At 41.4% G+C, this 57,500-nt stretch overlaps 1 protein-coding gene across 1 annotated transcript; it reads right to left on the minus strand.

Annotated features, from left to right (window-relative positions):
* Window positions 1–27,906: 27,906 nt before the first annotated feature.
* LOC308313892 (paired box protein Pax-6-like) lies at window positions 27,907–54,910 on the minus strand (the record flags this gene model as incomplete). The annotated part of the gene is made up of 14 exons (XM_080761219.1): window positions 27,907–27,989; window positions 28,166–28,301; window positions 29,214–29,314; window positions 29,580–29,730; window positions 30,071–30,153; window positions 30,636–30,788; window positions 36,135–36,297; window positions 37,028–37,243; window positions 37,942–38,072; window positions 46,780–46,803; window positions 47,980–48,033; window positions 49,037–49,163; window positions 50,004–50,149; window positions 54,898–54,910. 14 exons carry the CDS (start codon window positions 54,908–54,910, stop codon window positions 27,907–27,909), a joined length of 1,581 nt encoding a protein of 526 aa, XP_080617345.1.
* Window positions 54,911–57,500: the final 2,590 nt, after the last annotated feature.

Below are 57,500 nucleotides of genomic sequence, written 5' to 3' on the forward strand. Positions count from 1 at the left end.
TAAGTTTGTGATGCCACAGGTCGCCCTCGCATCAAGTCACACCGCGCGGTCAGACCAATAGGCCCATATATTATACTGCATAATGGAGATCTCTTTACCCGTTAATCCTTATCTTTTATATATACCCATATATACAGTATGGAGATCGCTGGTGACATTATGTCCACATACTGTATATGGGCAATGGGCATATTATACCCCCCTTTTGTTCCCCTTGTATGCATGGCGCTTTCCGGTTTTCTTTGTGCCTCGTGCCACGACGACACATACAAAAACAAAACAATAGTTAAAATAGTTTATACTGTACAAGCTTGACTATAATTTCTCTGTAAAACCCCAATGTAAAATAGGGTTTAGTGCTTAACCCATTTTGGGACACTCGGTGGCGCTCATCATAGCGCGCCACCGAGTGTCGCGCTATACGAGCTTGTATAGGTCTGCTATTTTTGAAAAATCGAAGAGCGACTGACATTTTTTAGAATCTGATCTCAGGTCAGAATGGGTTAATCAGACCAGTGTGTGTCCTAGTGGAAACCCTCGTATGAATCTGATCTCAGGTCAGAATGAGTTAAGTTATAGCTAACATTGATAGAAACATCAACTATGGTTTAGGCTTTAGTGGGGGGGGGGGGGGGGATCCCTACAATCACCACCAATCTGGGGTTTCGACTGTGCCTGTGACGTGTGCGTCCACTGCATGCCTTTGACCATAGAGGCGCAATTGCGTTGACAAATCACTTAATGTTAAGTGTGTATTTAGTCATTTTAAACAACAAGAGATTAGTCCAAGCCATTGAACAATGCGGCCGAATAAAACCAACAATGCTAGTTTAAACAAAAGAGACTGTTGCACATTGGAGTTTTATAACAATGGACTCACCCAGTTAGTTGGTTATTGGTTCATTTCCAGTGTGTGTGTGTGTGTGTGTATAGTGATTTGCACAACAAAGGATTTCCACGAACCACCGAACCAGCGAGTTGTGAACTCAATCAAGCATTACTTTAAACAGTTTTTTTTGTCACACCATTCATGATTAGAGGGTTCACTCTGCGAAGGCGCGGAGCACTCTACACAGATTCAAAGTGTTGAGCGATTTATACAATAGGTGATTAGCCCAAACCACTGAGCAATGACTTGTGAAATAAACCAAGTGTAAATAGCAGCTTTGTGTCCACCAGCCTCCCACATTTACACAGCCGTCACAAAAGACCCCAGTGGATAGACTGGCTGATTTGTAGTGTGTGTGTTTAGTGGTTTAGAAAACCACTACAAGACACAGATGCAAATTGAGAGACTTGAGTGACGTTACGGCAGTGGATGAAAGAGATGTTTATTTGCAGCACTTTTTGAATATTCGAATCTATGTTATTTGTCCTTTTATTGCCTCGCTTTAGCTTCCTGTCTGTGTTGTACAGTATGTTGCGGTCTTTCTGTTTATAAAAGAATCCAAGTAGTTCATTTACACAGTTTTCCACTGACTGAGACGTCAAAGATGAGCTGAAATGAAAGGTTTTGTACACTTTTAGACTTTAGAGCGTGCAGGAATGAGGCAGTGTGCACTGCCACTCTTAGAGGGCCGACGAGGCGGTGTAGTTGCATTTAGATCCCATAGCTCGAGAGGACGCGGGGCCGTTGCCTGACACTGTGATTGGCTGAGACCCATCCCCTGGTTTTACTATAGAAATGCAGTCTTAGAAAAAAGCACAAAGCCAATGCACAAGGTTGGTGACAGGTGCTTAAGACAAAAGCGCATTTAAAAAAAGGGTATCTTTAAGTGACAAGGAATAGGACCTGCACAAAGTCAGACACTTACAGTACAAAAACAAAATTTGCTCTTTATTAATTGGGCATTTCGGTCAATGATGTCCCAATTAACTCAAAACAGTCGGCATAGAAGAAATGCTACCTTTGTGCATTTCTGCAAACCACTGATACGTTGCATTAATTGCAACATTGCAAGGCAGGTGCGCTGTAGACAGCAGGCCTAATAAGCCCCGTGAGGTTCACCTGAGCAAGGTGTTTATATGTGAGGCCACACCGGGGCAGAGGGAAGCCCACTGTTGCTGACTCTGTGTAGTTCAAGTTGCATAACAACAAAATTGTAAATAATAATTATGTACATTCTCAGTGGTTAATGAACATTGAATAAAACAAAAATGGAGGATTGAGTCGACATGGTATAGACTAGACACGCTCAACTATACAACACAGATAGCAGTCTAATGCAGTGTTTCCCAAACATTCTTGGCGTCGCCATTTGCAAATAAATATCCCCTTGAAGATTTTCAACGAACTCAAACTCCAAAAACTCAAAAGTCAAAATTTCCCAAAGAATTTCTGAAAAACATAAATAATCAATTAACTAAAAGAAAAATAGTGACAATAATAGCAGATCAAACAAAGCTCACGACACGTCATGTCGTGTTGTGAGCCGATACGTGGGGTCCGTTTTCTATATAATACTGTTTTGTAATTCATGTCCCATGGGAGAATACATTACAGTCACACCACAAAAGTCTGCTGCTGTGGTGACATGGCCTCCATGTCTCAGACACTAAGAACACAGCACACGTGGAGGAGGTGTGTGTGTGTGTGTGTGTGTGTGTGTGTGTGTGTGTGTGTGTGTGTGTGTGTGTGTGTGTGTGTGTGTGCGTGTGTGCGCGCATGTGTGCATGCATGTAAATGTCTGTAGCTTGGTGATAGTAAAGGAGGGACTGTTATGACATGACAGTTACTATAGCAACCCTAGGGCATTTGGGGTGAGGGTGGGGGCAGCTGTCAAGAACCATTTTACAACCTCAGGGGGTGCACACACTCTTTGTCACACTCACACACACTCACACACTCACACTAGTACTCTCTCTCTCTCTCTTTCTCTCTCTCTCTCTGTCTGTCTCTCTCTCTCTCTCTGTCTGTCTGTCTGTCTCTCTCTCTCTCTCTCTCTCTCTCTCTCTCTCTCTCTCTCTCTGTCTCTCTCTCACTCACACAAACTCTCTCTCTCTCTCTCTCTCTCTCTCTCTCTCTCACTTGCACGCACCGTGACGCACGCATGCACACACACCCATGCACACACACACACACACACACACACAAACACGCACGCACGCACACACACACACACACACACACACACACACACACACACACGCACAGACAGAGACTTGTTTACCGTGTGTGCATGGCAGGTTGAAACATGGCAGAGTCTCTAGGGACCACAGTCTGTGTCATTTTCGCCCCCAGGGTCCCCGACGAAAACAACTGTATACTCACCAGCTAAATGATGACAAGCATAATGTGTGTGTGTGTGTGTGTGCGTGTGTGTGTGTGTGTGTGTGTGTGTGTGCGTCAGTGGAGCCTGCCTGGAAAATTACATGGGGGGTCCTTAATGTGGGCGTGGTCAGGCAGTGACATCAGGATTCATATATAGGATGTGAGACAGCTCAAAACAATGTAACCAAATGGACCCCTGTGTTTGTGCTATTTGTATAATGTTCAAAATAATTGTAAACGGCTCTCTGGATACGGACCATAAATGTAAAAGTAATGTTCTGTCTTTCTATTTAAGTAATACTACTACTACTACTACTACTACTACTACTACTACTACTACTACTACTACTACTACTACTACTACTAATAATGATGTTCTTTAAAAGTTCTATACCTTGAATGAGTCAAAATTTATGTGGAATTAAGGTAAGAAAGGTGGCGAACTTTAAAGAACTTAAACAGACAGGCCGAAACGCGTAGGTCGTTTTTTTTCTACTTCCACTGCACAGAGTTGCTTTGGACCCTTTCTAAAGTTCGCCACCTCCTTACCTCCTTCCACATTGATTTGGACTCATTCATTCACGGTATAGAACTTTTAAAGAACTCATGTGCTGTATTATTTGAAACCCTCTCCCAAAGAGCACCCGTGTCTGTAGTTGTTTTTACTTATTTTCTTTTTTCTAATAATAATAATGATGGATTTTACATTTCTAATGTAGGCTATACTTTACATTACACAGAATCTCAAAGTGCTATTTAAGTAAATTGATATTATAGGCTACAGATAATCTTCAGTGCACAACATTGTGATTCTCATCATTTAATATTCACATTTAAATATTCTGCATATGCATTGTATATTTGTATGCTACATTGTGACATAATGTGATGGCAGAATTAGGCTGTCTGTCATTGTTGGAGCTCATTTTGTGGTCTGTCAGTTGACTGATAGTCATTGTCGTTTTCTGACGGCTCTACTCGGATCTCGGTGAACAACTTCACGGGTCCCTCCCGGTTCGTCCCAAAGTTATTAGTGCAGCCGCGCCCTGCAGCTGGTGAAAACATGATTCATCAACAGGCCCAAAAATGAAGGCCCGGCCCTATACCTGGGCCCTCATCAAACCCTGTACACTCAAGACACTGCCCCACCGCTGCCACCCTTAGATCTCCACATATGGAGCTGACCTGTTCTGACATTCCATAATTTTTATATGACCTCATACAACCCTGTACACTCAAGACACGCTCCATATATGGCCGGCTCGCCCAGCAGTCTGCCGTCACCCAGGCGGATGCGCGTTAAGAAGCCACACATCGGACATACATCGGCTAGTCTAACATTTTACTCTAGTTTTTATTTGTTGACGAAATCGTCAGTATATTTAATCTTGGTTTTTAGTCATCATAGCTTAGTTTTCATTTAGTTTCCATTTAGTTTTCGTCAGTGGAAAAAGGTAGTCGACGAACATTTTTCGTCTTAGTTTTAGTCGACGAAAACAACACTGGTTGGCTCCCATAACCCATTCTGGGCGGGAACCCATTTTGGTGTTAGCACTATGTTATGCTTTAGCTATTGAAAAATAGCAGATCTACAAGCTCACCGAGTGGCGCGCTACGAGCTTGTAGGTCTGCTATTTTTGAAAAATCGAAGAACGACTGACATTTTTTATAATCTGATCTCAGGTCAGAATGGGTCAGAATGGGTTAATCAGACCAGTGTGTGTCCAGTGGAAACCTCGTATGAATCTGATCTCAGGTCAGAATGGGATAATCTCGATGCCAATGTCTGGCCAGCCTCATTCTCCTCAATGACAATACACAGCAAGCCCCATATACTCATGTGTCAATCTGTACACCAAAGGATAAAACAAAGCAACCAAAAAAAACATCCAGCTCAAGTGGAGTTAGGAGGTTTTGGCCGAAGCGCTTTTTTAAAATAATTTTCATTGGTTATTATTATTATTATAATGTTTTACCAAACCACAGGCATTATGGAGAAAAAAAAGGCTAAACGGTTGAAGTTAGCTGGTTTGGCAGACAGTTTGACCATCCAATGTAACACACAGATGTGAAGCACGTCTAGCACTATGTAGCACCGAATGTATGAAGAAAGATAGATCTTTAAAACCTGGAAAAAATGGAGTTAGCTGGTTTCTGCCAGACAGCGACGATAGTATTTATACATCAACACTTTTCATTCTCCCCTATGATTTCTTTTTTATTAAAAAAAAGAGAGAACTGGCAACTAATCAAACCATGCTAGTTTTAACGCCAACTTTCCCTATACTCTGTCTGCCCCCCCCTTTCTCTGTTGGCAGTCTCTCCTCTCCTTTCCCCTTCTGCCCGTCCTTCCCCTCTTCCCCCCTCCTTCCTCCTCCTCCTCACCCCACTCCATGTCTGCCTCAACTTAGTGACTGATTATGACTGAACAAACATCATGAATATTATAGCCTACTCCATTCGTCCACTTATTGTAAGTTGCTCTGAGAAAAAGAGTTATACCTAAATGAAATGGTATACATTTAAATCAGCACGTTCTTTGTTTCTAATGCAATGTCTTTCAGCTCTGGCTGTGTTTGTCTCACTAGATAGATAAGACAGACAGACAGGCAGACGGACCGACCTCTATTGATCCCACAAGGGAAGTTCTGTTGTGTCTCATTGTCTCATGTCTCTTTCAATGTGTGTGTGTGAGTGTCTTTGTCTCTGTGTCTCTGTGTCTCTGTACAGTGTATTGGCAGAGAGCCTGCTCGATTATCAGTTCCAGCTCCCTGATGTTGTCTGTGGAATATCTCTCTGCCACAATCCCCCCCTTGCCCCACACGCACACACACTCACGCACGCACGCACGCATGCATGCATGCGTACACACACACACACACACACACACACACACACACACACACACACACACACACACACCCGAGTCACTCACACACCCTCTTAATACTTCATATACGATCCATTTCCCTCCACATCATCACATCAACTTTTTTGACTCGTGTGTGTGTGTGTGTGTGTGTGTGTGTGTGTGTGTGTGTGTGCATGTGTGTGCGTGCTTGTGCGTGCGTGCATGCACGTGTGCACGCGTGTGCATAGTCAGCTGGTGAGACAGATGGAGAGGTGGCTTCTTCTAGAACACCACTGATCATCGGTGGTCTGCAGGCACAGAGCAGGGCACGCACACACACACACACACACACACACACACACACACACACACACACACACAGCGAGCAGTATCATACAGTCAGATTCAGTTGGCATGCTTTCTCAGTGGAACTCACAACAGGGAGACACAATTTGGACCAAGCAGTACCACAAGAGGTTCAGTAATACCCCAAAACAGATTCCTCCTCTTCCATTTGTTCATTGAAGAGTGCCCCTTTGCTATCGCATGCAGTCAGAGGTTGTATTACTTTAACAGAGGGTTATTCTTAGTCAAACGGACCTGAGTTACAACTGTACTTGGAACACTTCTTTTCATCTACACCAAATCTCTTCACCAAAAATAGCTACTATTATTATTATAGGCTATTTTTGCCGAATGTTCCCCCCAGAATACCACTAGGTAGGCATGCTGGGGTTCAAGTGTGTAAGTGGTAAAAGACAACTCGTGCAAGATTTTTCGTATCAGTGACTTTGGCAATCAGTTGAACAGATGAGAAACAATAACTGTATTCCTGATTACTTTGTAAATATTGTAAGCTCTGTTCGATTCATTGACCTATCCCAAGCCCCTCCCCAAACTGCTAAGGTCCAATCACAGCTCAATCTGAGAATCCCATCGTCAAATATTTGGGAAAACAGCGCCTCCCCTGTTGAGGCAACAGTCTGTCTTGAGAGACTAATCACAGCTAAGCATAACATGTGTTAGACAAACCTCTCGAGTCTCCACCAATAGTTTTCCGACAAAACATTGTTTTAAAAAGGAAATGCCATGCACATATTTCCACACATTTTTCCAGTGCATATACGGCAGGCCTTGTTGTTGTATTTGGAAGAGATTTTGAAGGTCTAGTTCAAAAAATGAACAAGTATTTAATGTGTAAAATCTATGATATTTACATTGGAATGAATGAGCACTGGCTGGAAAGTGTCCAAGTGGGAGTGTTTAAGAGGGAGAGGTCGGTTCTTAGCTATAGGTCAATTGCCTATCTTATGCTCCATCGCACAACATATAGTACTTATAGTAGCAGATCTACAAGCTCACAAGCTTTTTATCGGCAACTAATCGTGGGTGTTTTTTGTAGCATACAGTATCTCGGCTGTTTTTCCACTTAACCGCTGTTTTACAGCCCTAGCAGTGTGGCTAAGCTAGCTTAGTGTGTGTACTGTGAACCCTTTTGCTTCCCTTACAATCTGCGTGAGGTAAACAAAGATGGCGGCGCCCTGTTAGGCTGTGACGAAATCATTACCGTTACCGATAGCTTGATCACTTGCAATGCCGTTAAGAAATGATTGCCTGCAATATCTGCACAATGGACTTCGCTATGGTTCGGATAAAAATGAAATCTGCAAAAAAATAGATTTTCTTTTCCCCCACACGCGAGTCAGCGCACTTGCGCACACGTGAAACCTCCCCACACACAATCAGGTTCTGTCTAGGGGAAACACTATTTGAACTAGACTTGTACGTGCCCGTCGGCCTACTTGAGAACGATGCAACTTGGTTACCTAATAATACCCGTTGTCAACTTGTCATATAGCACCCGTTTTAACTACGTATCTGTGTGTCCCTTTTGTGCCCTTACTGTATATATGGAGATCTCTGTATCCGTCTGTCTGCCTGTGCCTGAAGAGTGCAAACTGTGAAAAGTGGACTGGTAATCAATTGGCAGGTGTGGGGTTGCCATGGCGATAAATTGGCTGAGGCAGAGTCTGGAAATTGCACAGGTGAGGGTACTTGGGCTCATTAGGTCCACTGGCAGAGCCTGACCAGAGTCTTTTGTCTTCCAGGTGTTTCTGGACAACAGTGTATGCCACCGACTCAAGGCCGGGCACTGCACTCCCGGTGGGGGTGTGGAACGTGTGTGTCAAATTTGAAGTCGGTGGGACAAACGGTTCTCGAGGTACGTGCATTACAACCTATACACACTCACACGCACACAGACACAGATAGAGACGTGGCGCATTTATAGTTAGATTTGGACATTGCAATTATTTCTCTCAGTCTGGAGAGGGAGACAATTGACATGTATATAGCTTACAGATTGAGGGGGTACTTTAACTCCTTCCCTCCAAGCGGTACCTGGGCCTTTTTTTTGTTGGTCTATAACGCTTTTTTTAAAAAATAAAGACGAGTTGTTGGTCATCTTTAGTTTATTCACGGCCACAGCACAGCTGCCAACACCCAGGAAGGTGTCGTACGGTCGACAGCAATATCGTTCTTTGGAAAGTACCACATATTGATAACAAAGTTTTACATTAGTATAGGTGTAGTAGATGTGAAATGAATCAAGTATACGCTATAGCATGGCACATTTATCATCTAAAATGTATCAATCTTTTATAGACAAGCTGTCAGCAAATTCACACTGTGTTTCTGCTCAGTGGCTCGATCATCTCTCTCCTGGCGGGCTGGAACTTGCTTTTTTTTTTTAATACTTCAAGTGTTTATTTATTTTCCAAAATTGTACAAATCAGTTTAGTACAATGCAATGTAGTCGTGTGAATAGGTCTTCCTTTAAGAATATATTGAGTCAATACTCATGTCAGATTTGGGGCCCTATATATTCGTCAGTGCTAAACCCCTTATCGCTAAACTTCTTTGCCTTTGTTACAATTTAGATTTTTTTAAAATTAGTTTAATAGTCTACAAGCTCATGGTGTAGATCGGCTAGTCGAACATTTTTTATGTTTTTCAAAATAGTAAGAAAACAAAGGCAACGACGTTTAGGGATACGGGGTTTAAAAGCACTGACGTGGTCTCTATATGACATATTTAACACAAAAGTCAAATAAAAAATACCGGATAAAAGAAAAATAAATGCAACCGCTATATGTTTAATGAGCCAGGAGCCCATAAAGATCAGTGACTGCACTCAATGCAACCTGTGTCCTTTTGCTGAAAGAGTTCAAACTCGCCTTTTGCTTTAGCCTTTTCATTGTATATATAGCTCAGTCTTTTAAGTTGCTGGGTGGGCCCGAGCATCTCTTGAAGATCTGTGTCTATAGCTGTCCATTGTACCGGTGTCATGTATTTAGCTAAAGCCTCTCACTGGACCTCCCTGGCAGAACATCTCCATTGGATTTCCCCCTGTTCTTCTTCTGTATGGTTCTCTCTCCTGACGGCGAGTATAGCTATAGCTTAGCTAAAAGTTAAAGCTGCTTATGCTAGCGTATATAGCGCCCTGCGCGCCAGTGAGTATAAGAGGGACAACTTCAATTCTCAGATCTCAGATCTTTGACCCCCGTCTTCTCATACAACAAAGTCTCTTATTAGATCACTTGGTTTGCACAATAGGCTTAGCTACAGATGCCCTCACTTTGAAAATCCTGTGTGGCACAAAAAAAAAAAAAGAAAGAAATAATCACACCTGTGTGAAGTGAGGGGCGCTCTTATCATCATACATATACGTCGTCACATTCCGGCCAATCACTTTTGGCGTCCTCCCTTTTCTGTCCTTACTTTTTTCCTATATAGTATATACAGCTTTAATGTTTGTCTTTCAACGATGCTTGCTTAAGAAAACGACAATAAAGAGAAATCTCTGTTTTGAGGACTTCGGCAAACATTAGCACCCGTTTGCTTAAACAAACATTATGTTGTAATTGATGTTGATAGGTGATAAGAGCGCCCCTCACTTCACACGGGTGTGATTTTTTTATCCTCAATTCCAGTCCGACACCAATCACTTTTGGTGTCCTCGATATATGTTCTGTCCTCACTTTTTACACACGCACACACAAAGCTTGGCCCCCTCAAAAATCTGCTATTTAGTACATCACGCAAATCTGGCAATCATTTAGCCTCATGGTAATATTACATATATGTCATTCATACACCGTTTGGTCCCAGTCGTCACTAATACTCATAAACTGCTCAGAGCAATATTTAATATAACCACAAGTTGAACAAGTTTTGCCCATGTCTGCTCCTCCCCCACGCCCCACCTCTCATTCTCTCTCTCTCTCTCTCTCTCTCTCTCTCTCTCTCTGTCTCTCTCTCTCTCTCTCTCTCTCTCTCTCTCTCTCTCTCTCTCTCTCTCTCTGTCTCTCTCTCTCTCTCTCTCTCTCTCTCTCTCCCCCCAATACACACCTACAGTATGAGGTTGAATTAAAATGTGTTTGTTTTTTTTGTAACAGTTCCAAATATTTCCCAGGATTTCATCTTAGGATTTGTCCCCATCCTCTACTGCACAAAGCCTCATTTTAATAATGAAGTTTCCATCACATTAATGGGGGGTTTAACATATTTGTGTGTGTGTGTGTGTGTGTGTGTGTGTGTGTGTGTGTGTGTGTGTGTGTGTGTGTGTGTGTGTGTGTGTGTGTGTGTGTGTGTGTGTGTGTGTGTGTGCGTACGTGCGTGTGTGCGTGCGCATTGCGTGTGTGCGTGCGCATTGCGTGTGTTTATGGACATTAATTTAAGCACAGAATTTCTTTATATGCCTGCACTGCTCTTATACTACAGTATTCTACACTACTATAAGGCGTGATTCATACTCCTCTTTTAGAGCCGAATAAAAGTCGGTTCGGCTCAGTAGTGCCTACAATGTGACGTCATTTGAGGTTCGGGGGGGCCGGGTACCGTCCTAAAGTCGTCTCTTCGGTGCTACTGAAAATTTCTGTCCAGCCGAAATTATTTCGGCACTACAGCGGTAAAAAATAGGAGTATGAATCGTTTTTGACATTGAACACTGGAACACATACACAAAATACATTTCAGTTTGGCTTTGTAAACAACATTTGCATAGTGTCACTGCATATATAGGACGAATAAATTAAACGGATATAAAGAAATGCACAAATAGAATCGAATGAACCCGTGATGAGGTTCCATTTGTATACTCTCTCAGAGTTGTGCAGAGCTGTAGTATAACCCTATTCTGACCTGAGATCAGATTCTAAAAATGTCAGTCGCTCTTCGATTTTTCAAAAATAGCAGACCTACAAGCTCGTAGCGCGCCACTCAGTGGCGCGCTATGAGCTTGTAGATCTGCTATTTTTCAATAGCTAAAGCATAACATGATGCCAACACCAAAACGGGTTCCCGTTCAGAATGGGATAAGGCCCAAAGGGTCCATTTTGGAACCTCCCTCCAAGAACCCTGCTGAGGGTCTCTCTGGACCTCACTTTGAGACCCACTGCACTACTAGGTTGCAACTGCGTAACGCTGTTATATAAGCTGTGTGCCATTTGTGTTATTCCGTGTTTTATTTGGAAGGCCTAAAAGAGCTGGGAGGCAGAGGGAGTTAAGTGGAGTGAGTGATGCAGTGTATATATAGGGACAGATAGCAAGGTGTGAAGAGGTGCCATTCTTGTCCGGCACACATCATAATATAAGCACAGCCATAGAGGCGTTTGAACACATCACGATTTTGGCCGTGTCATGCCATCGTTATACATGTCACACTGTGCGGAAAGGGTAAAATCCTTGATTGTCCACCTTGTCAGACCGTGTGAGTTGAATTCTTGCCTGTAACATCGGGTGATGAAACTATATGACCCTGCAGTCAGCCTGCACCGCATTGCCAAAAGGAAAAGAGAAAAATTCGGATTAGAGCCAGACCAATTTTTGGTCGGACCCGAAAGCAATTATGCATCCTATATGTCTGTCGACAAACAAGAGTGTGAGAATAAATAACCAGCGCTCACGTTGTGTCCTTTTTAGGATTCTTGTTTTATTTTTCGTTTCCCGGGCCCCCCCAGCAGGCAACAAACAATAGATGGACGTTTCGGGCCGTGTGGCCTTCTTCAACTCTAAATCTAAATGGCAACATTTCTGTGTCACTTATAAAGGGGACCCACAGGGCAAAAGAAAAGTAGGGAGGCCAAAACAGACCTGGAGAAGATCAGTGGAGAGTGAGGCAACGTCGACTGGATTATCGTGGGCCCAGCTGAAGAAAACTGCTCAAAACAGAGTCCGATGGCGGGGTGTGATTGCGGCCCTATGCTCCACCTAGGAGCCTACAGGAATAAGTCAAGTAAGTCAAGTATAAAGGGGACAACATACATTGTCATAACATTAGTAGTTTTTCCAGTTATGACAAACATAGGACATAGCACATATAGGAACTTTCACCGTGGAAAAGGTATACGTTTTTAAAACGCATTACAATGTATTTTGCGCTATTGTTGTTTTTTTTCTATAGTATCAGTCAAAACATCTGTATAATTAGTGGTCTAGGACAGGTCAGGAGTGGACACTCCAAAATTGGGATCTCATGTCAGACCCACAAACCTGCCATTAGGTCAAGCTCAAAATGTGGGCATGGTCTTGGCTTGGCAGAAGTGCACATGGTGTTCTGCCCAGTTGGCCTTTCTCCAAAACGGAGGTGATGATAATATGCAGCCATTGTTCAACAAAACTGCCTGACGGTATCTATCTGCATATATATAGACCGCAGAGAGTGATTGAGTCAATGTACTTTAAAACCCACGGTTGCCACGGTAATTGTTCCGGTATAATCGTATAGCAGTTCATGTTAACGGAAAGAAACAGTGACCTTTCCCTTTATTTTTCTATGTGGTATAGCTGTTATATAATGGTCTCACTTTGACTATATCATCGTATAGCACCAGTCACACTGCAGGAACAAGACACACTTTTGTTTTTGAATTCAGATGTCCCATCCCATGCACTGCTCCTGATATTTAGGAAGTGTTCAATTCAGTGTGCAAAATGTCCAGCAACAAATAAAATACCCCCAAAACAACAAAGATATTATGATTATATCACAGCCTATACGGCGGAATGCTCGACCCTTTCACACTGAAAGACGAGAGACGATGTTGCCATGTCCTATAGATCAGTGGTTCCCAAACGTTTTTTTGTCAAGGACCCCCAAATCAACATTTATTAGGTCACGGACCCCCCCATTTGAAAACATATGCCAGTGACCCCGAAAAAGGAGGATTTTCTTTTACGGCTCTAGCAGTGATTCCGAAACATATTAATTTCATGGACCCCCCAGTTTCACACACATTATGCTATGTGGACCCCCGATTTAATGGCATTTCTATCTCCGGTATACCCCAATTTATATTGTAAATCCGCTGTTAATTTAACTCTGAGAGTGTACAAATGGAACCAAATGGACCCGTTACACTCTCTGAGTTACAAACCCATAAGGGTCCATTTGGTTCCTAACTATCTCTAATTGAGCTATAGGTATACCCCCTGGAACTCCCTCAAGTACGCCTAGTACTTTGGGAACCAATATGTCATAGTGTGACATCCAAACAGCGTTCTAGACAAGGTCTTCTTTACGCCCTGACCAAGAGTCAGATGTTGTTTTCGTCGACTAAAACCAAGACGAAAAATGTTCGTCGACTACCTTTTCTCACTGGCGAAAACTACATGGAAACTAAATGAAAACTAAGCTATTAGACTATTGTCTGTTGACTATTTCGTCAACAGATACAAACTAAAGTAAAATGTTAGGAAGGGACTAGTGGACAAGAGATCCAGCATAAGTAAAAGACAAGTCATTTTACACTACACTTTACACATTTCACACAACGCGTCACGCTGTGACACGTTGTGAGCTTGTAGATCGGCTATTTTCAGCATGTGTAAAATCAGCCATTACTACGGCATCAAGGCCCGCCAAAACACATTTTAGTCGACTAAATCACCCATAGATTTAGTCGACTAAAATCTTATGACATTTAGTCGACTAAAACTAGACTAACACTAATACCATCCAGGTGACTAAAATGTGACTAAAACTAAGTGAAAACTATTCAAGAGACTATGACTAAAACAAAAATAGAAATGTGCTGCCAAAAATAACACTGACCAAGAGGCAGATATTTGACATGGACAGGCTTTCCTGACTATATATCGGTATGCAACTCGAACGCCACCGAGTTGTTCCAAGTTCGAAACTTTCATGTCATTCATGTGACGCGGGACAACCAGGGGAACGTTGGGGAAGCGATACGACGGCTTCAAACATCTGACGCGTGATGTGTTTTGCCCATCACATTAAAGTGATAATGTGTTGATTTACAGTGGTTGCTGTAAATGTGAGGAACAACAGACACAAGGAAATCCTGTTCACATCTCAAAACGTTGAGCCCTAAGTGCAGTTTGGTCTGGAGGAATTCAGGAATTGACACTGTGCAAAAAGCATGGATTACGGATGTGTATATTACAGGAAACGCCCGTTAAACTCCGGTAAACTCACAAATTGTACCATACCATCACACCTGTATATTACTGTATGCCCGCTAAACTTGAGGTTTAGCCCAAGGAGTGTTTTTCGTGCAAAAAAACTACTTAAATCATAGGCCTAATTGAAATTTGAAATGTTTGCCTTTATAGGTTTTCAATGGTACCCCCAACGTTAAAAAAAACCTTGAACGATTATTATTGCAATGTCTTTTGGGTCACCCCCTTTTTAGCTTAGATTGACCGCATGGCCTAAAAGTGTCCTTGAGCAAGACACTGAAACCCTAATTGCTGCCGATGAGCAGGTTGGTGCATTACATGGTTTCCTCTGCCATCGGTGTGTGGATGAGTGAATGTGATGCACAATCATTGTAAAGCGCCTTGGATAAAAGCGCTATATATAAATGCACCATTTACCAAGTCCAATTCCTGGTAAAATTGACATATTATTCTGATTTTGAGGCTTTAAAAATATATATAAATATTCATTTTTTTTTCACCGTGTGTCCTGGGCGCTACACTTCCTCTGCCAACCTTAGTTGGGAGAGCAACGGACTGACTTCATGCTTCCTTCTATGCATGAGGAGTCCAAGCTGCTTCTTTTCATCTGACAGAGGGGGGGGGGGTTTCCCCGGCTGGACGTCACGTAGCGCGTGGAAGGAACACGTTATTCCAACCATTTCCTTTCCCCTCCATCAGGTGCCCCGGCTGGCCAGGGGGAGGCCTGGTTTTGATGCTTAATACAGAACGAAACAGCAGCTTAAGCAATACACCGATATAAACCACTGATCCGTAACGTTTACAAAATTGTAAATAGTATCCTATGACCAGTAATTTAAGGCACAGTACTGTTTAAAACCAAAACCAGTTATGTTTCTGGCAGTATAATTAGATCGTTTTAAGTAGATTTCATTGCTTTAATTAAGTAGATTGACCAAATAGGAATTTAGAAATCTGTTTATATTTACCGAGAGGGCATTTTCATGAAGTGTCTGGACAATTGCATGTTTGTAATATGGGAGAAAACATTGACAAAACACACTTAAGTGTGTTATACCTGACCACTATTCAGTTTGCCTAATCACTGCCGACAACCAAAGGACACGCTTGGCAAACGTTTTCTTTATCTCAAATGGAATCATTGTCTGGACTCGGTATATATATCTTCACCAAATAGAACCGGTAATTACCCTATATAACGGTACTACTTACCAGGATAAATATTGGTATACTATTTATTTTGATACTTGGATAGTGTGAAGTCACTGCACCATGTATGAAACGAGAGCCGACAAAACTCAGTTAGTCTGTGGTGACAACTATTCAGTTTGTTAAATCAGCGTTCAGCTCCTGTTGTTATGAGTCAAGCTGAACACTTGACTGAGCATTACGATAGGAATTTGCTCCATTCTGTCATTCGTTTCAGCCACTAAGGCCCCACAACAGAAAGCAAGCTAGACTCACACCATGGTGAAGTGCTACAGGTATATAGCCTGGCCCATATGGGGGCCGAGTGGAGAATGGTGGGCTCTGGGGCCACACTGAATGGCCTTATTGAGCTGTATTGTAGCCGTATTTAGATGTATTGAAGTCGCATTGAGATGTACTGAGCCGTGTTAAGATGTAGGATAGCTCCCGTATTGAAGGCCCCACCGCGCGAATCTAAGATGCATTGAGACGCATCGAGGTTGAATTGAGATGTTTTGAGCTGTATTAACCCATTCTGACCGGGAACCCATTTTGGTTGTTAGCATCATGTTATGCTTTAGCTATTGAAAAATAGCAGATCTACAAGCTCGTAGCGCGCCACCGAGTGGCGCGCTACGAGCTTGTAGGTCTGCTATTTTTGAAAAAATCGAAGAACGACTGACTTTTTTTAATCTGATCTCAGGTCAGAATGGGTTATAATCAGACCAGTGTGTGTCCAGTGGAAACCTCGTATGAATCTGATCTCAGGTCAGAATGGGTTAAAACGTATTGAAGGTGTGTGTGTGTGGACGCCTGCATTGAGATGTATCAGAGCACATGCTAATTGAAGCTGAGCAGCGGGGAATGTCGAGCATTGTGCTTGAAAGGGATTCTCCGTGCTGCAGCAGCACTGGCATTGTGGTTTAAAAGGGGATCCTCCATGGTATTGTGGGGCTAAAGGAGATTGTCCACGGTGACGCCGGGGGGAGAAAAGCCGCGAGGAGGCGGCTAGCGAGCGCTTGAGCTATAGCCAGAGGTGATGATGTAAGTCTGTTTCTGCCCCTGTGTTTGTCTGAGCCGCGAGCACTCAGTCCCAGCAGAGGGAACAGGGGGTGAGATTAAATGCGTCCTAATGTGTGGCCCAGTCCAACCTCCTCCTATTTAATGTGTGGCCCAGTCCAACCTTTCCATTGTCATTCATAAAAAGCTCTTAATGCTGAGTGGCAAGACCTTTGGAGAGTTCTCTGTCTGAGAGAATATAGTTATACGACGTGGCCGTATAGTGCGTCTGTTCTAAAGCCTGTGAGTGGCTGGAGTCAGACAGCATCATGTCAGATGGTCACATGTATACCATATAGAGAGTTCAACTTGATGGCTTCATTTTGGAAGCTCATGCATCTTTCTATTGGGATTTCCATCGATTGTGTTGCGTTGGTCCTGCTGGTTGCTTATTGGAGTATATTTGTTGTCAGTGGTTCCTATATATTGCACAGGCAATTTCCGTTCCTATTCTGTTTCTGTTCCACTGGGGCCTATTGATTTCTAATTCTATTATAGTGCATTTGTTTCTGCTGCGTTAAGCTGGTTTTTACAGGTGTCAATTCACTTGCCAAAAAAAAGAACAGATCTACAAGCTACACTATTAAAGCATTTCATACTGCATAGCAGCTTGTAGATCTGTCCGTGACACGATGTGTCACATTTTATGAAGGCTTCATTAGTGGCATTTCTTGAAAAGGTGATTTTATTGCCGTTAAAATGCCCTTTTCCCAAGTCTGTGTTGTGAGCTCTTGCCCGGGCTCAAACTGCAGTATGGAATATATCAAATCATTTTAATGGGGTGTATAGCCTATCTTGTTAATGACATTACATTTTAACTGCATGGTGCATTAATCAGATGAAATAAAGCAATTCAGAGGCAAGTGTTTATAGGCATACCAGATGCATGCAATTGCCTAATCATTGAGTCTCCTGTTCGATTCCGGTCCGGCTGGACCATTTGCATTTGTATGTCATTCTCACCATGTGATGCATTTTTGAGTGGTGCGTGCTGCTCCAACGAACAGCAATGTCCCTATATGTCCATCCTGCCCATCCCTATGTCCCTATGTATGTTTAGGGGGCAAAAGGGGCACTGTTGTTGTCACGTCCTGTCCTAGGACGTACCACGCCTGGACCGCCTTTCCCCTGGCTGATTGTGAGACTGTGTCCACCTGCGCTTCTAAGCTGAAGAGACTTTGGTTAATGAGCATATTAGGGACTCTGTGTTATTGGTTCGGTTGCTCTATTATAACACTGTGTTTCCCCAAGAGTGGGACTTTATGTTATATATGCCCTGGGAGGGTTTCTAAGTTATAAAAGTGCTTGAGTGCAAGACGTTGTTGCCTGGATTATTCTGCATACGGGTCCAAATACTGAGGTGTTCCTGACAGTTGTGCTAGAAACGGAGAGAGAGATAGTGTTGCACTGTTGCCTGCTAATTACAATGTGGAGCGTGCATGATAGAGAGAGAGAGAGAGAGAGAGAGAGAGTGCATGTTGTCTGCTAATTCCCCCACACAGTAACTCCGTCATTTCTCGACCGTTTCGGACGCAGGCCGGCACCCTGGGCGCGTGCGTTCGCGTTCCTTTGGGCCTGGAAGTTCCGGGGGGACCCATGCACCGGCGGGGACCCCACACGGAGTTGCACCACTCAGTTCGCACGGGTGTGATTTTTCATTTTTGTTACATCAAGTGTTATTTTAACTCTGAGAGTGTATACCATTTTACAATAGCTGGGGACCCTCTGGGAACCCCCTCAAGGACCCCACATTGAGAACCAATGGGCTATATAGACTATTCATTCTGACTTATTTCATTGTGTGATAGATTCTTCATAAATGAAGCCATATGGCAATAATACCGTGTTCCGATTTACAGCGACTAACATTTAAATGATCTGAAATCATTACAAAAAAAAAAAGATCAGTTACACAAAGTCGGCGATTGAATGAATAAATAAATGATGGAGCTGTTAATTGCTTCTGTTTGGACGGATAAAGATCCACGGCTGACTCTTGAGCTCATGGCGTCATGGTCACGTCAACAGTGTCCCCCCCCCATTTGGTTTGTTATCAGTAGCCGCAGAACAACAGTCTGTATGACAATTAAGGATTTATACTGTTAATTATTCTGTGCATAGAGAGCAGTCTTCATTGTAAACACTCCACACAAGTATGAATGGAATATTCCCCTGTTTAAGTAAAGGTGTCGGATCAAATATTCAGCGCCCTCTCCCATCTGAGGCTCTCCCTTCTTTTGGATTGTCTATCACGCTCTCTCTCTCTCTCCGTCTCCAATTCTCTCTCTCTCTCTCTCTCTCTCTCTCTCTCTCTCTCTCTCTCTCTCTCTCTCTCTCTCTCTCTCTCTCTCTCTCCTGTTGTCTCCTGTTCTGTCTATCACTCTCTCTGCCTTGTTTTGACTCGTCGTTGGAGAGGCAGAATGCCTTGTTTGTCACAATGCGATCCAGGCACGATTACCATGCAAATGTATTTCATTATAGGCTGTAAGTGATTAACAATGTGATGGTTTTTAATTAGAATGTAAATGGTGATTATTTCCATGAAGACGTCAACAGCTGTCAGAAAAAGGGGACTGTGACAGCCAACTGTTGTTTCTCTCTGTCTCTCTCTCTCTCTCTCTCGTTTCTTTCTCTCCGTCCTTTCTGTACTCCCTTCGACTGAATGGACGACGGGCACTCTTTCATTCATCTATAAACAGTTTCTCTCCTTCTCCTCCTCTGTCTGTCTGTCTTTTTTGTCCTGGCCATTGTTTGTGTTATTCCCTCTTCGTCTCTCCTTTTCATCTCTCCATCTACTGCTCTTTCATTTCTGTCATTACGTCGTCTGGGGACCTGGGGAGACCGAGGCAGGGAAAATTGAGTTCACACACGCACACATACATACATGCATGCACGCACATACGTAGTTACGGTACGCACGCACATGCGCACGCACACACGCACGCACACACACACACGCACACGCACACACACACACACACACACACACACACACACACACACACACGCACCAACGCAACCCACCCACGCACGCACGCTGAAATTGAGTTCATTCAATGAGCATCAATTACTTCTGGGGAATGCATTCTCATAATGAATTTGAACAATGGCAGGTGCAAGACGTACGGCAGATGTTTGTTTTGGTTTTTTAGGATTTTTTTTTAAGTAATACATAATACGCTACGTCCCGAGATTATAATTTGGTGATTGAAATGCGTATGTTGTTTTAAAAAATGTGCTTTATAACTCAAGTGGAAGGGCATGATGCGCCACAACAACCAACATCAGTGTGGAATGCTCACATAATCATGGGTGTACGTAGTTGTATAGTTATCGTGTTTGGTGGACTATGCATGGACGGAGAGAAGGATATTATGAACTTTCTTTGTATTCAGTCACTTTTTTGTCTCCTTTGCTCAACTGATCTCTCCGTCAGGAAGACATAAGCGAGGCAGCCGGTGGAAAAAAGCTGTTCTAATTGATAGAGTGAAACACAGCTGGGTTCTTTTATATATACCGACCCATTTCAAATGGTCAATAACGAGACATCTCAGCATTAAGTGAGAGCTCTATATGGAGCATAGCAGCAGTGCAGGGCGTGGTTTTCTGGACCCACTGAAAAATCTGCTATTCATTTTTCCCCAAAGAAGATTTACTAAGAGTCACGACATCCAGGATCCTGGTCGAGTCTTGACTCGATCATGATGACCAGTCCATAAAACCTTTGATTCTGTGAACAAATGAAAATGAAAATCGCTAAACAAAGGGTATTTATTAAAAGTAGTCTTATCATAAAATGTAATATTCAATTATTATTATTATTTTATTTTACCTCAAACCTTGAACCCTTAGATCTCCATATATGGAGCTGACCTGTTCTGACATTCCATACTGTATGTTGATCCTACCCCATCCATCCTTCCTCTTCGATGTCTCCCTTTTGACTCCCTTTTGTCCATTCAAACTCTAGACGGGCCCGCCCCAAAGTTACTAGTATTTTATTTATTTATTTGACAGGGACACAGCTCATTAATCAACATGTCCGTTTTCACCTGCAGTAGAGTTCTCAACAGGCCCGAAAATTAAGGCCCGGCCGTATACCTGAGCCCTCATCAAACCCTGTTCATTCAAGGCACTGTCCCCTGCACTCCCCGCTGCTATACCCTTAGATCTCCATATATGGAGCTGCTGACCTGTTCTGACATTCCATTATGTTGATCTGACTTCATCAAACCCTGTACACTGAAGACACGCTCCATATATGGCCAGTACAGAATTCATTCCATATGTTGATCTGAACCCCCATCAAAGCGCCAATACTCGCCCAGCACCCAGGCGGATGCGTGCAATATTAATAATTAATATTAACATTAATATTTATTTAATTTTTTGCATGATTTGACTGAGAGATTGATTGGCAGTTAAATCAGTCTGATCAGTCCGATTGCATAACCTAAAAAAAATGAGAATCATTCCACCGTCACACCATTTAGGGCTGTTGGGGGTGCTTAATCAACATACTTGCTTGGTTTCTCCCAATAACTCACGATATTATATATATCCTGTTTTGTTAATTAATTTGTTAATAATATGACAAATTAGGCCAATCTCTAAGTCGAATCATGCCAAAAAACTGAAATAGACTAATCGACATCGATTAGTCGACTAATCGAGGTCCTATACCACACACCAGCATAGGCACATGTGAGCGTTCACATACATGCACACACTATGCTCACACACACACACACACACACACACACACACACACACACACACACACACACATACACACACACACACACACACACACACTCTCATAACGAGCGGGGCCAACATAATGATTTAATTGATTTTGCCGTTGCTGTTGTCTCAGTGATGGAAGGTAGATCGTTGCCATGCATCATTCCCTGCAGAATGCCGATGTTGATAATTATGATTCCCATAATAATGCCATTTGATAAAGGCAGTATAATTGATAGGTGTTGCCACAATGTCATTAACCCATTCTGAACGGGAACCCGTTTTGGTGTTAGCATCATGTTATGCTTTAGCTATTGAAAAATAGCAGATCTACAAGCTCATAGCGCGCCACCGAGTGGCGCGCTACGAGCTTGTAGGTCTGCTATTTTTTGAAAAATCGAACAACGACTGACATTTTTATAATCTGATCTCAGGTCAGAATGGGTTCATCAGACCAGTGTGTGTCCAGGTGGAAACCTCGTATGAATCTGATCTCAGGTCAGAATGGGTTAAGCAGCCATGGTTCGTCTCAAATCTATAAAGGAATGAGCCTCTTTAGAAAAGTATCCACCGGCCATTTGTCTTTGATGCTCTCACAAAACACCATCTCTCTCTCTCTCTCTCTCTTTCTCTTTTCTCCAGTTTCTTCTCAATTCCGTCGCTCTCCGTCTGTATCTTTTGCTTTGTTTTTCCACTTTTCATTCTCTCTCTCATCTCTCTGTCTCTCTCTCCGCGCGCGTTGCTTTTATCTCGTGGCAGGCATCAGGTCCGTTCCTTTCCTCTCTCTCTCCCTCCCCACATTTTTCTTTTTTCCAGCCCCCTTTGTCAGGTGAACGAGGGAGAGGTTGACCCCATTCTCATTTTCAAACTGCTCACCGTCCAATGGACGACAGATTGAATGAATGAATGAATGACAGTGCCGATGAAAAGAGTTTCCCATTCAATACCGCTCTGCTCCTGAACCCACTGATGTGTATAAAATGATTTGGGCCTCTCTTGAGGCTGATTGTGTGTCATTGTGTGTGTGTACCGGTATGTGTTTCGGAGTGCGTTGCGTGTGCGTGTGCGGGCGTGCGTGCACGTGTGTGTGTGTGTGTGTGTATATTCTACTGCTATCGTGTGAGGACCAAACTTACTAATAAGAGTAGCAAGCTAAGGCAGGAAAAATGACAGAAATTTAACTGGTTATCGCTTTCCAAGAGCCTGTTAGGACTTGAGTTTTGGTTTAGCGGTAGAATCATGGCTATACTGTGTTGGGATATATATAACGTTAATTGAAGGTGTTCAACAGGAGGTGTTGAAGCTCACTCATATTTAAGCTTGTATGTGACGTGTTCCGTGAAGCTGTTACGCTGACTTCATATTTGAATCATATTTGAATCATCGTCTGGATGGATTTCTAAATAGCGTGAAATGTTTCAGATCTATAGTGAGGATCAGATCTTATCCATCCGTCTTGCGGGGGCAACAGCTCCACCAGAGTGCTCCAGACTTCCCTCTCCAGAGCAACATTATAGTGACTTCCTCCTCCTGCGGGGGACCCCCGAGACCTTCCAAGGCCTGCAGTGAGTCGATGTGTTTCCTCCATCCGAGCCTTAGGTCTGCCCCCGGGGGTCTCCTCCCGGTGAGGCGTGCCTCGAGGACCTTCCTATAGGGAGACGCCCCGAGCGGCATCCTAACCAGATCAGATCTTAGAATCTGCTGACCTGAGATCAGATTCATAACGAGGTTTCCACTGGACACACACTGGTCTGATGAACCCATTCTGACCTGAGATCAGATTCTAAAAATGTCAGTCGTTCTTATAGCAGACCTACAAGCTCGTAGCGCGCCACTCGGTGGCGCGCTACGAGCTTGTAGATCTGCTATTTTTCAATAGCTAAAGCATAACATGATGCTAACAACCAAAATGGGTTCCCGGTCAGAATGGGTTAAAAAGATATATATGTACAAGCTCAGAAATCCATCACATTGTAATGGGTTATGAGCAAAGATTTCCCTTATTAAAAATAGTATATATAGGGTTTTGACTTTACCAAGTGTAAGCACAAACCATACCAACTAAATATGAACCTACTGTAGTATACCAGTGTATATATACGGCTTGCTGTTGACTATGAAAACACGACTAAACACAACAATATACTTTTCAAGGTTGCCCAACAAAACTTCAAAACTACAAACTGAGATTAAAAAGAGATGTATATATAATGACAAATCACAAACAAAAGCTTTGGTCTGGTTTTACATTCAGCAGTTTTGATAGTCTTGTCAGGGATGTCCGTTTCTGACACTGCTGTGTTAGAAACGTGACAATACATATACCATATACTTCTGGCCAAATACTAACTGCTGAATAGTATGTATAGTAGGCATGTAGGCATGTATTTATAGTATACTATAATTATATCTATTTATAGTGACTCATAGGAATAGACTATATGTGACGAGAAGGTATAGTCTGGTGGGGGTGCATACTTAGTTTAGACTATAGTCATTGGTTAGACATGGGTTAAGGTTAGGTTTAGGTGTGCTGCCCCGTGGGAGGTTAGGTTTAGGGTGAGGGTTTGAGATAGGTTGTAGTTGTAGGACTATACTGACTGGTCTAACCAATGACTACCGGTAGTCTAAACCAAAAACTGTCTAAACTAAGTACAGCACCCAGTCTGGTGACCACCGGAGAGACGGGTGACAGCCGGAATGTGAGCAGTATGGGTTTAGCACCCCAGCCTGTGTCCGTCTCCGTGAGGACACAGGACACAGACCCTGCTTTGCCCAACAAGCAGGGTCATTCAGAGGGCCACCTTCTCGCTCGGGTGGAGCCTGCGGAACCATTGCCCTGCACCACTCCTGAATGAAGTGTCTGGTCCTGGCAGAGTAGTTCTGGAGTAGTTCCAACGGATTGTGTGGCCCTGGTTTTGCCCCAATGGGACCGATTGAGGGTAGCTACTGGGACGTATAAGTCGGGACCCGGCTGGGTCGCCTGAGTGAGGGGTGTGATGTTCGAGAAACACCCGATGACCTTTGGCTATACATCACTGAGGATACGTCCCAGGTGCATCCATGTGATGTTATATACCATCTAAAATATTATGTATTGCACTTTATATCTGCACAATATACCATGCGATATGCTTACATAACAAATAACATTAATTCAAACATCATTACTCTCAATGCATAGTCTGATAATGATGTCTATGATGCAAATGCATAATGTGATATATTATTGCCCCATATGTATTTCCTTTGTATGCCATTTTGATAAAAGTGGTTTTGAGTTAGTATGTGTTCCAAATCCCTACCAGTAGATAGTATGGGCTTTCTGACACACTTCTCTATAGCTACGGCGGCCAGTGTTCAATTCAACCACTTCTGTCATTCAAGGCTGAAAGCAACAATTTGCTAATCTGGTGCAAAACAAACAATAAGGATACGTTGCTGTCTGGAGGAAACCTCATAACTCTGTTTTTGAGGTTTATTGATTTTATTCAATAAATCAGTGCTTTGATTTACGTGTGTGTGTGTGTGTGTGTGTGTGTGTGTGTGTGTGTGTGTGTGTGTGTGTGTGTGTGTGTGTGTGTGTGTGTGTGTGTGTGTGTGTGTGTGTGTGTGTGTGTGTGTGTGTGTGTGTGTGTGTGTGTGTGTGTGTGTGTGTGTGTGTGTGTGTGTGTGTGTGTGTGTGTGTGTGTGTTGTTTCGAAAATATTGAACCAAGGGAAAGTAGTAAAAAAAAAGGCATTGGACAAAATCTCTTAACTCCTTTGGACCCTCAAACGGTCTGCTAAAACAGCTAACTCCACCACGCTCTATCCTTCTCATGCAAATAATTGGCAATATCTAAAGTCACAACACCAACTTTGATGAGGCAGTATTGCATCGTATAAAAGATATATGGTTTTGTTAATTTCCTTAAAACGTATACATTTTTCATTTCCTGAAAAATGAAAATGTTGGAGTTATGACTCCGAGGTTTCCTCCGAACAGCACAGATATGTATTTTCAACATAAAATGAAAATATTGTCAACCTTTTAAAAACGCAACTGATAATTATCTATCCAATCATTGGCAAATTAACAGTTTTTAATGTACATTTTAAAGTTGGAGGTAAAAGTGATTTGGCCCCACTATACTCTTCAGTGTATGCCTACTGTCAGAATAAATGCTCATATCTAGAGGGTAACAAGACAACTCACCCCGTTTCTGTTTTCCTCCCAGAATTTTCCCCAGTGAGGGGTGGGATAGGCTGGACAGCAGACGGGCTGGACTTTGAATTTCTCTAACTACAAACTTTCATGACAGCAGAACAGCCTACTGTAAGTACAAATATAATTTATGAAAAGCTACTGCAGTGAAGTCTGTTCACATAAGTTGTTGTAGGATATGTGGGGATTATCTGACGAGGTACCATTTGAGTGGGCAAAACCTTACATTATACTAAATTGTTTATGGGTCAATATAAGTAAAATAATATAGCCTTTCCACAGTAGTATCTTTTTTATATTTTTCCAAAAAGATTACAAACAGCCAATAGCATATTCCGGGAGGAAAAACGGGCATGCACCGGGGTGAGTTGTCCAGTATTCATCTAGTATAACCAGTGTGTTTAACAGAAATAAAACCATGTTTGTTTTTAAATCACAACATATTTTAGGAGTCTGTTTAAAAAAAAGGGACATGTCAATACTAAACTTATGAGGTATCCTTGCAACAGCGCGTGTACAGGTCTACATTATTTAGTTGATGATTAAAAAAGGTTAACGTTAAAAAAGGAAAACCTGTTGAAGGTTAATATGATTTAGAATATTTCCAGAATTATAATTGAAATTATTATTTTTTTTATTATAGAAACATTTCAGATTTCTGGAGAAGACAAATACTTTACAGTTCGACATAACAGATTTGTAAGACACCCTCAAATATAATGCTTTTTATTTTTAAACATGACCAAAAGTGTGTTTGTCCTTTTTCGTTTAATCTGTGGTGTCTTAATTTAACGTAAAAGCTTTGGATTTATACCGAAGAGAGAAAAGTAAATTTATCAGACGGACAGTAATCGACGTCAGTTTAGAATGAGTGCAGTCCAGTTTACGGATAAAAGTCCAGGATTTTTTACAAATACCAAAACATAGATATCATCAGAATCCACATTGTGTACAGAATCCAGTCCATGATATTTTTTTGAAATCCGACGATGGAACAAATTCCAAGTCAGTTCACTTAATGTTTCATAAAATTATTTTCTTTATATTTTAGTGTTTATTCCTCATGTTTTAACATTTTTTAACATTTTCTTTTACATACAAGTGCCCAGATACAAATACCACAACATGACATAAGTTAACAACTGAAAACAGAGGTAACAGAGGTCATTTTCCTTCCAAAACAATATTTCAATGGATACTTTACAATTTGTTTGTTTGTTTATCCAATCACCAAGTTCATCATGTCCAGGATGCACTTGTCTTCCTAAAGTTGGTACAGCTTGTCCTTCAATAGTCAACCTTCCAACAGGCATCCCAGTGCCAATACCATGCAACCCATACAATGTCTGCTAACAGTGAGCAGTGGGCTGGCAGGAATGATCTGTAACCCACTTGGACCAACTTTGTTCTATTGACACATCTTGAAAAGGGTTCAAATCATAATAAAACACTCAGGAAATAAGAGAGTTTTGGCAGCCATTAACTAGTCCACTTACTGTAACAAGTTCAACCAAAGGCCAGCCCTTCCTCCAATTTGGCAATGCTATTAAATTGTCTCCAGCCCAATCAATGTACCACAGATTAGTGCTGTACGTTTGCCATCTGGTTCAAAATTGTTCCTCATTAGCCAGAATATGAATCTGTGGTAAGGGAGGCAACAGACCCCCGAACAGCCTTTCCTCTTGTCCAACTTCGTCTTGCTTACTGTAGATGTTTATGTGACTTGTTGCAGCTAAAGGAAAAGTAGTAGTTCATAGTTCTTCAGTTCCCATCTTGCATGTCTACAAAATTTGGCTTGAAAGTCTCTCACGGTTAGTATGAGTCTTTGTCTAGAGTCTAGACATTCAGGTTTTGGGTGAGAGGCCCGGCGTCCTGAATTTTCTCAGCCCCTTTGCCTGTCTATTTCCCGCTGTGCAGTCTCTCAGCAAGTCCGGCATGTTCCTCTTTACATTTAAGCAGTTTTTCTTTGAAGAGCATAGAAGGAGTTTGAGTTCAGAATGTATCAATGGTTGATGGCCCATATACTCAATTAGGTTCGACCCCCAATGCTACCAATAACATCACAGTGGGAATGATGTTGCGACAAATGGCCACTACTGGCGTCACTGTAGCCGTGGCCAGTACTGTGACATGTCCCCTTCGCCTGGAACTTGGACTGGAACTGAAACACCAGGGGAAATCAGACCTGAAACAATTAGTATAATTAGTATGGGTATCACACAAAAAATAAGTATACTTTTTTTATCAAGAGTCAAGACACAAGGTGCTTGCACAGACACTGTACTTACAGTACATGTTTGCTTGTTTTTAATTGAATATCTGTACTGTAAGTCAAGTAAGAATGATGTGCTGTTAATGTACCTGTTGATGCGGAGGAGGTCATTGATTGGCTGTTGATGTGTGGCTGCATATGGGGTGGAGTGTATGTGTCATAACTCCTCCCATTTATTGTTGGGCTGGTAGGCAGCATGCAGGAATAAGAGCTTTGACTTGATGCCTGAAAATGTAAATGAATATATGTCAGTGACTCCTTACTCTGGTGCTCTGGTTCGCCACAGGGCTAGTAGGTAGCATTCGCGATAAGAGGTCTGACATTATTTACGTGTTGATTAACAATCAATTAATTATCAATTGGTAAACGTGCCTGTTAATAGCCTAAACTAAACTCTACAAACATTTATACAAAGAAAAAACATTATGGATGAAAGATATACCAGGCTATAGAGCGTCGCAGTCCCGCCCCCTTTCAGAACGACAAGTGGCCCAGGAAATGATTCTCCATTCATTTTCTCCATAGGCTTTTCAAATAGTATTTATATAAAGACGGTTACGCCGCGGACAAAACCAACTCGGATCGTGACAAATCATGACAACAAACACAATATTTTGTGCCGATCAAATAATTTGAAAGAAGAAAATAAAGGCAGGATACAACACTATTTGTTTTGTTTTTCTTCTTAACTAATTATTTGATCGGCCCAAAATTATTGTCACGATTTGTCACGTTCCGAGTTGGCTTTGTCCCGCGGCGTAACTGTCTTTATATAAATACTTTTTGAAAAGCCTATGGAGAAAATTAATGGAGAATCATTTCCTGGGCCACTCGTCGTTCTGAAAGGGGGGCGGGACTGCGACGCTCTATAGTGCTGTAGGCTTACTATTAACGAGATCCAGACATTTTGTATGGAATTGATTTAATTAACATCTCAGTCATATACTGTACAAAGGATAATAGTATAGATTACGGAAATCCAGAATTACGGTATATTTCATTTTCAGCTCTACTTGGTGTTTCAAAATCGAATCGACAGATCGCTATTAAAGTTGTTATTGACTGTCTGGAAGGGAAGCGTGCTAGTACTGTATGTGTATTGTGTAGGCAGGGCATTCAGACTTAATTCAGACTTACTTGCATAGGCAGGCTAGTTGCCATACTAAAGCTGGGTATGCTGTAGTTGTTGGACAGAACTGATTCTGTCCTCCCCAACATGGACCCCGATGAGAAGGAAACTGACAGAGACAGAGAAGGGACAAACATGACATAAGATGTCACTTTTCTCAGACCTATCCCTGACATGACATTTTGTCTTCTTTTGATACTTTGCACGTAATTGATCATAATAAAATCAGATTTATGCTTCTGTGACTATAAGTGATGAGTGACAATGTGTTGAGCGTCATTTGAAAAACAAAACGTTATTTTCAATGAAGAATTTGTTGTGGTGCATTGGAAATATAGGCTACATGCTGTATATTGCGCTATAGTTGACAGTACCTGGTGTTGCAGGCTGTGGTAGAGGTTGGTACACATTTGTATTGAAGCTACTACTAATGGGAATGTGGTTCGAGGTGTTGGATGCCTGGCGTCGTTGATTTCTCAACTTCTCCTCTCTCCTCCACTTTGCACGCCTGTTGGAAAACCACACCTATACACAACAAAACCCTGTGTTAATGTATTGAACTCCCAGACCTTTCCGGTCCATTTGTACGCAAGTCTGGCATTTCCATACTAATGCACAAAATGTGCCAACGCTAATGAAATTGGCCCTGGCACATTTTGTCTGTTTTCCAGTCTACAATTGTACAATTTCTAACGGCTACAATTTGATTATAAACTGAACAGCTTCAGTTTCAATATGTGTCAACATTCCATCCAGTTAATTAACGCCCATTATGTGTGCCCGTACTTATCCATATGAACAAAATGACAGAATCTGGAAGATAGAGTTGATCGATTGCACATTGATAGCAATAGAATAAACCTACCTGTATTCGTGCCTCTGGCAGATCTATTTTGGCAGCAAGTCGTTCTCTGGCAAAGACATCTGGATAATGAGTTCTTTCAAATTCTGAAACAAAAACACATTATTGTTACTTTGATATCGTGTAACTGATGCAGAAATAACCCAGTGTTATAATTTATCTTAATTATGAACTCATGGCTATAGTCCGAATAGTCACTGTCACATTATATTTATGTGGCGCTATCTTAGGCTGCAGGCAAGGCAGAGTTTATTTGTATTGCTGATTTCAACCACGCAATTGAAAGTGCCTTCACAAAACATTAAGAATAGAGAATCATTATAAATTACATCTATGGAGAGTTAAGAATAATAAATACATATAGCTGAAATAAGACAGAAATTAGAGATTAAAATGTAACAAAAGAAGTGAACCCGAAATATCTCTAAAAATGCAATGGCAAAACGGAACATTCTTTAGTTTTGATTGATGCAGTTTTATCTGCGTTACAGTATATGTGAATATAACACATTCAAATCACAATATTATAATTGCTTCTAACTCCAAATGTATCATGACAAATGTTCACCTTTCTCTAGCGCCTCTATCTGGTCCTGTGTGAAAGAAGTTCTGTTTCGCTGGAGTTTTCTCTTGAGCTGAAGTCTCATCTGAGTCTCTTCTGTATCTTCCCCATTAGAGCTCACTGAATTGGTGTTCTCAACTCCCCCCGTCTGAGGACAATCTAGAGAGAGAGAGAGAGAGAGATGTGATTAACAAGAGTTTAAGCTAAGAAATTATTAGCATATAGGGCTTGCTTAAAGGACCCTCATCTTAAGCTTCACCACACAGCCCCACTCTTCTGTTCATTCTCTTCAATATGAATCCAGTTTAAATCAAGTGTTTGCAGAGCCTTTGAAGACAAGTCCTCTTGAATGAAGAGGAGAGCTGCTTTGCCCTGCGTAGCGGAAAGACGAGTCACTTCTCAAGGAACAAACGCATGGAGTGCTGCTTGTGTGTGAAAAGGTGTCCCTCTATCTAGTGCTCTTCAGTTTGGAGTTATTGAAAGACTTCTGAGACACTAAAGAAGGCATAATAGTCGATTTAATCAAAGTTAATTCGAGGGCGACTTCCCCTGCTGAAGGCCATAACCACGATGACAACCATGATTCATGCTTAATCAGTGTCGTAGTGCTATACGCCCAATAGGACACGCTCGTGAACACATGCACGCGCGTTTGCGTACACGCGTGCACACAACGTGCACAGACACACGCTATAAAACATGGAGACGTGTTACTATATAGCCTATACTTAGAAACGGGGTTTACAATGCTTAACCGTATCCAAAAAAGGAAATTATAGAGTCAAAATTATTTTTGCCCAAAAAATATTTTAGGCACTCCACTCCCCACCCCCTTCCTGCACTTGTTAATTGTATGATGACATTGCACGGTCAAAGTTTAACAGCCTCATGGAGCTGCCTTATAGGGGTGAGTCAAGATACTCTCAGGACTTTTCAGTGCAGCGTGTCCTCCCAAATGCACACATGCCTCACCCTGTGATACACCTGCAGGCCTGTTCCCTGTGCCTCTCTCCCACCTGCTGTCAAACAGCATGAGCTTCACTGTATCCTCAATGTTCATTAGTCAGGATTTTTTTTGCAACATACCTTGATTCCCTATAATACTCTCTTCAGACTTGAAAAAAAATATATATGTATAAGTAAGATATCGTTTGGTTTCCAGGCTAAGCAGCACCCTCCTTCCCAGCAGTCCAGACAGACAGTGCGTGGCCTGGTTGGTGGTTCGATTCCCGGCCGGGTCATAATACCAAAGACTGTAAAAATGGGACGCAAATATGCCTCCATGCTTGACACTCGGCATCAATGGGTTGGATTGGGGGGTCAAATCAACTAATGATTCACCGCTCCAAAGAGATGAGTCAAATGCGGAGAACAGATTTCACTGCGGTAACGTGTGCGACTAACTGTACGACTTTGTGACTTTGTCACAGTCCATGCAGTGACAGTGCCAGAGATGGTCCACCTCCATGACTCCAATAGGACATTATAGGAGCCCAAAAGCTTTTATTTTTTTATAATCCCCACCTGGCGGAGGCAACCAAACTCAGCACTGCAGTGACCATGTAACGTGACGTGACCAATCCCCTCCTATTAGGCCCCGGCCATTTGTACCACAAACAAGATTTTCTGTTTTCTTCAAAACCCACTTTTTGCTGCTGCTACTACTACTAAAACTATATATCTCTCGAGTCATGTGATCAACGTCTTTGGAAGGTTTCTGATACAAAAAAGGATCTGCTCTTTTTTAGTCACCCCACCCATATGAAGGCATATGATACGGGTGCATTTTAATCTTGCAATGCATTTATCCAATTTAAGGCTTTTTACTTTTCTGCAAGAGTGCCTTAATTGGTCTCATCCTTTTTTGCATCAATTCACCCAGTTGTATACCGAAGAGCACCTTGTTGTAGATTTGTACTCTGGCGAAACAGATGTGCTCCTTCCTCTCTTCTCTCTCTTTTTTTTTTATTGTTTCTGACATTACATTTTTTTTTAATGTTTTGGGGGTACATTTCCAAATGTCATTACAGCAATGCGTTGATTTGGACTTTTGAATATACTTTAGATATTTGTTCATGTATGCACTTTTGAATGCTTAAAGGAGCATTCAGTGATTTGGGTCCACCCCGGTAAGAAGATGTGCACATGCACTACAGTGGGGCAACAGGCCAACAGCTCCCCCGCTCGATCCTGATTGGATGAAGGCTGGGCCACCTAGCCATAAACGACCCCCAGGGGGTTAACTGGGGACAGGGTTGGAACTTTATATGGTCAGCACACTCTATAGTAGGGAGGATTATCACAACGAAACAAAAAAAAAAGAGGTGATATTTGAATTAAGTGAAATCACTGAATAATACCTTTAAGTATTCTTAAAAGAAAGTATACTCTTTTAACTCAAGTATACATTTGACTGAGCAAACATTCACTTGTGGTCACTCGTCATTTCCGACCAGGAGTAGCCTACATCTTTACTTTGACTCAAGTAGTGGGGTTGAATACTTGGTCCACCATTGCATGGTGACCACTCTACTAAGACCTGGAAATATGAACACTCAGTGAAGCTCCTTTCCTGCAGTTCCATGTTATTCCCACACCATCGTGGTCTCAACTCTAGATGCCCTGGAATAACCCAGCTCTTTGTGCATGGTAACCACTCTACTAAGACCTGAAAATATGAACACTCAGTGAAGCTATCCTTTCCTGCAGTTCCATGTTATTCCCACACCATCGTGGTCTCAACTCTAGATGCCCTGGAATAACCCAGCTCTTTGTGCATGGTAACCACTCTACTAAGACCTGAAAATATGAACACTCAGTGAAGCTCCTTTCCTGCAGTTCCATGTTATTCCCACACCATCGTGGTCTCAACTCTAGATGCCCCGGAATAACCCAGCTCTTCGTGCCATACAAAGAGTTCAACAAAGGGTTATGGGGGTACGTGTGCATTGGTCCCGAATGTCTGCTTGAATTCAGACTCAATTGATCCACTCAACTGAGAGAATCCACATCAATTGATTCACAACATTCACAATTGATTGCACAATGTGCAAACTGTCAAAGTAGTAAGCTTTTTTTTTTAAATAAGACCCCTCTCTCTGGCATAACGCTAAGAAATATACACTGTACATTGAAGTGATGGGATCTCCTGTATAGGACACATTTATTCATGTGTTCCTCTCCCGTCATGAGAAATATATGAACCTCCACATAAGCCTATACTCATAGTGGATGTTACAGCTTGTAAATTAATATAAGCCATAACAGTATGGCTATGTTACATGTGGTATTATATTAATATTATCCATGCTTGAGAATATGACCGGTGTCTTGGTATCAGTGTTGTTTTCGTCATACTAATACTACGACGAAAAACGTTCGTCGGCTGCCTTTTTTCACTGGCGAAAATGTAATTAAAAACTAAATGAAAACTAAGCTATGATGACTAAATTAAGGCTAAATATACTGACAATTTCGTCAACAAATAAAAACTAGTGGACAAGAGATCCAGTATAAGTCATTATTATTAGCAATTACACATTGCTGAAAATAGCAGATCTGCAATCTCACAACGCGTCGCAGCGTAGCGAAGTGTAAAAACAGTCATTACGACGGCATCAAGGCCCGCCAAAAAATACATTTTAGTCGACTAAATCAACTGCAGATTTAGTCGACTGAAATCTTACGATATTTAGTCGACTGAAACTATAGACTAAAACGTTTTAGTCATATTTTGGTCACCTGGAATGTGACTATAAAATATGACTAAAAACGTTTTATTCCAAAGACTATATGGCTAAAACTAAAATAGAAATTCGCTCCCAAAAACAACAGTGCTTGGCAAAAACAAACCATGGACTGTATAATATTCAAAACCTTTTTATGAGAATTGCATGGCAGTTTAGAATGTATAGGTAATCTATCTTAAGAATCATTTTGGATGCGAGGCTGACTGGAGCTCTCTCAATAGAGTGTACATCATCTGTGGTGCTAGCCTAATTATTCATTATCCCCAGTAGATCAACAGTGACTGTGGAAAACAGAATGAAGGCATTGCTTAGTGTCACACTCAGTCAGGCGGAAACGGAGACAAATGGGACGAGACCGCACATGGTTGCTGCTGCAATAGGCAGCCTTTTCACACACCCACACGAGCAAGCGTGCGCACACACACACACACACACACGCGCACAAACGCACACACAAACGTGCACGTGGACACACACATGCACACACACGCACACACACACACGCACACACACAAACTCCCAGAGCCAAATATATGGCACAGCAAAGTCTTTTTTTTCCTGGGAGAAACACAGTCAAATGATTCATTTTCGTTTGTATACTGTTGGAAGAGTGGTAGTGTAGAAGAGAGGTATACTGTAGTATAGTGTAGGCTACACAGTGAAATTGAGAGTTAATATTGTAACTGGTATTAGTGATTGTAATTGTGGTACTATTATTAGTGATAGTGGTAGTATAGTCTGACGGAAATTTACCTGACTCGCGTTTTTTAAATTCCCATAGAATTCACCTTTAGCTAAGCCCCGCCCTCTCCCACTTAGACACTCCCACTTGGACACTTTCCAGCCCGGGCTCATTCATTCCAATGTTAAATATCGTGGATTTTACACATTGGTTAATTTTTTTAAATCTCTTCCAACTCCGTCAACAAGGCCTGCCGTATGCACTGGAAAAATATGTGCGTGACATTTCTTCTTGTTTAAAACAATGTTTTATCATACAGGAAAACTATTGGTGGAGAGGTTTGCGTAAACCATGTTGTGCTTAGCTGTGATTGCGCCATAGCAGTTTGGGGAGGGGCTTAGCTATAGGTCAATTGTTTAGTATAATGTCAAATAAGATCTGTGTTCGAAACATAAAGAAATGTGCACGGCGCTTTGACTCATAAGGATATGAAGCATCATCTGACAAAATCGCTAATGCTACTTCCACCGAATTAGTAGCCTACAATTCTCTTCAGAAACAGACTCGAATATGAGTGACTGACTATCGCTAAACGTTAGAAAGCCACCTCCAGGTCAGTGTCGTGATCTTCATTATGGAGACGGCCATATATGGTGGCGTGACATGTCACGAGATGTGATGTCACGAGGCGTGACCATATATGGAGGCGTGACCATAATATCTCTGTGACTGACGGGCAACTAGTTGTAGTGATTGTTATAAATGGTAAATGGTGCATTTATATAGCGCCTTTATCCAAGGCGCTTTACATAGATTGTGCATTACGTTCACCCATCCATCCACACACACATTCATACACCGATTGCGGCATGAAGCCATGCAAGGCACCAACCTGCACATCGGGAGCAATTTGGGGTTCAGTGTCTTTGCCCATAAGACACTTCGACATGTAGACAGGAGGAGGAGGAGCCGGGATTCGAACCGCCGAGCGGTGGATCATTGGACGCCCAGCTCTACCTCCTGAGCCACAGTCGCCCTGTCGTAATAGTGATAGTCGTATGTATAGGTTCTTACCAGCATTGGGTAGTGTCGTCCCGGGGTACCACCCCGACCGGCCTCCCCAGTTGGTCTGTCCATTGAGCATCCTGAGCTTGTCAAACATCCCGTCAGCCCCCACCGTCCCCATCTGCGGTTTGTCAGTGACCAGGTTCCTCAACACGCGGTTTATCGATGACACCTATAGGAACAAGAGACAATGAATGCAACCATATACCATCCATTTAGTTTGTTATTGGGTGATATAAAACTACAATACAGGTCTTTTTTTTAAAGGAATAGTGATACGCTAAGTTTAGCGGTAGAGAATGTTAATGCGGTATAATTAGGACGTCTGCAGTTATGGTTGGAGGTGGTCTACCTACATTTCTATAGAGCGTCGCAGCCCCCCCGCCCCCTTTCATGACGACGCCAGGCCAAGGAAATCATTCCCAATGCATTTGCCTCATAGTCTTTTCAAAAAGTATTTATTTAAAGACCTTATAAGCGTCGTATACAAAGCCAACTCGAGTTGTAACAAATCATGACAACAATCGCAATATTTTGGACCAAACAAATAATTACAAAGAAGAAAAACAACAAAAAAAAGTGTTGTAACCTGCCTCTTCTTTCTAATTATTTGTTTGGCCCAAAACATTGTGTTCATTGTCATGATTTGTCACAACTCGAGTTGGCTTTGTCCGCGGCGTAAACGTCTTTAAATAAAAACTTTTTGAAAAGTATATGAGGGGGGGGGGGGGGGGGGGGGGACTGCGACCCTCTATTGAGAATAGTTGATCCTTGTATATAAGGATCATTGCTACAACTACTGGTTGTAAATGATGGGGCGCACTGGACTGGACAAGACGTGCCGCCATCTTTATTGTATAGTTCAGACATGATTTGTGGCTATTATTACTAGAGAAACTCACACTAGGTATATTATCATTGGTGCAGGCTCCCTCCGCCAGGAGCCTGTCTCTGATCTCCCAGGCGAAAATGGACGGACACTCCCTCTTGTACTGGGCGATCTTCCCCACCACCTCGGGCGTCGCCACCCTGGGCTTGCTCCCTCCGATCGCCCGCGGGCGGATGGAGCCCGTCTCGTAGTAGCGGCCCAGGATCTTGCTCACGCAGCCGTTCGAGACCTGTGACATAAAGACACAAGGAGACAAATCACACACATTATTCAAGACTGGTTGCTTGGTCGAATGGTGTTAAGGTTAGGGAGGGTGTTTAGGTGCTTACGTTTTCTCTCTCCGGCAGCTGAACAACGCTAGTGTCAGCTGGACTCTACAAAACAAGAAATAGGGTATACGGTAGAGCAATATGCAAAAAATGTAAGACATGTAAAACGTTATAATGCCAACAATAGCAATTTGTTCAGTTTTAAGTCACGATCGGGCCTTGCCTGTAGTAGGCGCGAGGAAGGTAGATCAAATAGAGTATTACATGTATAAAGTACATTATTAACCTCAACCTGCCTCTATACAGCAATATGGCAAGCCAAGGTATTATGTCAGTAATACTGTAAGCGGAAACTACAAAATACACGGTATAATTTGATTTGTTAGAAACATACATAATATATGTCATTGTAAACGACAAAGGGAAAAACAAAACAGGGTCAGCATCATAAATACGAAGCGGTATAGGTTTCATGCAACAGTAATGTAATGATTTGAAAGTTATTAAAGTCAGCCCCGTTATTCACCACCGTGCAAGTTACTCAGCCAGGGCATTTCGGCAGGTTTAAGCACACACACACACACACACACACACACACACACACACACACACACACAATGTACTGTACTGTATAATGTACAGTATACTGATAACATACCTGTAATATTCGTGATATGTCACAGGGCCGAGCCCCACTGTGGGCAAGCTCCACTATCTTCTGCCTGGTAGAATCAGGCAGAGGTCTGCCGTTCACAAACACACCTCCCAGCTGGTTAACTCCACTATGACCTACACGCACGCGCACACACACACACACACACACACACACACACACACACACACACACACACACACACACACACACACACACACACACACACACACACACACACACACACACACACACACACAAAGGTTTAGGGATCACTCGTCATCAGCACTTGCATTTATTTTGAATAGCTGTTCTTTTTGTATGTGTTTTTGCATTGTTTTTGCAATGATTTCAGTTCGAGCATTATAGGGAGATATCACATGGCGGAGGACATAGGCAATGACGACATAATTAGGTCGGGAATGACTGCAGCAAGCATGAGAGGAGGCGGAGGAGGAGGAGAGCGAAGAGAACAGTAGAAAAGTATAGAAACACCAAATCCACAGCAAGCGAACCACAGAAAGCCATTTCCAGATCTATATCCACAAGGCAATTACTGCACCACACACACACACTGATCTGTTATGTTATAATGATGTGTTTACTATATTACACAATACACAACCATCTCAATCTGTCTGGCCTTTTGTATATGGAATGCAGATCAACATGGAATGAATTATGTATACTGGCCATATAAGGAGCATGTCTTGAGTGTACACAGGGTTAGATGAGGTCAGATCAACATTATGGAATGACAGAACAGGTCAGCTCCATGCAGTATATATGGAGATCTAAGGGTGGTAGCGGGGGGACATTCTCTTGAGTGTACAGGGCTTGATGAGGGCCAGGCCTTAATTTCCGGGCCTGTTGAGAACTCTAGCTTTCACTAATAACTTTGGGGCGGGCCTGTCTAGAATTAGAAATTAGAAATTGACAGGTATAAGTGAAAAGGGAAACGTCGAAGAGGAAGGATGGATGTGGAAGGTCAGAACAGGTTCTGACATAGATCCATATATGGAGATCTAAGGGTTTGAGGTTTGAGGTCAGGTCAGATGTAGAGTTGCTGGCACGAGACAAAATGAATAGTGTGGGAATTAAACATGGCAAGACATACTGTAGGTTATGTGATTAATGACAGTTAACAGTTGTGGCCAGTTAACGACACCTTCTCTGCTCCCTGGTGGACGAAAGTCCCAGCGCTTGACTGCTGACCCGGATAGAGTGATATGCACGTCCGTTTTTGACGTCCATTTTAGATGCTAAATATTTGCGTCAATGCTATAGCGAGCTAAAATGAGGCCATCCTTTCTCTAGAAAACGCCAAAGTTCCAATCAGGCCGTACGTTGGCCCAGTCGATGCCAAACTGCACACACACACACTCCCTGGATGCCAACGACGAACCTCTGCACCAATTCCATAACAACCTGTTATAGCGCCACCACGAGCCAGATTTTTGCAAAGCACATTTCTTTATATTACTCGCACACATTTGATCCATACGTCACGCAAATGGGTATACACCATCTCGAGATGTGGACCTACCATACCATACCATACCATACCATACCATACCATCTTTATTTCTATAGCACATTTAAATAACAACAAGTTGTACCAAAGTGCTTTACAATAAAATAATAAAAATCACAACTTCTCCATATTCCATTCCATCCCCATTGGCTAAATGGTCTTCCAAAGTTTGCAAAATGGGTAAATATTTAACAAAATGCCTCAAGTCATGAACGCAGAGTGCAATTTTAGGGAAATCTTTCATGCACATTCCCACTATGCCGAGGAAGAAATGCCTCATCATGGTGGCACTATAACTGGCCCATTCGTGTTTGTACCGGCTATAACTGCACCGATCTGTGTAAATCATACACAGCGTCCGATTGCGGTGAAACTGTGCATGCATAATTCCCACTAGGCCGAGGAAGAAATGCCACTTGACATTTTTCCCAAAAAAAACCACTCCTATCCTGGTGGAGACCTGTGCCGCCCCCGAGGGACACTTTCTCTAGTTTGACAGTGTGTTTTATCTTCTTAAGATGTATTGATGAGTAATGTAATTATATAACGTATTACAGTTTTTCTCAATCGCTTTGGCTTTACACTTTGGCAATGGCAATGGTCCATGCGTGCAAATTATAATAGGTACAAGCATTCCTTTGTCCCTCTGTCAATCACACTCCTTAACAGAGTCCTTGCAGAGGGCAGACAGGGTAGGGGTCGAATCATGTTATGAGGTGATGATGTTCTTCTCCTCTTTGCACTAGGTATGTGTGTGGTATTTAAATGTTGTACGAGTCACTGTGTACCTTTAGTGTCTTGTATTGTGTATTGTAGTGTATTGTATCTGTATGCTGCAGGGCGGGTCCTTGGGGTCCAAGACAAATCTCTCCTTCGGGAGACAAAGATAAAGAAACCTTTACCTATAATCTTGACCTATACACACGAACATGAACATCTGGGCATGTCATGATTGGCTTGTTTTATCGGCAATATGTTTTGAAAAGTGGTGAACAAAAGAAGAAGACCAAATTATAGACCCCGGAAGACCCCCGGTCAATAGGCTTTAAGTTAGCATCCTCTAGTCTAAACTGTAAAGTGCATAACTGTTATATTATGCTGCAAGTTTGCAAAATTGCACTCAAAAACCAGTGTTGTATTTGGCAGCGAATTTTGATTTTAGTTTTAGTCAAAGTCTAGCTCTTGAATAGTTTTCATTTAGTTTCAGTCACAATTATCATGAGATTTTAGTCGACTAAATCTACAGTTGATTTAGTCAACTAAAATGTATTTTGGCGGGCCTTGATGCCGTCGTAATGACTGTTTTTACACTTGCTGAAAATAGCCAATCTACAAGCCCACAACACTTGTCCCTTCCTAACATTTTAGTCTGCTTTTTATTTGTTGACGAAATCGTCAGTATATTTAGTCTTAGTTTTAGTCATCGTAGCTTAGTTTTCATGTAGTTTCCATTTAGTTTTCGTCAGTGGAAAAAGGTAGCCGGCGAACATTTTCCGTCTTAGTTTTAGTCGACGTAAACAACACTGCACCCTATAGGAGGCAGAGGCGTCTATCAATGGGTTGGTCTGTTTGTCTCTCTCTTTGTGGGCGCTAATCTTGCAACCCCATGAGCAAACTGAAACTTTTCACATGATATCAACCTTTTGAAGTGTTTTATTCTTTTTTGTATTGTTAACCTTTTAAATCCTTTTTTTAATTAAAAATGTTTTATAGGCTACTTTAATATTGAACATTTTCCAACTTAATTTAGCACAGGAAGTCAATAAAGGTGGTTTAGGTGCTGTACGTGATATTTCCTTGTTAAAATAAGCGTTAAATAGCTCTATAGTCTGATGGTAGCCTAATCATTTACTATAGATTTCCGCAGAATACCAATTTCATTCAACTCATCCATCCTGAGCTATTATTATACAAGATACAAAAACTGCAGCAGACAAAGTTTGAACTGAAACACTATAACACTGATATTGAACAAACACTGAGTCTATAGCAATGACTGCAATAGAGCTTAATCTTTTAACCAAATAAAGTATCACTCACACCCCCTTAAACCCCTCAATCAACAGACTGGTGTGTCCGAGTGCCTGTTCATTAGTATAATGTGCCGGGATAGAACAGGAACCGATCCAGTCTTTTATCTATTTCTATTAATGCGTGAAATCGCTGCATGCATGCATATGTGTGTGTGTGTGTGTGTGTGTGTATGTGTGTGTGTGTGTGTGTGTGTGTGTGTGTGTGTGTGTGTGTGTGTGTGTGTGTGTGTGTGTGTGTGTGTGTGTGTGTGTGTGTGTGTGTGTGTGTGTGTGTGTGTATGCGCGTGCGTATCTTGAGAACCATCCATACGACTGACTTCAAACTCGGCATTCGTGTCCCAAAGGAGTCGGTTTGGATATAGGCAGTTGTCCAGAACCACCAATGTAAAGCAAACATTAACCACTACAAACCAAGTAATAATAAGCGTGAACCACAAACCCCTTTGAAGGGTATATTCTGTATAGGCATGTACAGGCAAATCTAAAAAACAAACTATCTAATTCAACAATACAGCAACTTTTGAATATAAAACAAACTGTGTGTGGATGCCACTGTGGATCAGTGCGTGTCTAGAGGCCAATTCAGCAAACACTACACGTTGTTTATACAGAGGCCTCTGAGTGTGCTCACTCACGTCCTTGCTTTATTTCCTTTAATCCCTGCTTATCTCCTTTCCTCTATACTGCTTTTGAATTCTGGACCTCTACACCGTTGTCATGGCCTAGTGTATACGCTACAGCACTGCACAATAAAGTCCATAATGTGTTCGTTTAACTCAGAAGGAACCAAATGAACTCGGTAAAGGGTTCCATTTGTTCTCGTTCCACTCTTCTCCGTCAGATTTAAGGGATATTTCACTTAAAGTAAAAAGAAAACGTTTTTTTTTTTTTCTTCCAGTATTTTGATATTTGATATTAATTTTAGCTGCCCTGCCTCCTTCCTAACAAACCCATTGTAACTTCAAACTCCATTTTAACCTAGATTCATCGAAAACACCCAACCTTTTTTTTCTGGTGACTGATACTGCCTAATACCCTAATACGTTGCATTTATTTAAAAAAGGGGGAAAATAAACAGCAGCAGCAGCCTGAGAAATAAATACAACATATATTAAATTTGGAGGGCAGTATCGGATACCAGGAAAAAGTACAGGTGTTTTCGATTAATCTAACGGTTTAAATGGAGGTTGGGTTAGTTACAATGGGTTTGTATATAGAAGGGGCAGCTAAAATGAATGTCAAATATCTAAACACTGAATCGAGCAACTTAAAAATTGTCAGTGGTGTTCACAAAACCTGAAATGATAAAATTACCAAGGTTTTTTACAGTGGACAGCACATCTATCCCTTCGCACGACTTTGTCGCACGACTTTGTCGCACGACTTTGTCGCACGACTTTGTCGCTGCGAAGGTGTCACACTTCGAAAATAGCCGACCTACAAGCTCACAACGTGACGTGGATGTGAGCTTGTATACACATTTCTGCTATTTTAGGTGCGCGGTACCATAAATTAGACTTCAGTCTCGGTCTATATGAAGATATACCTCACCTGCTGTCCACAAGAAGACTAAACAATATCTCAATTATGCAAATTACTGTCTGGATAAAAATGCATAAACATTAGCATATGTTTACGTTGAGACACCTGGAGACTGTCATTTAGTCAACAGTTATTAGTTCTTGTAGCACATGGCAGGAACAAATGTTACATCCACGATGTACATCATTCATTCTGAACGTGGTCATATAATTACAAATATCACTGCATGTACATTATAAGCAGAATTCGAAACAGAAAAGCTAAAGCAACGTCTCTGAATGATCTTTTAATTAAAATGCAGTTAAAATGATGACACTTAATTCACTAATTATTATTATTATTCATAATAATAATAATAATAAAATAATAATAGCAATAATAATTTATTTCTGTCCAGAGATGTATAATATTGTACATTTTAGTCAAAATGTCATATTTCCTTCCATGTGCAGGTCTTATTTATTTATTTATTTATTTATGTATTTATTTATGTATACATGTATGTATTTATTTATTTATTTATTTATTTATTTATTTATTTATTTATTTATTTATTTATTTATTTATTTATTTATTTATGTTTTTTTTAGTTTTTTTTAACACAGCATCCAGAGGTGGTGGTTTTACCTACAGGCTAAAGCCCTGTGCTGTGATGTTGTTGCAGAGATTAAAGCAGGGATTAATATTAAATCAATTGTCCATTGTCTGCTAATGGCCCAGGGGGGGGAGAAGCATATTGCACATTCATAAACCTCTCAACGTGGTCTTGATAAATCACACAACCACCTGCCAGCCACAAACACCCCATCATCACATCACGAGACAGATGCCACACACATGCAGCAAATGTCCTCATTGTTGACTCTGAGAGTCATTGTGGTGGCAGACCCATATATGAGAGTCCAATTCAACCAATTTGGTTCAATTTGATACACCTTATGCTTATTCGCACCGCGTTGTGAGCTTGTAGTATAGTTCAACTACGACTTAAACATTTGTTGTCTAATTGCAATGTCTAATTTCTTCATGAAATTATGAAGAAAAATCATTGAATTTGTTTTTAATTCATGAGAATTTTTGGGAATATATATATATATATTTGTTGAAATAATAATAATTAAAAACAAAATGTAGGAAACAAACAATACAGGGATCTATAAAAATGTGTCATACGACCTACAAATGGGTCCCGACCCACTGTTTGGGAAACAGTGGGTTATAGGGTCCATTTGGTTCCGTTTACACACTCGCAAGGCTATATAGCGCTAACACTGAGGATTATGCTGTGCATCGCATCACTGAGACAGTCATGTTCAACATCACAGCTATTGGATTATTTGAAGTGCAGACGCTCTTTTGTTTTATCTAGCTAACAAAGGTCAAACGAATAACGAATGTAACTTCTGTTTGAAGAGTTTTCCCAAGGGTTATTGTTTGCCCTTTGTCTATGAAATCATGTTTTCTCTCTCTCTCTCTTTTGGATGGATCCTTTTCCCTGGATAAATTCCACCCTGTCATTTCCCAGTCTGAGATCATGTTCAGCTTCTGTTTTAGGGTTGAGTATTTCCCCTTCTATAAATCTTAATCACACTGCCATTTCCCAGAGGTATATAAGTCCAGGCTTCTCCTCTATTGACAGAGAATTAATAGACAGACATATGGAGTCAATTTGGCTTGGTCCCTCAGTGTTCTCACAGGGGAGTTGATATACACACACACATGCACGCATACACACACGCGCGCGCATACACACACGTACGCACGATCGCACACGCACACACACACACACACACACGCACACACACACACACACACACACACACACATTCAAAGGCCTTTGGGAGCGGCTCAGAGCAAGACACAGCAACCTTCAATTTAAATTACCATCAAGTTCATTCACACCAGAACTAACAGCAATTAACTTTCAATTCTGGGAGTGGGTTTTTCCTTCAGCCTTCAAACATCTCATCCTATATTTTATATATGATCTGTAGAATCACCACCACAGGTTTATCCCATTCTGACCGGGAACCCGTTTTGGTGTTAGCATCATGTTATGCTTTAGCTATTGAAAAATAGCAGATCTACAAGCTCATAGCGCGCCACCGAGTGGCGCGCTACGAGCTTGTAGGTCTGCTATTTTTGAAAAATCGAAGAACGACTGACATTTTTAGAAATCTGATCTCAGGACAGATTGGGTCAATCAGACCAGTGTGTGTCCAGCGGAAACCTCGTATGAATCTGATCTCAGGTCAGAATGGGTTATACTTTCCAGGCAGCCATGCCTGAGATGAGAGCTCACAGCCTGGTGAACATGGACAAGAGCAGACATAGTCTGTGTTTTGAGGTGGTTCTAAAACTTCCATGATGTTCAACATGGCGGGGTTAGGCAGACTCACTATAGTAGATACCGTCGAACCTTGGGCCATCGTACTATTATTGAATTAACGACAGTTATCTGGAGGAATGGGATATATTAGTGTTATAGTGTTAGTTTCAGGGAAACCCCAGACTCCCCCCAAACAATTGTGTGAAATATTATTTTAGGGTTTATACTGAACGGAACATGCACCTTCAAAAAGATCCAAGTCCAAGAACCCATTTCAACAACCAGGTTATAATTACCATGTCAAATGAATTATTATTTCTGACCGGCGCACCAAAGACATAAGGAGGAGGAAATGTCATCTCACAGATGCATAGTATATCGGTCAAGCACATACTGTTGTACACAATTAGTACTGTTTGATAGTACTGGATTTGGAGGATTTGTCAACACTTAGACCTATTCATATATCTTTAGAGAGTGAAAGAGAACTGAACAGACACAGGCAGACAAAAACACAGAGATTAAAAATGATTTGAATAGTGGTCTGCAGTATTTAGCTTATTTTCTTTTAAGCAAAGGAGTTAGTTGCATCTTCATCTGACAGGTTTGACATATTTAAAGAAATATCCACTTCTTGAATCAACAGACTGTATAAAGTGAATTGCAAGCCAGCCAAGGTGACAATATGAGCTCAGGCCATCAAATCATCTCTGTAAGCAAACACATCATCACTGTCAACCCCCAAAATTAAAACAACAAAAACAACAAGTCAAATCTCTATAGGAATTATGGAGGAAGAAAGAACATCCGTTCCCTCATTAAGACCGTCTGACCGTCAGTTCTGTTGCCTATAGTTTGTTACCGTACGTGTTTTTAATAGAAAGAAGTCTACTGGAGTTTTTGTTTTTGTCTATCCTTTTAGATATGTATGACTGTACTCATTTTTTGCATTTCTGTCCAATAAAATATTCCATCAATCAATCAATCAATCAATCAATCAATCAATCAATCAATCAAATCAATCCATCAATGGTTGCCTTTTTTTTAAGGGTAGTCAAAATAACAAGCTCCATGCAAACTCACATTTCATGCAAGGAAAAATTATAATAATAAAGTAGCCTATAACTTAAAAAGGGTTTTCACACAACAGTATAACAGTAATGTACATCCAAGCTATAGGGCGGGAGAAGATGGAAGAAGCAGTGCATTGTGGGAAAGAGAGAGACCGTATTCATTCTTACTCCATCGCTTGACCAAAATGAAGAACTGATGTATATAGTTAACAACGAGATGCAATGCGACCTGTTGTTAGCTTGTAGATCAGTTCTTTCAGGCAAGCAACACCAGATATAGAGAGAGAGACAGATATATTGCATTAGAGAAAGAGGAAGAAGTGTCTCACACACCTTCATTACAGACGGCATACACCTCTTGTCCCGCAGTAAGAAAAATGAAATCATTTATTTTTCACTGTCATTCTGAACCAGCATCTAGATAAGTATACAGTAGTTGTTGTACATTTTGTTTTGTTTTACAGCAGTAATGCAATATATGCCTTTTTAAAGGACACAACATCATTCTCTGTTGAGAAGATGCATTATTCAGAAAGTGTCTCTCTGACAGATATGTTTTTTTTCCCCTTTCTATAAAGCTAAATTATTGCCACAGTGACATCTTCTGTAAAATACATGAATTCAGTCACTTACAGTATAGACTCAAATTTGGGCTGAAGTTTGTACAATAATAATAATTATAATACCGTCATAATAATTATAACAATTGAACTCAGTTTCTTTAAACAGATATGCCTGAAACACATACCATGCAAAGGTGGAGATGTGGTGAATGAGTGTTAAGGCTGAGTATTTTAGGGTTGTAGGTGCCTTGCCCAAGGGCACCTAAACAGTGTCAATGAGGTGAACTAACGACTCTATACACTACGCTGAGCTTTTATTTAGTTTTAGTTTTTTTTTTAAACAGATATTGTATTATCCTATAGGCAGACAGTCAACTATAAAAAGAGCAGATTGGGTGAACTGACTGCACTACAGACGAGACGCCCATCTGCTATTATTCATTATATCGACTCAGGTGGAAAACATTTACAACCGCCCACCTGTCTCTGTCATCATCCGTATACACCTCGCTGTCCTTCTTTTGTATGTCATGTTTCGCTGGTTCATATTTTTCCAGCGACATGCTATTTTAGAGCAAGTGTGATGGAGAAAATGATCCGTCTTAATTACGCGTTTCATAACGGTATCATCAGTATCATTTTTGCTGTCCTTCCAAACACATACCTCGGCTATTTAGCCCTGTCTCTGCATCTCTGAGATGTTTAGCTCGTGATGATGGACTGTCTGGCTGACTGTCTGGTTTCACAGTTTTTGCGTACAATGTGAAAATATTTCCTCAAAGTGTATGAGCGTTAATTGTAAAGTGTTGTAAATACTTTTTTCCACCGCTAAATTGGCTAATAGCCTACATACATTTAGATAGATAGATAGATATTCTCTTTGAATACAATTGGAATATATGTAGAATGGAATGATGGTAATATATCAAATAGTTACTAGTACCAATAATATTATAGATTTGTGACTTACTGTTTTGCATCATGGAGGCCACACCAGTCTCCCAGCTGGACCGGCTACTGTAATCTGTTTTAACAGAGAAATTAAAAGATGTGTTAGTATACATTATATAGAATAGAGACAAACAGACACCATTCTGAGATGAAGAAGACATACAGCCATGTCTACTGTAGCTCCTCATAAGGTTTTGATAATACTTGTATAAACCTATCACTGGAAGACAAACTTAAAATGTTTTGAAGGCGGCATGTAGAATCATATTTCTAACGGACGGGGGGAGAGGAACTTTCTGCCAGCATTTAGCAGTTTGCAAAGTGTGACTGAAAGCCATGCATAACTTTATGGATATATTAGCATAAATCAGCATATGAACCAATCACAGGATAGCAACTTGGCATTGTACCACCAAGTCTGACAATGCATTTGTCTTTTCTATGCCGAGCTTTAACTCATAACGCTTGTTTTGTTTCCGGGATCTTCACAGAAAAATCCCTTGGTTTACAGAACTTTTATTTAACCCATGTAGGCCTGACGTCGGGGCGGGGGAAAAAAAGCATATTCAAAGATGTGTGCCGCACTTTCAAAAATAGCAGACCTATACAAGCCCGTAGCGCGCCATGAGCTTGTAGATCTGCTATTTTTCAATAGCTAAAGTATAACAAAATGCTTAGTTAAATCACCAAAAGGGGTTCCCGCCCAAAGAGCTGAAATCTTAGACTGACTTAAGTTATCTGTACGCTCATAACGATTACAGTTGACTGTTTCATTAAGGTGAAAGGCGATGAATGCATTTATTATAAAACTAAGTTCACACATAAACGGTGGGGTTAGGGGGGGCGGGGGGAAGAAGCCTCATAAAATAATAATAATAATAATCCAGTTGGATGCGACCCCAAAGTTCAGATGACTGTCGGAGAGAGAAGAAGAGCAACTTCTGCAGAGAGGAATGAATGAGACTCCTGTGTTTGGACAATGTCAATGTGCTTCTCCGACAGCGTGCAAGCTTGTTTCTCAACTTTTGCCCATGCAGATTTCGACACTTAGTGGGAGGAGACAGAAAGAGTCTAACCCGACTGAAGCTCTCTGTCGGTAATCTCTCCCTGCCACACGCTGTCTGCCACGCTTGGCTGGCCAGGGAAAAGAAAGGCAGAGGACAGACTGAGAGAGGGGAAAGCGAAAGAGATGGAGGCGGGGCTCTGTATAAGTTTGGGGCAGTTAAGTGTGTGGCGTAGAGTAGAGAGGGGGGGGGGAAATGGAGGACATGGGGGGGGAAAGAGAGAAAGAGTGTTGTGACAAAAGTGTGTGCGTGTGTGTGTGTGTGTGTGTGTGTGTGTGTGTGTGTGTGTGTGTGTGTGTGTGTGTGTGTGAGCGAGCGTGCGTGCGTGTTTGGGGATGGGGTGCACAGAAATGACAACAATGGCGTCTGTAGTGCTGTCTAGTGCAACCCCGCTGAGCCGCACAGCAAGGCCCAACATCCCTCTACAACCCCTTAACAGTATAGCGCGGTGACAGTAGTTACACAGTTAACTCAACCATTACCGCTCCACGACATTGCAACCGGCCCATTGATTTATACGGCTCTTATAGAAATCGAACACCGCATTCGTAATTTTTGTTTTCCTAAAACAAAAACGTATAGTCTTGTTATTCATTCTCTTTACACAGTACCACACAGTCCACAACAACACTTCTCCCATAACGTTTTTTTTTTTTAATCTACCATGCTCATTCGAGCATTAGAATGACTCCATGACAAGAGAATGCACTCACATGTTGCAACAAGTCAACAATGCCTTGGTCCTCCTGTGTGTCATGAGAATGTTATATGGTAACACCATAGCAAATATGACAAGACGAGTGATCATGGTTGCTGTCTAAATTAGCCTAAAGCCTACATTTTTACTTTCTTTAGTTTATACTTCATAGCCTTTCGTTGTCAGCTTGGAAATCTGTCATTTTCAGTGAGCAATATGCGCAAGTATAGATTAGGCTTATCGTAGAAAAGCTGAGTATTGAAAGAAGCTGAGGTCTTGGACCTGGTTTTGGAAGGGAATGGCCGCTTGGGTGGGCACTAGGGTCAGTGACAATCCTGTGTCATGCCAGCGCCTCGATGGAGGGCAATCGACGGCAAATGACCCCAGATCAGCAGTGCAGACCACACTATATAGGCCGGCCCGGTATACTGCAGGGAGTGAGAGGAGGTGGAGCCGCATTTGACTGGGATGAACGTACATACGTGGGCATGCTTCCCAATTACAGATCTATATCGAGAACTGCTTTGAGGTGTTGAAGCATTCTCAGTTGCTATACTGGAGAAGCATCCTCCTCAATTGGGTTTGGTTTATCAGGAGATGGTCTCCACTTGAGGGCAATGTGACGTGCTACTGTATATACCCGAAAGATTGAATGACTCAGCTAGCTGGCTGTAGAACTTTAGCCTCAAAATCTCAAACATTTGCGCTCCTTCACAGCTCATGGTATCCATTTTGGGGCACGCACACACACACACACACACACACACACACACACACACACACACACACACACGCACACACAGCGCTTTTGTGTCCATGGTCCCATTTTTGTTTGTGATGGTTCATTTACAGCGGAAATGTGAGCAAAGTCAGACAATAGAGTTGATGTCAACCCTATAGCAGCTATAGGCAACTCATGCTAAGAAAAACTTATATTTATACTTTGTTGTTCGACAGGAAATGACACATTTTCAACTGAAAAGTGTCTTCTTTTCAGTTGAAATAATGTTTCGTTAAATAACATTTGTCGAAAGGGGTGTGCAACAAAGTGTAAATTCTTCTATACTTCTACCCTCCTCCCCACATTTTTGGTTTCTATACTCTCGTCTTCAGACACAGATATGAGGGACAAAAAAAATAAATAAAGAGTTGTCAAATATTATGGACACCACTGTGATATGTTTCTACTCTGCATACTGACAGTTTGAAAGCAGAATGCAGAATTCATTACTATAGCCTATAATGCCTATCGACAGTTTTAGCCAAAAGACAAATTCAGCAACAGGTTTTGTTGCTGATTTATTCTTCTTTTTTTTTTTTACCGGAAAAACGTCATAAAGCTATTTAAAGGGGCTTTTCCCTTTAATTATACTTCAGTGATTCAATAGCAGGATATTACCACATAACACATACACTATGGCCATGATCCTGTGCCCGCAACAACGCTTTTCTTTCAATGAAAAGCGAGAGAATGAGCGAAAGAGACAAAGAACGAGAGAGGGGGTGGGACAGAGAGTGAGATAGAGAAACAGAGTAAGAGGGACTGAGCGCGAGAGAGAGAGAGAGAGAGAGAGGGAGAGAGAGGGACATTTCTCTTGATAAATACCCCAGTGGTAATTGTGTGTCTGTCTAACTGTGGTGTCATTGCCTCGTTAGTTTCGGCTCGTTAAAAAACAAAAACACAAAAACACAGCGGGGAGCCCAATTTGACCAATACAGCTGACATAAAGGAGTTCTGCTGAAAACACTGATGGCAATATAAAAGAGTTCCATTCAGGGTCCATTCAGAACATTGATATGAAGATAAAAGAGTTCTAGAGGGAAGGGGACAAAAAAAAATGCTCCGGCTAAAAAGAGAGGCCGCTTGCAGGAAAATAGAAAGAAAAAAGAGTCTCTATATTATGCCGCCTGGACTTTCTTAGATTTTCCCCTGTTTAACTATATAGCCAGCATGCAGGCAGGCTCCTGAAGGCTGAGCACTATATACGCGTATGTAAGGGTCAGAGAGTTTAGTAATAAGTTGTGGTAAAAGAGATGTCTGATTTCAATGTCAAGTTGGAATTCACCATCATCACCATCATCACTATAGGACAGGTGTTTACAATTTCAGTGTTACGGTGATCATTATAGCACCTGTATACAATCTAAATATCTCAAGCTTCCGACCAACTTTTTTAATCGGCAACTTTTCTTTCAATATTCTGAAAATGTATACCGTGTATTTAGCCTCAGCAAAGTGACCTAATTTCACTCGTATGCGTATATGCTGCTACAAGATACAGTAATAAGGCATTTTAACAAATTAAATCACTACTACAGTTTAATGTCCTGCAGTTAAAATACTATATTGTGTTCTGCGTATAAAGCACCACGGAATTGCCTCGTTGTTGAAATGTGTTCTACGACTAAAATGGCCTTACCTTATAGGCCTATATATTTTCAGCAAACACTTCCAACTGCAGAACAACATACACGTTCAATTGAAACTCTAATTTCACTCACTGCAAATTCAGCATAACTAATAAATGCAGCATTTTTAAAGGACAATTCAGTTTGTGAGGCTATATATACAACACATACCAGCTTCCAAGGACTGCACAGCTTTAGACGGTTCTTGGAATTATTGAGCCAACATGGTGACAGTATAGAGACATACATTTTAGTGGCATAATAACTGAGTAAATAAATGATTCTTATTCCACTCATGCTGGTTACACCATTATTGTATTATTATTATTGTTGTTGTTAAAAAATAAAAAGCATGCAACAGAGATGCCAAATACATAAGACTACATCATTTTGCTTATGTCAAATTCTTGTTTCCTAACTTCCCTAATGTAATGCAACATAATAGCCTATCAAGGGTTTGGAAATTAAAAAAATATATATAGTTACAAAATAATAAAAATAAACAAGGTGGAATTTTAGCCTATATCGTATACATAAGACGACTTTTCTTTTGCATGGTAGAAACATTTACCTACTTGTTCTCAGTGTTTGTTTGTTCCATTTTATTATAGCAGTTTTTTTTAATCTAATCGACCTTCATCACACTTAGCTCTGCATTGCAAGGTGTCAAATGTCGTCATGACAGTTCACTGAGATTATTTTTGCGTGGCTTGTTTATTCTATTGCAAAATATCACCTGAAATATTATAGATATATACAAAGTTATAGCCTATACACTGTTTTAAAATACTCCAACAGAGTATAACAATTAAGTATATTAATTGATGGCAAATCCTGATTAATCATGTGGGTTATACTGACCCAGATTTAATTAAAATGTAATGCAATATAGTTTAGCAGAAATATCGTTTTATATTGTGTGTATTATGTCACATTCAATTGTTCTCGTTATAGCCAATCAGGAAGCAACACTTTAAATAGCCAATAATATGGCCTATATTGTTATTTATTTTACAGTGACGCGCAATTATACATTATATGTATAGGCTACATTTAACATTTTTGAAAGATTGCACATGTTTAAGTCTACTTAATATGCCTGCATCTCAAAATTAGGTTTAAATTATATGGGACGTGTTTATCACTGTGCATAAGATTCGAGGCTAAATCAGTCAATCTAAAAAATAAATAACCCCTATTAGATGTTCTCTAAACAAATTAATTCGTTAGGTGCCGAGTGCAAAATTGCATTTTGACCACCGGACATTAATTAAAGATGTTAGGTAGGCCACAATCATTAAAGAAAACGAGCAAAGGAGAAAAGGTTGTCTGCATGTGTTATAGTCCTATTAAAGTCTGCATTTTAAAGAAGACTTATAGGCCTATCCTAAAAGCATATTCCCTCATTGCTGCAAGCCTGTTGGAAATTATGCAATTGTCCAAAAGGTTCCTTAATCCTTACATGCCTGCTATAATAATAAGCAAATTAAGTTGGGCCGCGTATATAGTAAAAAAAAATCAGAATAAATCACCAAATGCAGAAGCTTATACAATGATGAATGATCGACTGATATAAGGTGCAGTTGACACAAACAACCTAAAAATAATACTAAAGTAGCCTTATAAGCATTGTGCCACTGTAGGCTACATGAAAATGAAACCATATTTATGTCGGCCTATATATAAAGGCTATACTGCAGGACAAATGAATGAATTAACAGCAATGAAAGAGTGTGCATTTCTATGGACATGATTTTTTTTTACAACTTGCATGATCAAATCATTCAAACTTAAAAACTTCAAAGTTGTCCTACCGCATGCAGGGATTAACGTGGTTGCCATGAGAACGCAGTGATGATTCTGATTCAAAACGACAACTACCCGAAAGTCAAAAACAACACAAATGTTCCCAACATTCTTCTCCCGCTCTTTTCTCTTCTGACGTGCTTTTTCTTTCTCGGCTTTCTTGTCCTCACTGGCTTTCGAACTTTAAAAAAATAATAAAATAAATACAATAATAATAATAATAATAAAAAATAAATAAATGACGTAGTCTTCCAAAAAAGAAAAAAAAAGAAGAAAGAATGCAACGCTTCACCTCTCAGCAGCCATTTACTGCTGTCCTTATAATTCCTTTAAAAAAAGTCGCTTTAAATCAAACGCACAAAAACAATGAATTTAACCCGAAATTAACAGAAAATGTTTCAAACGGTCACCACCACCACCACCAGCTGGATTGAATTAATTAATTAGTCCCAGCATCATCTCCAATGAAACTATAGCATAAAACCCTCCTATAGTTCCTCTATACCTGCGCGAGATGACACGACGAGACCGTGCGTGCGCGTCCCAGCCCGGCCGGCGCGCACAGGCGGAATTAATTAACGTGCAAGGTGCGTCTCGAGCGTCTTCCTTTGATCTGACCGACCATCCTCACTACTGTGCAGGGTTAGTGTTACTAATGGAGGGGGAGAGAGAGAGAGAGAGAGAGAGAGAGCGAGAGAGGGAGAGAGAGAGAGAGAGAGAGAGAGGGGGGGGGGCTCTGGGAGAGAGAGCGGGGGACACATAGAGAAATGGGGAGACCTATATAATCTAACATTAATTTAGGATTTTTAGGCCTATATGCTTCGCGTCGTTATTCGCTTATTATGGATCCGTTATCATTTTAGGCAAGCGAGATTAAGCGACGCTGTTGTTGTACGAATCAGGCTGATTATATGTTGTTTGTTCACCTCTTTCATCGCTCGGTCTCTCACTCACTTCTTACCTTTCTGAGGCATGCTGTCCGCACGAGCTGCCAAAATTAACGGAGCCACAGTGAGAGAGAGAGAGAGAGAGAGAGAGAGAGAGAGAGAGAGAGAGAGAGAGAGAGAGAGAGAGAATCGAGGAAGAAAAAAGTTTCCGGCGACCCTCTTCTTCAGACGGGCTACTAGATTCTCCAAGAGCTTTTCTCTCCTCCTCAGCCTATTCTCAGTTTTAAATGAGTTTCTCCTTGACTTGAAGAAGTGAGTCAGTCTCTATACTTGAGTGGATGCACAACAAACAGAGCAGCCAGAATCAGATCCTGTGAGGTTGGCGGTAAGTGGGACGGTTGACAGAGCCAGGGAATGAATGAGAGAGAGAGAGAGAGAGAGAGAGAGAGAGAGAGAGAGAGAGAGAGAGAGAGAGAGAGAGAGAGATATGTGGGAGGGGTTGAGCAAGAAAGACAGTCAGTAGTTTAATACCGTAGCAGGGAGAGGGTGCACACGTGTGTGTGTGTGTGTGTGTGTGTGTGTGTGTGTGTATGTGTGTGTGTATGTGTGTGATTGAGCAAGTGAGTAAGTGAGTGTACTACTACTCGTTGATTTCTGTGTGTTTCACAGTGTGCTATTAACACTCTCTGACCCCTGTCATCGTTCTCAGACAGACAGACAGACGGACCTACGCACGCGCGCGCGCGCACACACACACACACACACACACACACACACACACACACACACACACACACACACACACACTGGTCCCTTCCTCACCCCCGTTGCTTACACAGACATGCTCTGAGTTTTGGCAGCCCCCTCTCTCATGCTCTCTCTCTCTCTCTCTCTCTCTCTCTCTCTCTCTCTCTCTCATTGGTGACAAAACATGTGGCAGTCAAAATAATATTCTATTCATTTCATTTATATAGTGACCCTCCTGCAAATTGTTGAGGTGTTATAATTTATTAAATTATATTGCAGAAACAAGACATGACAAAATTAATCATGTGCGAAATTATTTATCTGAATGCATATATATCGCTATCCTATAGCTAATATCCATAAAATGGTGTTGCTTCATTTTGAAAATGTAATTCGTGAAAAACTTTAAACCTATTTCCAAATTATTGAAATATTTACTATACCTCACAAGGTGCAACAACTAATCCTTGTCCTTAATTAAAAATTGAACTTGAGTTTTAACGTAGGTATACGCTTCTCCAAGAGAATGAAAGAGATTATATTGAAAAGTGAAATTATTTATTTAAATAGTTATTGTAGAAAAGAGTTCTCAACAGCAACCCTCCCCCTGGCCTACTCATGGATGGATTGGATCCACCCATTTCCTGCTGTCCTATACAAATCCCTAATCACACCTGTGCTCACTCACACTTCAATCAGTGGCCTGCTATATATATACTGCTTGAGTGCCTGTCTCTTCAGTTATTGTTTGACAGCAGCAGCATGAACTCCACCTTGGAACCTCTCTGTCCTGGTCTGGACCTTAGAGTATTAAGGTCTGGACTCAGTCTCAGAATCAGACCAGCATTATGCGTCAATGAAGTGAGTTCAGTTCATGCTTTGTATGCTGTATTTTATTGGTTATTGTGATATTAGATCTCAGCTGTTTGCCAATTGACACTTTATGGAGAGGATGCTGTGTAATGCACATTTTACTTATTTAGTATGGAAATGCAGTACTTTAACTTAACCTATAGAGAGTTAATTGAAATGTTGTTTGTATTGGTATAAGTTTGCTTGGTACTCTATAATGTATTTAGTGGTATAGCTATACCCACCCACACCTGGAGTACCAAGTTTGTATTTTTCCAGGGTGGAAAAAACCCAAAGACAGACTTAACCACTTAGTTTCACTTTCAGTAGGTAGGCGGCCTTTTTTCCGACAGCATTCTAGCCGACGGGGCAACGATCCGATCCGCAGCGGGGGGACGGACATTCGCTGCGATGTGAAAAAGCGATGGTCCGACATGCGCTGCTCCCGTGCTTGCGGTTAGGATTGAGGTTTCGGATCAATATGCTGTCGGAAAAAAAAGACCTGCACCCCTTTCAGTAATGTTTTTAAATAGCCAAAACAGCAGATCTACAAGCACACAATGCATCACTATATGGGGTGCGGTTTGAGCAGTTGTATAGATCAGCTGTTTTCGCTGCTTTTTGCGAGTTGTATGACGGAGTATAAGGGTATGAATTTGACCATTAATTACCAGGCTGAGCAGTTCTGCCGGTTAAAATTGTTCCATTCCTATAAGCCAATAATGCTGTTTCAACTCTGTCTAATCAGCACGACTGATGATATCTCTATATATGATTAATCTGTTCTCAAGTCTGTATTATCGGCCAGGTGTGCTGTCATGCCCATTTCAGCACGGCCAGGGAGCCCATTTCAACCAATTGCTTGGTCAGAAGAACTACCTGCATGTAGTAATATATATTTAATTCCACTTTTGTCTTTTTTCTCCTTTTTTGGGCGACTCCTTTGTGTATACCACCAGAGGGGGGCGCTCAAGTACCTCCAGTACACGCACCCACCGCAGGTTGAGAATCACTGATCTATAGGTGATGCTAGTGGTGCTTTATTTAGACTCTCTAAACTCTGGCAAAAAATAAGGAA

This window comes from Protomyctophum bolini (assembly GCF_963924005.1).
Source record: "Protomyctophum bolini genome assembly, chromosome: 4".
NCBI classification, from domain to species: domain Eukaryota; kingdom Metazoa; phylum Chordata; class Actinopteri; order Myctophiformes; family Myctophidae; genus Protomyctophum; species Protomyctophum bolini.